This window comes from Giraffa tippelskirchi, chromosome 5 (assembly GCF_054371585.1).
Source record: "Giraffa tippelskirchi isolate mGirTip1 chromosome 5, T2T-mGirTip1v1.2.pri, whole genome shotgun sequence".
Classification (NCBI taxonomy): Eukaryota; Metazoa; Chordata; class Mammalia; order Artiodactyla; family Giraffidae; genus Giraffa; species Giraffa tippelskirchi.
This window is the reverse complement of record NC_137279.1, coordinates 112,582,766-112,653,681: the sequence shown is the minus strand read 5'-3', so window position 1 is coordinate 112,653,681 and position 70,916 is coordinate 112,582,766. Positions and strand designations below refer to the sequence as shown.

At 49.3% G+C, this 70,916-nt stretch overlaps 1 protein-coding gene across 3 annotated transcripts; it reads left to right on the top strand.

The window, feature by feature from the left end:
* Positions 1–35,590: 35,590 nt before the first annotated feature.
* CSF1 (colony stimulating factor 1) lies at positions 35,591–55,312 on the top strand. Of its 3 annotated transcripts, none has more exons than XM_081486177.1 (9): positions 35,591–35,815; positions 38,976–39,098; positions 40,381–40,443; positions 42,009–42,179; positions 46,038–46,185; positions 48,259–48,389; positions 48,897–48,949; positions 49,273–49,331; positions 53,181–55,312. In XM_081486177.1, the coding sequence occupies exons 1-8, from the start codon at positions 35,777–35,779 to the stop codon at positions 49,316–49,318; spliced, it is 774 nt and encodes a 257-aa protein (XP_081342303.1). In that variant the 5' UTR covers positions 35,591–35,776; the 3' UTR covers positions 49,319–49,331; positions 53,181–55,312. The 3 variants fall into 3 exon arrangements, with proteins under 3 accessions (XP_081342303.1, XP_081342302.1, XP_081342301.1); XM_081486176.1 differs by having other exon boundaries at positions 47,368–48,389; XM_081486175.1 differs by lacking the exon at positions 48,897–48,949 and having other exon boundaries at positions 47,368–48,389.
* The last annotated feature ends 15,604 nt before the right edge of the window (positions 55,313–70,916 follow it).

The window sequence follows — 70,916 nt, the reverse complement described above, 5'->3', positions numbered from 1 at the left end:
CTTTATGCATTTCATTAAGCCAAGCAAAGTTTCCCAAGGAAGTATAAGAATTCTGCCCCCAAAGTTGCCCCTCCCAGGACATGAGCTCCCCTGGGATTCCCTTCAGATTTGATGGAACCTCAACTTGGCCCCACTTGGAGCCTCAGTTTCCCTGGGTCCTGCCTCTTCCCCCCAGCCCACCCAAGACTGTCAGCCTCATCTACAGCCAGGGAATCAGGAGACCAAAGGATCACTGTTTTATTGAAATTAAAGCTCCTTTGTCTGTGATCAGAATGCAAGTCTCCTGGCAATAGTGACCTGACCTGTAAAGGTGGCTTTTGCAGACACCAGCTGCGTCAACAGCCCCCACTGCCTCCTATTTCAGATTCATTAGTCCACTTGCCTCTGGGAAAGCGCTGACACCTCCTTGTTACCTTAGGTTTTTGTAAGGTTCAAAAGTTCTCAAAGTCCATCATATTGCTATTTCATCTGTGCCTGCAAACAGGACTCGAGGGCCAGAGCATGAGCCGTCCAGTTTCACAGAAGAGGAAACTGCCCCAAAGAAGTGACCTTCTCAAGACTGTGACTAGGAAACAGTGGATTAGGTTTCTAGCTCCAGGGTCAAGAGGGAGAAGGAGAGAGGTGAGCAATTAGGACCTGGGAAGGAGGGAACCCAGGCCAGGCACCTGAGGCAAGAATGCAGATGTCTCAGAAGGAACTGGAAACAAGAGCACCCCTACACCCACTCCCTAAACCAGACCATTTTTATAATTCTTGTGTTTTCTGTGTTAATTTTCTCCCACAGTAGGAAATAGTAAAAACTCAAGTTCCAGTTGACCTCCACTGTGCAGAGAATGTTAGTCACTTAGTCGTGTCCGACTCTGTGTGACCCCATGGACTGTAGCCCGCCAAGCTCTCCTGTCGATGGGATTCTCCAGGCAAGAATACTGAAGTGGGTTGCTATTCCCTTCTCCAGGGGATCTTCCCAACCCAGGGATCAAACCTGGGTCTCCTGCATTGCAGGCAGATTTTTTACTATCTGAACCACCAAGGAAGCTTCTGCTGTGCAGAGGGAAGCCAAAGGAATGAGTTTGTATCTCTGCTAGCATGTTGAGGGGGGAAGCACCCCAGGGCAGTAGAATTAAAAAAGGGAGGAGGCCAAGGGCATAGGGGAGCCAGTTTTTCAGTCCTCCCTACCTTCACCTCAAGCACCTTCAGAAGATCAGAACTTGGCTGTAGAAAACCTGGATTTTTCTCGTGGTTAGAAGAAGTTGGTTGCCTTAACCATCTCATAATGATGAGATTCCATCATTCACATGACAAATATTCATTGAGTTCTAGGTGCCTGGATACACCAGGGGACAAAACAAAGATTTTCGCCCCTCTGCAGCTTTTATTGTAATGAGAAAAGACAGAATGCAGACATTAAAGAATAAATCAGTAAATTACATGGTATGCTAGAAGGCGTTGAGTAATGTAGGAGGAGGGTAAGAGGTGAGTGGGTGCTGGGTGGGGTGGGTGGTAATGTCAACTGCAATGGTCAAGGCAGGTCTCATAGGGAAGGGGAGGCTGAGTTGCAGGGGTGTCAGGACATGTGAACCCCAGGCAGGGGGAAACCATGCCTGAGTGATGAACAACAAGGGTGATTCAGGGAGGCTGGGGCAGGGAGAGTGAGGGAGAGTTTGGTGGGAACAGAGGCCAGAGAGTTGAGGAGGTGAGTAGATCATGAGTTGCCTTGCTGGCCATGGCACAGACTTGGGTGAGTGAAACAGGGAGCCAGGATAGCTTGATCCCACTAACTACTGTGTTGGGAAAAGACTGGAGGGTCCAATGAAAGACATGATGGGAAGCCAATGCAATAAGCCAAGGGAGAGGCCATGGCAGCTTGGACCTGGGTGCAGCTGTAGGAGGTGGTGAGAAGAAGTGGGATGCCAGATAAAGCAAGATGACAAGATTTGCTAAGAGTTTTTGTGGAAGATGTGAGAGAAAGAGGCATCAAGGATGATGCCACAGTTTTTGGCCTGAGCTCCTGGAAAGGTGGAGATGCTATTAACTGAGATCATGTGTGTTATTATAGCTACTGGCCACCTTCTCTGGGCCGAGTCCGGGATCATCCACTTTGTACCCTGCTCCAAATCAATCCTTCAAACCCCATGAGGTAGGAATTAGTACCCCTCAGCCCAGAGAGGATACCTAACTGACCATGTCACTCAGTAGGTGGCAGATCCTGGATGCCACAGGCTGGTCTGACCCCGTAGGGTGGATGTACATATCCTGTCCCTGGGACACTAGTCCCCTTGGCTTGCCTGACCCTAGCTGGCCTTGTACTTTACCCACTCTTGTCCTGACATCAAGCTGCCTCAAAGCGACAGAGCTCCCAAGGCCTGATGCTTTCTGTGTGCTGGGGACTTCTCTTGGACACATTTTAAAACTCCTTATTTGGATATCTGAAATTAAACTGGGGGGGTGGCAAAACTAGGGTGTTTGGGAGTTTCCTCAGAGGCCTTGGGCTGACAGGTGGGCCATGAGTCAGGGAGGCGACAGGTGGGAGAGGGTACAAGGGACTCAGTGATTGTCTCAACAAAAATGTGGGATTCTTGTAAACACAGTCATCTCTGAAACAGCCCTCCCCACCATCACAGCTCCCACACTGGAGGGGCTGCTACCCCATCCTTCTAGATCACTGGGCTCACAGTTTACGGGAAGAACATGTGGACTCAGAGAGTTGACCCTGATTGCCCTCAGACACAGGGACTGTGTGTGCCTGTGTGCTTCTCTGTGTGGGTCCAGAGAAGGGGGACTGACTGGAGGGGTGGGAGTCTACCAGCATGGGGTGACATCAGGAGTCTGAACACCACCGTCCTATCCCAGGCACATCCTCGACTTCCTTTCAAGGGTGACTTCAAGAAAGTCAGAGACCGGTTCTTCTACATATCAGCTCCTCCGACATAACGAGCTCTGTTCCTCCAGGGCCTGGTTCTGGGTCAAAGCTTCAATGCGAGGCAGCTAAGAACCAGCTTTGTCAGCAGCCCAGGCTAGGGGTTCCTGGATGCATTCAGGGTTCCTTGCTAAAGCTGTGCTAGAAAGTTGGTTATAAAACTCTGCCACCTACCTGAGATATGAGGGAGGCTTTAAACATATATACGCACTTATTCTATGCCAGGCACTTCCACACACACACATGTGCACACATGCACACACCTGCTTTAATTCTCCTGACTGTGGAATGGGGATCATTCCCACTTGAATGAAACTGAAGCTCAGAGAGGTTGAGAGAGGTCCAGAGGCCACACAGCTGGGGTCCCTGATGGTACCCTCAGCTGTCTGACTTCAAAGCTCCTGAGGCTCAAGGTTTTGGACATCTCCAGCACTCATTCCTAGGCCCTCCCCTCAATTCCTCTTCCTTTCTGGGCCCACAAGTCTGCTGAGGAGAAGTCCTGGGTCAACCTGGCTTTCTTACCAGAGGCCTCGCCCTCTCTGGAGCCTCCCAGCCGGTCTGGGGATGATGGGGGTAAGCCTGCAGAGATGGCCTAAGCCTTGGAAATGGGGAAGGAGGGGGCTGTGCCGACCCGTCTTCGGAGTTTTATGACTTCCCTGTCCTTTGGGGCAGAGAGTGGATAAGGACTGAGCATGTGGGCAAGGAAGAGACATCTTTCTCCTTAGGCGGTGGTCCCGGGGCTCAATGGGGCAACTCTGTCCCCTCCAGTATCCCATCTCACCTCCAACCCTCTGCTGCAAAGCAAGGCACCTGTCTCCCAGGGCTCTCTTTCAGCAAAGGAGAAACTGGATATTTCTACTGGCCCCAGTGCTGAGACTCCTTCCCACTGGCCCTGAGCGTCTCCCCTCTGGCCAGGCCCTTGGACCTACCCAGCATCTTAGGGCAGTGTCTCTCTTCAGAGAAGAAAGCACATTTTTGTTTGGTTATTGGGCCACCCTTCCCAAAGGTAGCTGCCTGCTTGATGAGGCGTGAGATAGAAGGTGTTTCCAAAGGACGGAAGGGCTAGGATGAGGCTGTCTGACCTCACACAGGGATCCTTTGAACAGACCCTGCCCCTTAACTTTGCCAAAACTCTGGGCAGATCTGATCTCCTGGACTAAGGGCTTCAGGACTTCAGAAGGGCAATTCAGAGGTACTTGGGTCCCTAGATTCCCAGCACTGCTGGGTGATAACCAGAGCCATCTCTGAGCTTTGGCCCTGAGATCTGGGATGGGTGTGGTCAGAGTCAGGCCTCTGGGATGTGGCCACACAAACACCTCCCCTGCTTAACAAGTGGCGGGCTCTCCTGAAAGCTGGGTGTCCCTGCTTCTACGCTTCCTCCTAAACTGCCGCTGACCGTCCCATCAGTCTGGAGCAGTCTGCTGACACTGCATCTGTGGAGAGCCGCTGTGAAGATCTGGGGGATTTGCACAAACTGTGGGTCCTGGTGGAGGCCAGAGATGGAGCCTGGGAGGGGGGCGGGGCAGGCACACAGACAGCTTCTGTTGGCCTGGGAGGCGGAGAACAGTGGCCAGCGCAAACACTGTTGTTTGCAAACAAACAACCTCAGGCTGAGGGGAACAGCTTGTCTTTGTCCTGGTTGGTGCTGATGTGGGTCCTGCAGCCCTCACCGCTCGGTTCTCCTCTCCTTGCCCACTGCAGCCTTGGAACTGAGGTTGGGAGAGCAGGGGAGAAGTGAAGCCCCCGCCTGAGGCACCTGGTCCCCAGAAGAGGATGTGGTTCCGAAGTGTGACCCCACTTACCTGGTGGTCATGGGCCCCACTTCCATCCCTACTGGCCTTGGCCTCTGCCTCCACCTTTGCAAGTTCTCCAGGCCCTTCTCTTTGTCTAGTAACTGGGCTGCAGCTCTGTGCCACACACTCTCAGAATCCCAGAGTATCCGGTAGGTTTGGCGTGCGGATAAAGAACCCAAATCCAGAGAGATTAAGTGACTTGCCCAGAAAAGTTAAGTGACTTGGCCAAAGTCACACAGCAGCTGGTGAACCACTGAACTGGTTGGCTCTTGGAAGAATCCTCTTCCTGTTTTTTTGTATGGGTTCCTCCAAGACCCCAGTCCACCAAGGGGAACCCAGGCTGGGCCGGATTGATCACTCTTCTGCACACATGTGGTGCTTATCAAGCAAGCATTGCCTCGCAGGGTTTCACAATGAGCCTTGTGTTCTGGCCACCCCATTGGGCATGGAGCTTCTGGAGGGCAGGAGCCTTCCCTGCTTTCCAGACCACTGCCTAGGTCACTCCCCCACCCAGGCCCAGAGTCAGGGTCCAGCAAGTCCTTGCTCAATGAGGGAGGGGATGTACAGGGGCCTGGAGAAGAAACGGGCTCAGGACATCAGGCTTATTCCCCACTCAGAAGGAAAAGAGCAACAATTTGTGCAGGAAGGCAGAGGAGATGATTGGAGGAACAGCGACTTGTAAAACAGGGAGGTGGCTGAATTCATTCAGATTGGCCTCGGAGCAGGCCCTGATCACAGAACCAGCTGAAATATTCAGAACTCAAAGCCAGCGATGTCTCCCCAGAGATGCCAAAGGGGACAGGACAGGCGGAACAGGCAGCAGCAGGCGGCAAGACGAGGCACAGGAATCATGGAGCTGCAGAAGGTGCCAGGAGAGGTTTGTGAGGCATAGGAATCATGGAGCTGCAGAAGGTGCCAGGAGAGATTTGTGGGCCCTCAGGGAACAGGCAGTAGGACTCTTCCGGGAGGTCTTCCTTCGAGGATTAATTAACCCTTGCTGTTCTCCACTCAGCCAGTAAATCAGCTTTCCCATGAGCCCTGTGTGGTGCTAGGAGCCTGGGAGGGGTGGGGAGGCAGAAGCCAGTGTCTGCCTTCGAGGAGCCTGTGAAATAGTTGGGGAGAGCAAACAAGCACATACAAATCAGATCATGATTAGAATAGTTAAATAGCAGACCATGGGTGACCAAATACAATAGGAGGCAGAGGGGGGAGGCTCCTCTCCACGGCGCCTAAACACCAGGCATCTGGTCTTTTATTTCCTTTCTTTCCTTCTACCAGCCCCCCTACACACACACACACACACGCACGCACATACACACACACACATACACACTCTACCATCCCCACACACCATACACACACACTCTACTATCCTCCCTACACATACACACACCACACACACAGACATACATTCTGCCATCCTCATACACAGACACACACACACACACACACTCTACCAGCCCCCCTACAAACACACACACGCTCTACCATCCTCCTACAACACACACTACCATCCCCCCCTACACATATGCACAACACACACACCACACCATACCACACACACACACTCTAACATCTCCCCTACACACACACTCTACCATCCCTTCTACACACACATACACACACACACTTTCTACCATCCCCCCTACACACATGCACACACACACACTCTACCATCCCACCTACACACACATACACTCTCCACCATCCCCCCTACACACACACACACACTCTACCATCCCCTCTAAACATACACACACACGCAGCATCCCTATATAGCAAGGCCAGCAGTGAAGACTAGAGAATAACTTCCCATAAATCACGACTCTATGAGGCCTTGGCGACATCCCAGCTCCAGTCCTAAATTTATAGCTCTCAGGGCGCTCACACTGCTGGCCACCAACCCCAGGGCACCACCAACATCTTAAATTTATTGACTGATGGACTGATTATCAGCGTGGGAGCAGCCAGCACACACAGCTAGGGGAGAGATGGCACAGAGGCAGGAAAAAACAGACAGCAGCTTGGCAAAGCACAGACAATTTCACGTACATAGAAGGGAAAGGATGAGAACCTCTCTTCAGTGAGATTTCCCAGAGTGGATTGTTTGGTTCCCACTTTTGAACCTTCACACTTTCCTCACAGCTGGAACTTCCCCACCTCTTCTCCCCCAACAAGGCCCTCCCCTATTTTGAAACTGATTTCTAGGCAAACAGTCCCCAGGTCCCTCGTCTGACTCAGCCCATCATCTCTGCCCCTTCTCTGTATTCAGCTCAGGCACCTGACTGTCAGTCTGGAGGCGCCAGGGTCCGACTGCCAGGTCTGTCCTATGTACAAGCAGCTTTCCTACTCATTAAACTCTCCTGAGCATCTGTTCTAGGCTTGGCTCTGAGCTACGCCAGCCAGAGACAAAGCAAAATAAGCTAGGCCTTGCGGCCCAGAAGCCCACTGTCTCGTTATGGTGAGAACACATAAACCCACAAGAACGAACTTAACCTTGCAAAGCAGCCTGGGTTCGATATCAAATGAGCAGAAGAGTCATCACCTTTTTTTGGCTTTGGTTTATTTATATATTAATTTTGTTTATAGAAGCGCTATGGACCACCTTTAAAAACAAACCAAATGTTCCCCCAAAATCACTTTAAAAGGCCCAGAGGAGGAAGAGTTTTCTGAGGCCTGTAAGATCCCTCAGTTTCTTGAAGAATCTGAGTCTTGAAAGAATTTGAAGCGGTAGCAAAGAAGGAAGGGAACTCAGAAAGGGGAAATTGCTGGAGTCAAAGGGTGGAAGAGTGTAGATCAAATCTGGCAAACAGATGGCACCCGTGACGACCACTCTGCTATGGCTTTGTCTGTGGATGACTTTGTTGATTTGTAGCCCTGCCTCCCATCAACTCTGAATGCAGACTCCTTCTCAATGCTGCTCTCACCAACTGGTTAACGAGGAAATAAGTGTTTGGGCCTTTCTGGCCTGGAGTGTCCAGAGGCCTGAGGCTGAACCAGGATGCTGTGTGTGGACTGGAGAGGAAGGGCAGAGTTGAGGAGTTGTACAATGGCAGAGCTGGAACAGACCGGAGGAGCCAATTCCCACATTCTCACTTACAGAATCTAAGGCTAGAGAAAAGAGTACTTGTCCAAGGTCTGGGAGTAACTGGTGAAGGTGTTGGTGCTCAAGCCTCCTGACCTCTGGGCCATAGGTTGGGGCCAGATGCTCAGAAGGGCCTTGGCTGCCCAGCTGCTAAACTTGTACTTGGTCATAGTAATCCTGTACTATCTGGAGTTGGCCTCGCAGGAGCCCAAGGCCAAGGTCTTCTGAGCTCATTCTTACCCCAACCCACCCTCTCTCCTCCTGTCCAAACTCCCATTCCTCAGAAGGCCCACAGTGGGGCTGTGCAGGGGAGGGGTGCGTGCCCAGGTTCAGTGAGGCCTCAGGAGCAGAGAAACAGGTGGATTTCCTCCCACCTCTCTCCCCAAAAAAGAAGGCACTTCTCCCACTAGAGCCAGCGTTGGGCTGTCTGTGCACCAGTGAAGGGTTTCCCCCTCAGCTCCAAGGCCACAAGGGAGCCATTGAAAGTTTTTGAGCATGTGAGTGTTATAATGAAAATGTTATTTATAACATGCTATCATGGAAAATTCATCTGTCCTGTGTTTTCTGGGAGAGAATGCCTCGCATTGGGACACTCCTGCATGAGTTGGAAGCTCTGTGGATAGAACCAAGGGCTCCACAGGACAGAGTACCCTCTGAAGATGGAAGTGGGGGGCACTGAGAGGGGAGTGGCGTGGAAAGGAGAAAGAGGCTGTACTCTCAGGATCAAATCCTTGAGATCAACGCCCATGAAGGCTCCCAGGAGGGTCAGGACCCACATGCAGCTGGAAGAGCTTTGGAGAGCTATCAGACCTCTTAACTCCCAAGCTGAGGTAGACGGGTTACTTGTTTTGCTGTTTGTTTCCTCGAAATGGATGTAAGTAAAGAAGTATGTTGCAGCTTGTCTTAGGGGATCGAATGAAGTGGAGAACTGGGGAGACTGTGGCTCCTTCTGTAAGTAGCTTCTGGGGGTCCAAGAAGGGGGATGTGGGAGGCAAACTCCAGGCAAAAGCGTGAGTGGTGGCAAGAAAGGGAATAGAAAGAAAGGGGGCCAGCCAGGAGGCCCCTGAGCCTGAGAAGGTGTGGAGCTGAGCAGCAGCGCCTGGACACCCTCATTAGATCATCAGCCTCCAGAGGCTGGGGATCACACTTCCACCTTCCTCAGCCCACAGTCCCAGGCTCGAGACACTGGACACACAGCCATGACTTTGCTCAACCAGGGTTGACTTTCTCCTTTTCCCCAACCATTTCCCAAATCTTAAACAATTCTCCCGCTCGTCAAAATGGGCAGAGGGAGGACAGCATTCTCCCTGCCCATTGAGGGGCCAACAGAGTGAAGACAGAACCAGAGAGATAGGCGAATTCCCTCTTCATAGGTCACCACTGACATCCCATTTTCCAACCCCAGTTTCCACTTCTCAGAGCTCATGCTCTCAGGGCGCTAACTCTTGTGCAACCTTTGCTTCTCTAGACCTTATCCCCTGGGCTTCCGGCCTTTGCATCTTCGTGGTTCTCCTTCTATAGCTCTAGTTCCTCTTTCTCTACTTCTTGTGTAGTTTACTCTTCTTCCCTCAAGCCAGGTGTTTCCCAAATTTGCTGTTTTCACTTGAATAACCCCAGGCATGGTCAAGTTTGTTCCATGGGAAGTTTGGTTGTAGACCCATGAAGTGGAGATGCCTCTGGAGCCTCAGAGAAAGATGTTAACTCATGCAAGTTTTGCCAGATACAATAAACATGCCCAGTTTAATTTGGATTTCAGATAAACAAAAAATAATTTTTAGTATAAATCTGTCCTAAACGTTACATGGGACATACTAAAATTTTTTTCTTTGTTTATTTGAAATTTGTATTGAACTGAAGTGAAGAGGAACTAAAAACCCTCTTGATGAAAGTGAAAGAGGAGAGTGAAAAAGTTGGCTTAAAGTTCAACATTCAGAAAACTAAGATCATAGCATCTGGTCCCATCACTTCATGGGAAATAGATGGGGAAACAGTGGAAACAGTGTCAGACTTTATTTTTGGGGGCTCCAAAATCACTGCAGATGGTGATTGCAACCATGAAATTAAAAGATGCTTACTCCTTGGAAGGAAAGTTACGACCAACCTCAGTTCAGTTCCATTCAGTCGCTCAGTCGTGACCGACTCTTTGCGACCCCATGAATCGCAGCACGCCAGGCCTCCCTGTCCATCACCAGCTCCCGGAGTTTACCCAAACTCATGTCCATTGAGTCAATGATGCCATCCAGCCATCTCATCCTCTGTCGTCCCCTTCTCCTTCTGCCCCCAATCCTTCCCAGCATCAGGGTCTTTTCCAATGAGTCAGCTCTTCACATCAGGTGGCCAAAGTATTGGCGTTTCAGCTTCAACATCAGTCCTTCCAATGAACACCCAGGATTGATCTCTTTTAGGATGGACTGGTTGGATCTCCTTGCAGTCCAAGGGACTCTCAAGAGTCTTCTCCAACACCACACTTCAAAAGCATCAATTCTTCGGCGCTCAGCTTTCTTCACAGTGTAACTCTCACATCCATACATGACTACTGGAAAAACCATAGCCTTGACTAGACGGATCTTTGTTAGCAAAGTAATGTCTCTGCTTTTTAATACGCTATCTAGGTTGGTCATAACTTTCCTTCCAAGGAGTAAGTGTCTTTTAATTTTTCTGGAGTAGCAATGACTGCAGTCACCATCTGCAGTGATTTTGGAGCCCAAAAAAATAAAGTCTGACACTGTTTCCACTGTTTCCCCATCTACTTCCCAAGAAGTGATGGGATCAGATGCCATGATCTTAGTTTTCTGAACGTTGAGCTTTAAGCCAACTTTTTCACTCTCCTCTTTCACTTTCATCAAGAGGCTTTTTAGTTCCTCTTCATTTTCTGCCATAAGGGTGGTGTCATCTGCATATCTGAGGTTATTGATATTTCTCCGGCAATCTTGATTCCGGCTTGCACTTCTTCCAGCTCAGTGTTTCCCATGATGTACTCCGCATATAAGTTAAATAAGCAGGGTGACAATATACAGCCTTGACGTACTCCTTTTCCTATTTGGAACCAGTCTGTTGTTCCATGTCCAGTTCTAACTGTTGCTTCCTGACCTACATAGAGGTTTCTCAAGAGACAGGTCAGGTGGTCTGGTATTCCCATCTCTTTCAGAATTTTCTACAGTTTATTGTGATCCACGTAGTCAAAGGATTTGGCATAGTCAATAAAGCAGAAATAGATGTTTTTCTGGAATGCTCTTGCTTTTTCGATGATCCAGCAGATGTTGGCAATTTGATCTCTGGTTCCTCTGCCTTTTCTAAAACCAGCTTGAACATCTGGAAGTTCACCAAGTTCCCTGTCCTATAGCATTATGCTCAATCTTAGTCCAAATAGGAGGGAATTACATCTTTCAGATCTGGGCACCAATGCAAATGTGGTTCTAGTCCAGGCTTCATCCTGGTGGAGGACAAGTTAGGGTGTGTTGGGGACAAGGTAATAAGGGCAGTGGCCAGACACTTCACTGAGCAAGCAACTGAGGTCCTGCAGGAGCAGGTAGATATGAGCAATTCTGGAGGGAACTGGAGAAAAAAAAAAATATATATATATATATATATATACACATATGTAGATAGCATATTCAAAAGCAGAGACGTTACTTTGTCAACAAAGGTCCCTATAGTCAAGGCTATGGTTTTTCCAGTAGTCATGTATGGATGTGAGAGGTGGGCTATAAAGAAAGCTGAGCACTGAAGAACTGATGCTTTTGAAGTGTGGTGTTGGAGAAGACTCTTGAGATTCCCTTGGACTGCAAGGAGATCCAACCAGTCCATCCTAAAGGAGATCAGTCCTGGGTGTTCATTGGAGGGACTGATGTTGAAACTGAAACTCCAATACTTTGGTCACCTGATGTGAAGAGCTGACTCATTGGAAAAGACCCTGATGCTGGGAAGGATTGGGGGCAGAAGGAGACGGGGACGACAGAGGATGAGATGGCTGGATGGCATCACCGACTCGATGGACATGAGTTTGGGTAAACTCCGGGAGCTGGTGATGGACAGGGAGGCCTGGCGTGCTGCGATTCATGGGGTCGCAAAGGGTCAGACACGACTGAGCGACTGAACTGAACTGAACTGAACATCCTATGTTTTTATTTGCTAAATCCGACAAAAAGTTAGTGACTAAATAACAACAACAATATAGGTAGAAAGGGAATGAAGTTTTGATCTGGGCATATACTTCCCTTGGGGCCCCTCAGGGGGCACAGTGGTAAAGAACCCCCCTGCCAATGCAGGAGACTTGGGAGATGCGAGTTCAATCCCTAGATTGGGAAGATCCCCTGAAGTAGGAAATGGCAACCCACTCCAGCATTCTTGCCTGGAGAATCCCATGGACAGAGGACCCTGATGGGCTACAGTCCATGGGGTCACAAAAAGTCAGACTGAGTGACTAAGCATGGTACAGCCCAGCACAGGGGAATCATAGCGGGCAGAGCTGAGGACCCAGTAAAGCTTGGTGAGCACCAAGGACGGTAGATCCAGTCAGCTTGCTTATATGGTGATTCTTCTCCAACAGAAATCACCCACCACACAGGGACAGTTCAAGGGGCAAGGTAATTTGATTCATCCACAGCTTGGGTTTTGCTGGGTGGTGTGACCAAGGGGAGTTTATGTGAAAGGCAAGAGAGAATAAAATTCACTGGTGAATTGGAAGAGAGAGGAGAGGTCAGGTGCTCCTAAGAGGGTCAGAGGACAGGTGAAGGCTGGGTGATTGAGTGAATAAGCTGAGAAGCTAAAAAGATGTCAAATTAGTAATTTCAGAGATGAGCAAGTTCCGTGGAGTGAACTGAGATGACTATGTCTGAAGAGTGGGTGGCCAAGACAGTGGGACAGGAAGTTATCAGAGATGGAGAAACCGAGTGGCCAAGAGACTGGGGTGTTGGCTGGGTCACTCTCATGGACACTGAGGTCATCTGTGGTGATGGCAAGGCCTCCCGTGTCCTCCACATGTCTTACCTCTCCTGGCAACACTTCCCTGTTTGTCAGGTCACATGGGTTGCTATGGTGGTAGGCGGGCAGAGGGGAGCTGGTAGTGGCTCACACTGGGAGGGGACTGTGAAATGTTTCCACAGTAGAAAGAGACTCTATAGAAGCTTGGAACTAAATGGATTTCTTTGAGTCTTCCCAGCCGGAAGGCATCCACAGCCTTCCATCAGTATGCATCAAGACTGAGAAAATCTAAGATTCTTCCTCTTCTCGGTGTTATTCTGGAAGCCCAAGGAACTAGTATACTGGTCATAACCCAGAGTGGTTTTTTCCCCCCAAATCCCCAGAGCCTGCCCCTTCCCTTGTCTTCTTTCTGCCACTCTAGCTAGAAAATTCAGCCTCACATCCCTAGCCAATTGGCCATTGACTCTGCCTCTTTCTATTCCCACTGTCCCTGCTCTGATTCATGTTATTGTCATCTGCCTCCTACCATTGCAATTGCTTCTTAAATGATTTCTCTGCTTCCCTCCTACCACACCTCCCCCCAGTTTTCCCCAGCTACGCCCCCTTCCCAAGAGGCCAAGGCCAATGAGAGGACACTCCTAGCAAGGCATTCTCCTTTTACTCAGCCATCGTATAATCTTCCTAAAATGCTGCTTAGTTTACATGATTCCCATCCTCAAAATTTCTCAGGGATCTCTGCGCCTGCAGAGCAAAGATCAAACTCCTTAGCATAGTATTGAAGACTCCTCTTGACCTGGCCCCATGTTCCTTGCTGCCCAGCTCCTCCCTCCATGCACTGTGTGCCAGCCCCTCTGGGGTGTTTTACGATAGTCAAAATAAACAATATTCTTTCTTGACTAGAGATTTGGCTCTGCTATCCCCTCAGCCTGAGAAGTCCCTCTTGCCGTTCTCCATCTGCATCCTGTAGGGCTTAGCTGAAATCATACCTTCTTCCTGGTGCCTTATCTGAGCCTCCTCATTTAGAAATAACCAGCCCTTCCTCTGCAACAAAGCAAGGAGGCTGTGCCTACATCTCTATTTAGCATGTATTTTCAGTTTTGTAAGTGGTTTAGAAGCTGTTCACGTAGCACTTACACTGCAAGTATGCTTAGCTGTAGGAGACACTGAGAATTCAAAGAGAGAAACTGGTCCTGCCTTCAAGGTGCTCATGTGCTGGCAGGGGTGCTGGGGTGCTGGGCAAGCGGATGGGCCATGACAGAGGTTCATGGTGCGAACTGAGATAGGCGAGGGACTGATAATTTCACCATGTAGTGGAATTACTGGCTTGTGCCTGTTTCTCTAGCTAGAATATAAGTTCCTTGAGCTTAGAAAAATGCTTTGTTTATCTCTAAGTCCCCATGCCCCTGCCCAGAGGCTGGCAGATCATCAGAGATCTGTGTGTGTTTTGTTAGGATGAACTTCAGGCTCCTGGAAGATAGGAGCTGTCTCCTTCATGCTTTTATTCTCCACTCTTCCAGTGCCCTGTACTAGGCATGGCAGAGCCAGCGTCTGCTGAAATGAATGAAGAGGACAAGATGCTCAGAAGCAGCAGGTGCTCTGGGGACCTGTGAGTAAACTGTTGGCCTGTCGCGTCTCAGGCCAGACAAGCGCTCACCATCCATGGGACTGCTGTCTAGATCCAGGCACCGGGGGATCACTGCTGATCCCAGTGGGGCTCTCCATGTCTGGCTGACTGATCAGGTCTCCCAGCACCCGCCCATCCCCTAGCCACTCTCTCCGCATGTGGCTAGGAGCAGGGAAGGCCCAGCCAGCCAGCAGGGCAGGATCAGGAACTACAGGGATTGGCTGGAGTAACTCACTGAGACAGCAGAGAGGCAGCCTGAGCAGCACCAAGCAGAACCTCACCCCCTCCCCTCCCCCACCACTGTGAATGGGGCCCCATCTTGAAGTGGGGGGGGGGCTCTGTGTTCAGCAGCTGTGGTGCCAGCCATCGAGTCACCCACCTTATGAAGAGGACAGAGGGGGTCCATTTTCTCAGTATGACTTCAAAATGACCCAGTGAAGGGCTCTGGGGAGATGCGAGGTGGGAGTGCCTGCCTAGGGGCAAGTGCAGAGATTTCTAGGAGACTCTCCACTCCTCCTGTAACCCTCCCCTCTACTGTGTGTCGGCAGGGGTGGTGTGGTATGCAGAGGATGAAGAAGTTATGATAAAAGTTGGACAATGTCCTGAATTCCTGGGCTGAAGAAAATCTCCCCAGTTCCTACCAGGAAGTGGGGAATTCCCCACAATGTGTGGGGAAGGGGAAGAGGGGTGCCAAACCGGGGGTTCACGGCTGCATTAGCAAGGGCATCCCCTCCTGAGGGAAGTCCCTGCTTATCCCTGGGAGGTAGAAGTGGGCTGTTGGGAGATCCAAGGTGCCCCTTCAGGGCTGGGATGCAAAGTGCTCAGTTCTCATGGGAGGCAGGCTGCCCCACACCAAGCCTTCCTCTCCCTCCCCACCCCTCCTAGCTCCTCAGGGTTCCTTTCCCTCCCCTCTCAATGCTCTTCCTGGTACTTTTCATTCCTTTCAGTCTTCCTCTCATCTCTCCCCACCCCCAGACCAGGAAAAACCCAAGACAGTGCCTAGCTCTGTGGAGGACCCATAGGAACTGTGAGAAGAGCTTGGGATCTGGTCTGTGCTCCCATGCCTGCAAGCAGGCATGCACTGGAGCTCCGTCTGGGCAAGTCACTCAGCTGCTCTGAGCCTAAGCTTTCTCCTCTCTAAAATGAGGATGTCATTTTGCAAAGCTGCTTGAAGAGCCATTGAAGATAAGAGCTATTTGTAAATTTGCTTTAGACATTCAGCTGTTCATTGATTCAGACCTCCATTCGACACAGTACTTATCGACGCTATGTGCCAGGCAAACTTCCGTTGCTAAGGATGTAGCAAGGAACAAAACAGACAAACACCCCTGACCTCCTGGAGCTTATACTTCAGTGAGGAAGATGAACAAGAAGCTAACCAGCAAATAAATAAACATTTAATATACAATAAATATAATTTTCTCTTGTTCAAGGAAAAGGTGACAGAGGTGGGAAATTTCCACTTCAGGATGCTTAAGAAATGTCTCCTGGAGGAAGTAACATTTGGCCAGAAACCTGAGTATGATAAGAGGGCTGAGCCACACTCTGGGAGACTGTTCCAGGGAGAGGAAACAGCAGTGCTGATGCTCTGGGGCCGGAAGATGCTTGGCTCAAGGACCAGCCTGGAGCCCGAGTGGCTGGAGTGGAGTGAACAGGGCCCGTGTGGAGGGATGAGGTCAGAGGAGAAGGCAGGGCAGGACCAGAGGGCCTTGTTTATCACTTTAGGGAGTTTGGTTTTATTCTAAGCAATAAACAGGGGAGTGAACTGATCTGATGTATGCTTTCAAGTTGACACTGAATGGGGGCGTTCACTGCCCAAGTGGGGCCAGAAGGGCAGTTAGGAGGCTGTGATCATCATTCATCACAAGTGACCCCTGTCCCCTGCCTCTATCCGCCTCCCCAGTTATCATTCCAGAGCCTGGCACACTGTGCCCAGCTCCTCGCCTCTGCCCCTCTCCTGGTTTACTCTTCACTGTATCTGGAGTCTGTCCCTTACGACCCAGAAGCTACTACCAGACAGCCTCCCAGGGGCTTTCTCAGAGGAGACTTCTCTGAGGCATTCCGTAATCTCAGCCCCTCCTCCTGCCAGGACTCTCCACTCCCTGGGCATTTTGGTCCTGCATGTGCTACATGGGGCCCTCTCCCCAGGCCTAGGTGTCAGGAGGTTGCCCTGAGGTCCCTCCGGGTTCTGCCCCAGGCCCCTTCTCCATCTACTCTGACTGCATCCACTGCAACCCTCCTCCTGCCCCTGTTGCTGGCACAGTTCCCACCCCTCTGATGAGTCATTCCTTCACCAGTGTTCACCAGATACCCACTCTGAGCTCTCCTAAGGTGCCTTCTAAGTGAGTGAACCAGACAGACTGAACCCCTACCCAGAGGGAAGTTATATTCCAGTGGTAGAGACAGAACACCTAAACAACTTCACAATGGAATATTGGTGGGTGATGAATGCTATGATGAAAATTAGAGATGGGTAAGCAGATGGAGAGTGATAGGGTAAAGGGCTACTCCGGATTGCAACCTGAATTAAGTGCATAAACCATGTGTCTGAGAAGAGAGTGTTTCAGAAAAAGGAAAGAACTTGTGCAAAGGCCCTGAGGTGATAAATGAGCTTGTAAAGAAAGCTAATGTGGCTGGAGAACGGAGAGAAGTGTTGGATGAGGCCACCTCACATGTAACTCCAGACCCAAACCTCAGACTCCAATTCCTGTGTCTTTCTGGCTTTTCCAACTAGAGGTTCTATAGGAATCACCACAAACTCAGTGGATCCAAAACTTAATCCATTTTCTTCCTCCAGACACCTGTTCCTCTTCCTGCCCTCTGGTTTAAATAGTCCCCTGTGTTGGTAAGCTGGGGGTAGCTGTGACTCTGGGCTTCCCTGGTGGCTCAGATGATAAAGAATCTGCCTGCAATGCAGGAGATCCCAGTTCAATCCCTGGGTCAGGAAGATCCCGTGGAGAAAGGAATGGCAACCCACTCCAGTATTCTTGCCTGAAGAATTTCATGGACAGAGGAGCCTGGTGTGCTGCAGTCCATGGGGTCTCAAAGAGTCAGGCATGACTGAGCAACTAACACACACACACAGCTGGGACTCCTCCTGTCCCCTCACTCCACACACCCAGTCAATTACCAGTCCATTAAACCCTGTTTTAAAATATTTCTTGCATCCGTTTCCTTTTTTTCTGGGCCGGGGTCTCACCCCTATCATGAGGATATTGTAAAAGCTAACCTCTGATAATTCTCTGAACAGAAAAATGATCCACACTTAGAGAAAATCTCAGTAACACAAATCAGCATGTCCTGTGTGGAGGGAGGGCTAGGACTGGGTGTGAGCAACTGGAGGAAGCAGAGAAGGCTTCACGGAAGAGGGAAAGCACATATTCTCCAAGTTCAGTGACCAAGTACAGCTGGTCCCCCAAGACTATCCCTCCAACACAGACCTCTCTCCGGAAACCTAGCCTTGTCCACGCTCTCTGGCACTTGCCTGCCTGCAACAGCCCCTCCAGGAGCTCAAACTGAACAAGCCCAAGTTTGCACTTATCATCCCCTGCCAGTAGGCCTGCTCCTCTCAGCAGAATAGCCCCACTGCCCATCTGCTAGAATCACAAGCCTGGGAGGTACGCTTAACTATTCTCCCCTCCATCTCTATGCCTAAGCAACCTCCAAGTCCTGTTAGCTGGAAAGGACCTTGGACCCTTTCTCTTGGCCTCAGCTTCCCAGCCATCACTTGGTTCAAGCCACCACTACCCTCTCACTCACATCATGTAAATCACCTCCTAAGAGATCACAGAGCCTGTCCCTTGCCCTCTTCCAACCCATAATCTACACTTTGGTCATTCTGGACCAGCTAAGGTGCAAATCTGCTCACTGAGAGCCTCCACTGTAAACTTCTTACTGGCTTCTTGTGGCTCTTAGGATAAATTTTAAACTCTCCAGGGCCCCTGGGTAACTTTCAGCCTCTCCTCTTGCCACACTCCCTCTCACACTCTCTACTCCAAACATTATGATCAACTTTCAGTTCCTAGAATGCACTCTCTTGCCTCAGGCCTTCCTACTTTTTGCTTTCTCTGGCCCCAACATCCTTGCTGCCCGATTCCCTCCCTGGTTCTCTTGCCTACCTAACTCCTACTCATACTCAAGAAATCAGCAGCATCTCCTCTTCCAGCAAGACCATTATGCTTGGGACTTCCCTGGCCGTCCAGTGGTTGAGACTTTGCCTTCCAGTGCAGGGGGTGTGGGTTGAATTCCTGGTCAGGGAGCTAAGATCCCATGTGGCAAAAAACCTACAATATAAAACAGAAGCAATATTGTAACAAATTCAATCAAGACTTCAAAAAGGTCCACACATACAAAGAAAGATCACCATCATCTTCTCAAGGCTGGATGAGGTGCCCCTCCCGGGTATTCCCCTAGCACCCTGAGCTCACCTGGCCACGTTGCCATTGCCTTTTTAAGTCTGTCTCATTCACAAGCCTGGAAGTCTTTCAGTGCTGATCTATCTAGCTTGCTGGTGGTTGAAACCTCAGCTCTTGGCATAGGGCTTGGCACTCTAGTAGAAGGTGCTCCACAAATATTTTTGAATGAATTGATGGATGATGTGAGAATGGAAATGGGGTTTAGAGTATGGGTGCATCTAGAAAAGAAAAGGCATCACAGGGAGTGGTGCAGAAGGGGCATGGCAAAGACAAAGGTGTGGGATGGCTGTGGGTATGCTACAATTAGGAGCGGAGGAGGCCGGCTGATGGGAATGGAGGGCAGGAGTGGGGTAAAGGATGATGAGGTCAAAAGGCAGGTAGGGCCAAGTTAAGGCACTCAGACTTTATCCCAGAGGCAATAAGGAGCCTCCAAAGATTAAAAGCAAAAGCTGTGACATGGTCAAAGTCATGTTTAATCTGGTATGGCCTGCAGGGGTTTGGGGGAGACAGGAGTCTGGAGACCATTCCCAGTAGAGGGTCCCGGGGAGCCTGTTCCAAGCCCCTCTTTCAACTGGGGGACCCCCATCCAGCCTCAGACCTCCAGCAGCCTTGGGCCGTGGAAGGAAAGTTTGCACTCCGAGGCTTCCTCCTCCACCGCAGGGCTTGCCTCCCCTTCCTGATGACTCACCCCGGAGGGTCAGCTCCAAGCAGAAAGTCATCGCTGACAGGAAGAGGGGTCAGAATTTCTTTCCCCCACAGGCTTCCTGGGCACCAAGACAACAACACAGGACAGCAAAGAGTGGGGAGGGAGGCCCCCGAACAGGCTGGGAGCAAGCCGGGCCTGACCCACGCTGCCCGCCCACCTGCTGGGGATCCACAGTGCCACATGACGGCCAGGCTGACAACACCAGTTGCTGGTGAGTCATGCGGCCCTGGAGACCCTGTCACCACCAGATGAGAGGTGCAAGATCCATGAAGGAGCAAGGAGACGCCATTCCAACCCTGGCAGACTGGTTGGGGTGAAGGCAGGGTGAAAGCGGGGTGGACTCTGGAGCCAGTGAGGGCATCAGCGTGGGGACGAAATCCGGCAAGGCTTTTTAAGGAAGCAAGAACTGAAGGAGGCGGCCACTGGCTCCCAGAAGGGTGTATCCTGGAACTGGGACCTGGTCAAGTAACCCATCCCTCTGACACAGAAGCTGGCGAGAGTGAACTCACTGTGACGGTCCGTGAGGCAGACTGGCTCCAACCCCTGAAGTCGCTGGAGTTTAGAATTTGTTCTCTATAGGAGACGGACATCACATGTGGTGGCCTAGTTGCTCGGCTAGGTCATCCCACAAGATTCTAGTGGGAGCCAGAATGTTTAGTAAGAGAAGGCTGAGGTGCCTATAGCTAACGATGCCATTTCATACACTTACAATTTGGTTAAGAGGGTAGACCTCCTAGTAAACGTTCTGACCACAGAAGCAAAGCAAAGCAAAACAAAACACAAAGGAACACAAGGAACTGTTGGAGGTGATGGATATGTTGGTTGTGGTGACGGTTTCATGGGTATATGCATCTGTCCACACTCATCAGATTGTGTACATTAAATTTGTACAGTTTTGTGTATATCAGTTACACTTCAATATAGATGTTGAAAGAGAGAGAGAGAGCAGGGCAGCAAAAGAGACACAGATGCAAAGAACAGACTTTTGGACTCTGTGGGAGAAGGCAAGGGTGGGATGATTTGAGAAAGCACGAAACATGTATATTACCATATGTAAAATAGATGACCAGTGCAAGTTCAAGGCATGAATCAGGGCACCCAGGGACAACCCAGAGGGATGGGGTGGGGAGGGAGTGGGGAGGGGCAGTTCAGGATGTGGGGGACACATGTATACCCATGGCTGATTCATGTAGACGTATGGAAAAAAATCACAATATTGTAAAGTAATTATCCTCCAATTAGAATAATTAATTAAAACAAAAAAAAGAAAGAGAGAGAGCAAGCCACAAGTTTGGGTGTGGAGATGGGGAAAAGAGGGAACTTGGAGTCCAGAATCCATACACACACAGGTGTTTTCTCAACCAAAGGTTGTGGGAACCGTGAACCAGAAGGTAAGAATTCTCAGTTCCCTTTGGGTTCCAAGCTCTGTGTCTAGGAGTGGCTTCAGCGAAATCCACTTCATCTCCTGTCTGGAGTTCCCATCTCCCCTGCGCAAGGGGTAGCAGAAGCCAGACCCTGCTGCTCACCTGCTGGATGGCACGAAGGGGTCCCCTCCAGCTGTAGTAGTGAGCAGCTGGAGTTAGCAAGCCTGGAGTTAGCAAGGTAGGTATGGAGAGCAGATGTGGGTGCCAGGCCTGGGCTGAGGGCTTTGAGGCAGACAGTGAGAAGAGAAAAGGTGAGAGGGGAGCTGGGCTGAGGAATAGAGTATCGAGAAAAGGGACATATCCCAGGAGAGGGGCTGTAGGTCCTTCCCCACAGCCACTGCAGCACCCTGAGTGGCAATTCAGAAGGGAGCCCTGTTCTCCTTTCTGTCCTTTCCTTCTCCTTTCCTTTCTCCCAGTCCTCCCAGTACTGCAGACCCTGCAGCTGGTTCATAAGTAGGAGCCAAATCTAGTGGGGCCCTCTGCCTGGAACTCTTTTCTCAGAGTGGCACCGTGCTGCGTTCTTGTCACAGTCTTGACTGAAACATCATGGCATTTAAGAGATCTACCCTGACTGTCACTACCTCAGCCCCTACTTCTTCTCACAACTGCTCTTACACCATCTGCTATTTCCTGTCATTTTTCTCCTCATCTACTCCCACCCCCCAACCAGAACACAGGCTCCGCCAGCTCAGGGACCTTGTCTATGTTGCTCTCAGCTGTGAGGACAGCGCCTGCACAGAATAACTGCTCAAATTTAGTTTATTCATAAATGAATAATAATTGCTAACATTTTTTGAGTGCTTACGGCGAGCCAAGCACTTTCTTTGTGTATTAACTTGGTAAACTGTGAGCCCAAGGGTAAATCTAGCTCACTGTCTACTTTTATAAACAACTTTTATAAAAAGCTTTATCGTCCTGCACACCACTGATGTAAGTACTGTCTATGGCTGCCTTTGAGATAAACACGATGGCAGAGTTGAACAGTGATGACAGAGACAGTATGGACAGTAAATCAAAAATATTTACCACCTAGCCCTTCACAGAACAGTTTGCTGACCCCTGTGTTAACTCACTGACCCCTCACCAATGCCTGTGAGGCCAGTTTATTATCATCCTCACCATTTTACAAGTAAGGCAACTGAGGCACAGAAGGCTTGTCCCAGGTCCCATAAAAGTAAATACAAAGATACTGAACCCAAACAGTATTGCTATGAAGCCCATGTTCCTAGCTAGCTGCCATGTTCCATGACCTTTCTAGGAAGGGACAGGAAGAGAAAGGGAAAGTCAAGAAGTCATAAGCATTTGGGTGTAGCCTCCTAAAAAAGAAAGGAAAATGGAAAATGGAGAATGTTAGGGCAGCTGGGAGGCCAGCAGCCGTTATGACACTGGGACTTTGCTCTTGAGGCTCAATTCTGAGATCCAGAGCTCTCAGATTCTGTTCCCTAGAGCAAGAGTCCCATCCCTAAACATAAATGATGACCCCCTTCCTTCAATCACCATTTAGGATATGAGATTCTGACATTGTTCTTAAATCTTAAACCCTTGCCTCTGCTGCTGCTGCTAAGTCGCTTCAGGCGTGTCCAACTCTGTGCGACCCCATAGATGGCAGCCCCCCAAATTCCCCCGTCCCTGGGATTCTCCAGGCAAGAATACTGGAGTGGGTTGCCAATTCCTTCTCCAATGCATGAAAGGGAAAAGTGAAAGTGAAGTCGCTCAGTCGTACCGACTCTTCGCGACCCCGTGGACTGCAGCCTACCAGGCTCCTCCGTCCATGGGATTTTCCAGGCAAGAGTACTGGAGTGGGTTGCCATTGCCTCAGCTACTGCTTATCTCCATGAGAATCAAGGACTCAGGGATCTCTGATTTAGCTTAGCTTCCCTGGTGGCTCAGACAGTAAAGAATCTGCCTGTAATGAAGGAGACCTGGGTATGTTTGATCCTCTGGGTCAGGATGATCCCCTGGAAAAAGGAATGGCTATCCACTCCAGTATTCTTGCCTGGAGAATTCCATGGACAGAGGAGCCTGACGTGCTATAGTCCAACAACGAACTGGACACAACTGAACATCTGACACTTTCACTTTTTCACTTTCAAGGGTGATTGGAAGTTGTACATACTAATTTTTTTTTTTTCAGTTCCACAAATGTTCCAGCTTCTAGGGGCTCTGGCATATGAACATGCTTGAGAACCTGCCATTCTTCTGATGTGAAATTTGGATGAAATACAACACAGAAGTTAAAGGAACCAAGAAGTAGAATCAGAGGATAAACTGCAGTCTTGGAAATTATGTCTTGGAAATTACACCCTCACATGTAAGGTCGGTCTCCTAGCAGGGTGACGAGCTTTTCCTTATTGAGGGGAAAAAAAAGAATCAAGGCAAGCTGGAGAGGAGACTTACTTGAGGTGAGCTGAGCTGACCCTATGGGCCCTGTCCAGGCAGGGAGTCCAGATCTAGAGTGAGCAACTCTTGGAAGGTGCACTCTGCTGGGAGCAGTGGAAGAGCACCCACCCTCAAACCTCTGGCCTCTGGAGTCTGCTGCAAAGTTTACCTGGCACCTCCACGTTTCTAACTGCATTTTCTCATGACCACACCCTGAGACAGGTGTTTCTTTCATCTCTGACAGAGAGGTTACGAGATTTGCTAGACAAAGCTCGTGGAGGTGATGGTATTTGAGCTATTTCAAATTCTGAAAGATGATGCTGTGAAAGTGCTGCAGTCAATATGCCAGGAAATATGGAAAACTCAGCAGTGGCCACAGGACTGGAAAAGGTCAGTTTTCATTCCAATCCCAAAGAAAGGCAATGCCAAAGAACGCTCAAACTACCGCACAATGGCACTCATCTCACACGCTAGTAAAGTAATGCTTAAAATTCTCCAAGCCAGGCTTCAGCAATACATGAACCGTGAACTTCCAGATGTTCAAGCTGGTTTTACAAAAGGCAGAGGAATCAGAGATCAAATTGCCAACATCTGCTGGATCATCGAAAAAGCAAGAGAGTTCCAGAAAAACATCTATTTCTGCTTTATTGACTATGCCAAAGCCTTTGACTGTGTGGATCACAATAAACTCTGGAAAATTCTGAAAGAGATGGGAATACCAGATCACCTGACCTGCCTCTTGAGAAATCTATATGTAGGTCAGGAAGCAACAGTTAGAACCGGACATAGAACAACACTGGTTCCAAATAGGAAAAGGAGTATGTCAAGGCTGTATATTGTCACCTTGCTTATAAACTTATTTGCAGAGTACCTCATGAGAAATGCTGGGCTGGAAAAAGCACAAGCTGGAATCAAGATTGCCGGAGAAATATCGATAACCTCAGATATGCAGATGACACCACCCTTATGGCAGAAAGTAAAGAAGAACTAAAAAGCCTCTTGATGACAGTGAAAGAGGAGAGTGAAAAAGTTGGCTTAAATCTCAACATTAAGAAAACTAAGATCATGGCATCTGGTCCCATCACTTCAAGGCAGATAGATGAGAAAACAGTGGAAACAGTGGCTGACTTTATTTTGGGGGGCTCTAAAATCACTGCAGATGGTGACTGCAGCCATGAAATTAAAAGACGCTTATTCCTTGGAAGGAAAGTTATGACCAACCTAGAGAGCATATTAAAAAGCAGAGACATTACTTCGCCAACAAAGATCCGTCTAGTCAAGGCTATGGTTTTTGCAGTGGTCATGTATGGACGTGAGAGTTGGACTATAAAGAAAGCTGAGCACCAAAGAATTGATGCTTTTGAACTGCGGTGTTGGAGAAGACTCTTGAGAGTCCCTTGAACTGCAAAGAGATCCAACCAGTCCATCCTAAAGGAGATCAGTCCTTGGTGTTCACTGGAAAGACTGATGTTGAAGCTGAAACTCCAATGCTTTGGCCACCTGATGTGAAGAGCTGACTCACTGGAAAAGACCCTGATGCTGGGAAGGATTGGGGGCAGGAGGAGAAGGGGACGACAGAGGATGAGATGGCTGGATGGCATCATTGACTCGATGGACACGGGTTTGGGTATACTCCGAGAGTTGGTGATGGACAGAGAGGCCTGGCGTGCTGCGATTCATGGGGTTGCAAAGAGTCGGACACGACTGAGCGACTGAATGGAACTGAACTGAACATAGCAAGTGGCACCAGATGACTCTCGTTCATTTGAATGAATTCTTTACTCATGAAATGACCTCCTGATGATTCATCGGAGGGCCTGATGAAGGGACAGAGGCAGTCTGGTGGACGCTTTTGTGTTTGAATTCAATGTGTCCATCTAAGTCTCTGCTGCATTCTCAGTACCCAAAATCTGGCTCAGTATTTGTGGAGAGTATAGAAACGACAGGTCTCAACTTTGGAGGAGCCCCCAGTCTGGTGGAGAGGGCAGAGCAGCTACACACATAAGCTTAAAATAAGCTGGAACATGGAAAAGGACCCCCATATGGAGACAAATGCCATGGGCTTCTGACAAGGATGAAAGCACACAACTTGGAGAAACAGGAATTCCTAGAGAAGATGGCAGCTGGGAGGTTTACTTCCATGGGTGGGGATGGGGGCCTAGCGACAGGCCTCTGACCTCACCAGTCCTCACCCCACCAAACCCCTGTCACTCACACATGGCCACTCCAAACCACACGCCTCTCTGCTCTCAGCCTTTGCTGCTCTCTCTCCTCAAAATGCCCCTCCCTTCTCTTCTTCCCTTGGCTCTCCCCTCCCCTCCCCCGCAAATTGTTCCAGACTCCCCACCCTCTCTTGTGGGTCCCAACCTGGGCTTCCTGTCCGGGGCACTAACTGCAGGCTGGGGCACTAGAGCTGGCTACTTACCTGGCAAACCTCCTCTAGCCTTACTCGACCGTGAGCTCCTTGAGAGCAGACTGTCTTTTACTGTGAAAATTCCAGCAACTAACCTTGAGCCAGGCCATAGTAAGCACTCAGTAAAGATTTATTGAGCAGATGTGTATCCAATCTTTGTGGGGCCTACAGGTGGATGATAGGAGGAGAGGCTGAAGCACAGGCTTGGACCAACCAGAGGAAGGCCCTGCCACCAGGAAGAGGTGTGTGTGGAGCCACTGGGGCACTAAGTGAGCCACAGTGGCCGATGATGCCCACTGACAGGATTGCCCTGCAGAGACATGAGGGCTAGAGAGAAATGAGAGGCCAGGAGGGAGGAAGGCCCGAGGCTTGCTCTAGCATCCTGGTAAGCATGCAGCTCTCTGCAGTCTGCACAGGTTCCCCAGCCTCTGCCCACACCTCATCTCACCAACACAGTGAGTTCCAACCGTGCAGCTCTGGCATCCTGCCTGAGCCCATGACTTCAACCAAGTGCAGAGGGCCTGTGACTAGCATGTGACCCAGCAGCCAGCCCAGGGACAGGCCACAGTGAGATGGGGAAAGAGGAGCTCAGCTTAGGTACGGGGAGGGGAGGACGTTTCCAGCAGGGGGGATGACCTGGGCTCTTGAAATCCATTCATTCACTCATTCATTGATGAATTCATCCATTCAACAAAACTTTTATTGAGCACCTAGTATATTTGGGTCCTGTGGGAGACCAAAGTCTGTCTCTAGAAGCTCAGTTTCGTTGGCAGAAGTGTAAGAACTATACATGCAAAGGGAGACACAAACACAGGAGAGGCAGAGAGGAAAGCACTGTGGAATCCAGAAGAGGGAAAAAGCATTCCTGCTGAGAGCAACGGGAAGGCCTCTTGAGTAGGCCCATTGCAGCAGCACCATGAAAGATATCATTTCAACAGGAGGACCCAGGAGGAGTAGGAAGGAACAGCAGGCCAGGCAGAAGGCCGTGAGCTTCAGGGGGTGGGAACTTGAGCAGTTTTGTTCTGTCCCTGATCCCTGCAGGGCTCAATAATCAGGTGTCATCAGGTTTCCTGAGCAAGGCAATGAACTTCTCCTGGCCCCTCCACCTTCCCTCCCCACCCAGACCCATCACTGATCACCTAAACTTCTCTCTCAACAGCATTCAGTCTCCTGAACCCCTTTTCTTCTGCCGAACCCACACCACAGACATCAAAGGCAAAACATCTCTTCTCTTGACCCCACAAATCTTTCCTTGCATCCTTGATCTTGCCCCTGCCTGCCCCTAGGACTCCTGCTCCTCCAGTGGCCTCTGCCTCTGCATCTGTTTAGCCTTTTTCTCTCTAGGCAACATCCCTTCAGCTGATAAATGTAGTTAAGTCTCTGTCAGCCCCAAACCTCCACACTTCCTGATTAGACGCTGCATTTCCTGAGGACAAGAGTCCATTCAGTACCATATGCATCTCTTTATGGGCCCCTCAGAACCTAAGGACAGGACCCTAGGCTCAGAAAACATGCACCAACATGAATGGATGGAAGGATCTGAACCTGTCACCCGCCCTCCCCCTGACCAGCTTCCTCAGCAGCTCCTCATGAAAAAGTCAAATGTTGTGTGTATGACCTCTGGGCCTCTCTCCCACTTCTACCTTTTCTCCCCAGCTCCAATCATTCCGAAATAGTTGTACTGCCCAGAGTCCACTGCACTGTCACTCACTTCTCCTAGCCTTGGTGCATGCTGTTTCCTCCCTCTGGAATTTCTTCTCCATTTCTTTCTTTTCTTTTTTTTTTCCTGGCAGGTGGGTTACCTTTTACTTTTCTCTCTTCTCCATTTCTGTACCTGTATTGCTGTATTGCTATACAGGTACAGGTATTCTGTATTGCTCTCGATGCAGCTCCAAGGTGTCCTCCTCCTAGAAGCCCTCCTGACTCCCCACCCACTTATCTGCTCTGAGCACCATCTAACACTGCTGCTCTGTGTGGGAGCAGTGTGTTCACAGCCCAAGAGCGCATTGTAGATAAGGATGGATCTTCTTCAGTCATTTTAGTCTTAGTGACTAGGGCTTGGCATTCAGTGGGTGCCAATATTCATTAAGTGAACAAGTTAATTAATGTCTGGAAAAGTGTCAGTGGTTTCAGAGATACATGTCTAATTTTCCTCTAGAGGGCTGTTTCCCACCTGCAAAAAGGGGTGAAACTTCCTAGTGGGCCAGAGTGTCCAAGATGACATGGGTCCATAGTCTAGGACCACCCCCTCAAAATTCAGCTTTAGGAAGACCCCATTGAAGTTGGCTTAAAAATTAGGCATATATTCCATGATCTTATTTTTCAAATTCAAGGAAGAAACAGAACATGAGTTCTACTGTTGTGTTCTAAAAATATTTTTTTATGGTTTTCTGCTTTCTTCATAATAAAATAGCTTTGGCATGACAGCCTTCTTGCATAAGTGAAATAGTGTTTTATGAGCTTTAAGGGAAGCAAATATCTGGCCTAAGGAAGGGGACAAAGGGAGGGGAGAGGGGCTCCAGGCAAGATGGTTCCATGTCCCTTGAAAGAGGCCCTGGGCCTGGTGCAGGAATATTGACGCCAGAGTCTAGGATCAATCATCCTTGATGAATCAGCAAATATTTATTGAGTGACTATAGCATGGGGAACTGCAGCTGTGTGGAAGAAAAGAGGTGTGTGAATCTGGTTCACTTCCCATGGCCAATTCCCTCTGGCCATATCACCACTGCTACTTCTCTGAATGATTATAATTAACATTCATTGAACATTTGCTCTGCAACAAGAGTCTGATTATTTCTGGTATTGACTTTTTACAAACTAAGACAGGTAGCAGTATGTCCACTTAATTTCCACTTAACAGATGAGAAATCTGAAGTTCAAAAAGAGATTCCTACATTGCTCTAGGTTTTGCAGCTAGGAAGCAGATCTGGACTTGAAATCTGATTTTAAACCCAGTTCTCTACTAGTGATGGCCAACATCTGCAGGAGTCTTCCAGTTCAGAGTATTTTCTAGGAAATTTCTAATTTGATATTATCACTACTCACAGGAGTTAACAATTGTTATAATCCTCATTTTACAGATGAACAAACTGATGTGCAGAAGTTTCCAGCAAGTTGGCCAAGGTTGCTGTCTGAGGCGAAGCCAAATCTGCAACCCCACATTGAGGACTGGATCATCTAGTTTTGGTCTCTCTTGCCTTTTAGCACAGAGCTGGGCACTGCAGTTTCTTAGAAGGAATTAATTCTGGGAACAGAATTCTTTTCTTTTTTCTTTTTGGCTGTGCCGTGTGGCTGTGATCTTAGTTTCCCAACCAGGGATCAAACCCATGACCCCCTGCAATGGATACACAGAGTCCTAATTCACTCGACTGCCAGGGAATTCCCAGGAACACAATTCTTATCTAACAGCCCCAAGGAGCCCCCAGGCATCATCATGGCCCTGCCTGGATTCTATCCCAGACTCCTGTTCTTGGGAGGGGAGTGGAAGGGCACTCCAGGTCTGATGAGCAGGCTGCGGCAGCCCCACGCCTGGGAGATGGAATGTGAGGGAGAGGGCGGGAGCTGGGCTGAGCTGGATAATCAGGAGGCTTTCTAATGAATGGACCGATTGGTAGTTGCGGTTCTGTGGGCCAATTGTGGTTAGGCGAAGGAAAGAGGCTCCCAAGAAACTGCATTCCTCTTCCCGTCAGCAACTCCAAGTGGGAGCTGGGAGTACAAGCCCTGTCCACCCGCTTGGCTCCAGGATGAGGCCTAGCCCCACCAACCCAGCACCCTCCTAGCCCCCAGAACAGGGCTCTCTTCGCAACAGGATCCAGAGAAATGTCCACAGTAGAAGAGGGGCTTTCCTGGGGTGGAAGCAGCCTTGGCCATGTGCTGCCCCCTTCCCGCCCCCATTGTCTCCTGGCTGGAGTCCTCTTTTAATGGAGCCTGGAGTAGCCCAGACTGGACAACAGGCATAGTGCCCTCTTGGCCTCACTATTCCTTAACAATGATAGAGCTCTCTCTCTTATATGGTACCCACTATGTTAAGCATAGCATTATGTCCTAAGCATTTTATATATAATTATGCAACTTTACAGAAGCCCTGTGAGGAAGATGCCATTATTATCCCCATTTTACAGATGAGGAAACTGAGGCACAGAAAGGCTAAGCAAACTACCCAGGGACTCAGAGCTAGCAGGAGGCAGAGCTAGGATTTCAACTCAAGCAGTATAGTTACAGAGTTGATGCTCTTACTCATCACACTTCATCGCTCCACTCATGAGGGCTGCTCAGACCCTTCCTACTCCTTGGGGAAAAGTGCACAGCACCAGATAGTGGGAAGGAGATTTGCCATCTAGCTGAAGGACCTGGGGCTGGGCTAGAACCCTGGCCCAGGACTGAGGGCAGGCACAGAGATGAGAGAGCTGCAGACTGGAATGCGAGTCAGTCTCGCCTTTCATCTCTTCACATAGAGCACTCGAGTGGAAGCCTTCTCACTCATGTCCCTGCTCTGGGCCTTCCCATCCTACCTAGCTGGGCTCTCACATAAGGAAGACTCCTTTTGGACTTCCCAGTTGACACCGGGCAAACCAGAGAATCTTGAGCCACAAGAGATGGGAGAAAGGGGTCTGCCCCCCAGTTCCCCTGGGACTAGAACTCTTCCAACCCTCAGACCCTTCTCTGCTCTGGGTTTCTGGCTCCCTTCAGTGACATCCAGAAGCCAAGTCATTCTGGTTCAGGGGCACTTCATACATTTCCCCATCATCACACTCACTGCCTCAAGCAGGCTTATCCCTAGGGTGTCTGTCCCCCTGGCAGTCTGTGAGCAGAGAGGACATGTGATTCACCTGATCAAGATGAGCACAGAGCACAGCACACAGCAGACATTTCAAAAATGCCTACTGCATTAACAAATGATTACAGATGGCACAGACTTTCACTTCCTGTTTCCAGGTAATTGTCTGACTTATTTGCTCTGAAGTCACACAGGGCCAAAGATAGGAAGTAAGCTTGTCTGTTGCTTGGAAACCAGTAGACATATGATCCTCTTTGTGATTCTTTTTTTCCGATGAAAGTTCAGATAAACTTTCATTCTAGAAGGGTCCTCAGCTAAGGGGTTATAACTCTAGGGGAAGGCAGTGTACTTGGGAAGCCAAAATTCACTGCAAATAAATTGCTTCTTCAATTCTAGGATAGATTGATCAGCTCTGAGGAGTTCATGAGTGCCTGAGAGAGCCTGTCCAGGTCTAGAAGATGGAGCCCAGTCTCATGTTGGCAGGAAGCTCAGGGCAGACAAAAGAGCTAGGCCCCTGGTACAGACAGCCTCCCAGAATGCCAACCCTCCAGGGGCAAGACTCCTGGTGGCATGGCCCTGAAGCCAGCACAAGTGTTTTTGTACCTGCAAGGACAAGGGGGACAACTGGTCTCAACAACTCTATCAGTCATTTTCCAAAGTATCAAATGTTGGCACCTGGTAGTTTACCAAATACCAGGTCTTCACAGCAGCCCTGGGAAGTCAGCTGGCTGGGAGTTACCATTCCTGTTTAATTGATGAGAAACCCAGTTCAAGGGTCCCTCCATTACAGCTGCAGCTACACTACCATTTTTCCTGCTGTCCCCTGCCTCACCCATCACTGTTCTATATAAAGGGAGGAGGCATGACTAGGAGGGCAGTCCGCAGAGTAAAAGACCTTGGTGGGTAGCAGAGGAGATGGGTTAGCTGGGGGTTTTAGCACACTCTGGCCATCTCTGCAGCTCCTTGCCAGGAGCATGGGGACGGGAAAGCGGCATTTCCTCTGCAGCCCCAAGCTTCCAAGGCTACTCTATCCACCCCCAGTCCGTTTCCCAAAGAGCCCTAGGCCATTTCAGTGGAAGAACAAGAGAGAGAGAGAGAGCGGAGAGAAAGAAGGAAGAGGAAGGAGTGGAGAAAGGGAGGGAAAAAGAAAGGAATGAAGGGAGAAAGAAAGAAAGAGGAGGAGAGGAAAAGAGACAGAGAGGAAGAAAGAAAGAAAATGAAAGAGAAAGAAAGGAGTCTTTTGTGATAGAAGTCAACTCCCTAGAAGAGATCTCAAGGGGAAATTGCTTGTCAAATAATTTCAAGGAAATGACATTTTGACAATGAGCAAATGAGGCTTTCCTCCCACTTCCTGCCATCCGTCTCCATGTCTCTCTTTTCAATCTCTCTCCTCCCACCCTTGCTTCATTCCTCTGGCAAGCAGAATCCCTCTGGTACTCCCTGTGCCCTCCTCCAGGGTCAGCTGAGCGCTGCCTTCTTGATGATGCTACATTAGGAAACCGTTAAAACCCAAAATCTTGGATTGTTCCAAATTCCCCCATTCCTCCCCCAGGACCCTACTCCAGACATGACTCCACTAGTAGTCAGCAGGGAGCACAGCTGCTACTCTGACCAGGGAGAACATAGGCGACCCAGAGTCAGGTCTCACTCCTGAGTCCTGCCCCTGCCCCCTGCACTTTGCCAATCATGTGTGACTTTGGAGGAGGTGACTTCGCCTGCCTAAGCCTCTGTTTGCTCCTTTGAGACAAAATGGATAGAACAGCTTCCGGGTCAGGTCTGTGGTTCCAACACTCCGTGACCACGGATGGGCACACACAGGCTTGCACAGGTGTGAACAGCTAAGGAACCACATGCAGATGGAAAGCATCCTGCTGACTTGGCCCTGAGATCCAGCCAGAACCTACCTGCCCAAGGTCTCCCAGTCAGACGGGGGGGACGGAGTATCCACCTAGCACAAGAGAGACCAAGGGAGATGCTGTCTGGGGTCCCCCAGCAGACACACCATGTCTCAATTTCCAGCCTCAATTTCCCCATGTCTGGTGGTAAAGCTTGCCTGAGGCCAAGAAGATTGACAACCTCTCCTTTCAAGGTAACAGAGATGAGCCAGCTGCAAGCCCTACTGCGGAGTTACGGTTATCTGGGACCTTGTTCATCCTTCTGCAGCTCCACGCAGGCAGAGCCTCCCAACGTCCCACAGCCTATGATCCCAAAGCATTCTTTCATAACCAGCACTGATTCTGTGCTGATTGTTGCCCTAAAGACCCCCACATGTCACCCACTTGACCTCTCAAACCACTCCTTGGGTAAAGCACTTATTATTGTTGCCTTTGTCAAAAGAAAAAAAGAGTGTGGCTCAAAAGTCATAAGGGTTTTGTCTAAAATCACGCAGCAAGTGAATGGCAGAGCTGGGGCTGAAGCCTGGCATTGGGACGTCCAAGTTTACTGCGCTACTGTTGTGCCACTGCTTCAGTCCCATGTGAGTGGACAGATAATACTAATACTAATGCTAATACCAATAGCATTTATTACCTTCAGGTCCTGTGCTAAACACTTCACAGGCATCATCCCATTAAATCCTCAACACTTCGGTGAGAAAGATTAACATCTCCATTTCCTAGATGAAGACACTGAGGCTGAGAGAGGTTTATCTCTCAGGTCACACAATGAATGACTGAGCAGAGGTGTAAGGTCAGATAGCTTGTAAGTGATGGAGTCAGGGTTCAAACCTGGGTGTGTAAAGAATTTTAGTTAAGGGGGAGCAAGAATTTAAGGCTTATGCTGACAGAGAATGGCTACCTTCCAGAGGCAGAACTGTGTTCTAATACCAACATTTGTGAGCCCGGGGCAGCGGCTGTCGGTGAAGGAGGGAGTAGGTAAGATTTTATTCCCAGCTCAACAAGACAAGAGGTTCATCTCATCACATCACTTCCTCTAACCTCTTATCAGTCCTAAGAACAAGTCGTGTCAACATGTTATCTTAAATCATTTTGTACTGGGACCACTTGACAATGCCCAGGGGAAGTAAGTACTTAGCCTCCTTCCTCTGGCTGGGCTTAGTCTCTGGCCTTCCTTCCTCAAGTCTCTGTGCATCCAGGGCTGCTCCACACCTTTTAAGCTCTGACTACTCCCAAACTCATGAAAGCAGAGATATGCCGACATGTCCATCATCACATTCCCAGGTGTAGCCCAGTGCCCAGCACGTAGTAGCCACATGGTGCACATTTGGCAAATGAATGAATTATTCTCTAATGGCTTCATGTGATTTAGTCACTATCAACTGGGTACCAAGTATGTGCTGGACACTTTCAATTTGGACATAAACACAAGACAAGCTATGGTTTTTCCAGTAGTCATGTATGGATGTGAGAGATGTACCATAAAGAAAGCTGAGTGCCGAAGAATTGATGCTTTTGAGCTGTGGTACTCGAGAAGACTCTTGAGAGTCCCTTGGACTGTAAGCAGATCAAACCAGTCAGTCCTAAAGGTAATCATTCCTGAATATTCATTGGAAGTACTGATGCCGAAGCTGAAGCTCCAATACTTTGGCCACCTGATGCCAAGAACTGACTCATGAGAAAAGACCCTGATGCCAGGAAAGACTGAAGGCAGGAGGAGAAGGGGACTACAAAGGATGAGAAGGTTGAATGGCGTCACTGACTCGATGAACATGAGTTTGAGCAAACTCTGGGAGATGGTGAAGGACAGGGAAGCCTGGCATGCTGCAGTCCATGGGGTCGCAAAGAATCGGACACAACTGAACTGAACTGAAACACAGGACCAGCTTGGAGGAAGTCTCAATCTCAGTGGGGCTGAAGCTTCAGTCTGATGCTCCAGAATATAGCTACCAGTACCCTTTGAAACACTTTTAGAATAACGTGGACAATGAATGAATGACAATTTATCAGAGAAACAAGCCAAATTCAGTGAGACCACAGGGATAGGAATCATTGATCTGCTTGAGGAATCAAAAAAGGCTCTGCTGGTGAAGTATGTGGTGTGACTTAAGCCTTGACAGATGAAGTGTTTGCCTTAAGCACCAGTTGGGAAAGGAGCATTGTAAACAGAGGCACCAGTATTAAAAAGAGAAAGCAGGTGTAAAATTACTAATTGGGGCTGGAATAAGTGACAAGAGATGCCCCTTCCAGACATGGCTGCATATCATGTATTTCCCAGGGGCTGGGGGTGGGTGGAGCCACGGAGAGACTGAAACATTGAATCCTAGTGAATTGAAGAAAGGAAAAGCTCTTGAATATGACATTATGATTAACAGGCTCGATCTATTTAGCCTCATTTAGATTCATTCTCATATAGAAACAAAATGAGCTTAATCATTTCAGTAAATGCATTTTCAAAAGCATCAAGGAAATGTAGGGCTTGGGTGCCAATCTCCCCAGGTCTGAGGCTCAGGAGGGAACCTGGGTTCCAGCCAGCGTTTACATCACCTGCAGGTCAGGTGTGGGAAGCATCTCCTGGGACACAGCAGAGTGTCCCAGCCCCCGTCACAGGACACAATTCATTCCCTTCTGGCCTGGTAGTAGCCCCTCTGCCTGTACCCTGCCCCCAGAAGAGAAGACAGAGGCTGGGTGGGTACTTTGGGGGCTGCATAAAGAGAGGGCTGTCCCCAAACCTGCTGACTAAGGCTCCATGAGGTGCCGCAGGAAGCGCAGTCGGGGAGGCCCCGGTCTCCAGTGTTTGCCCCTGCTCTCAGGCCATTTCCTGCTCAGATTTGGGAATTTTCAGACCCAGAGGGAAAGTCCCTTGAGACAAATATTAGAAAGAGAGAGAACGCGCACCGGATCCGCCTGGAGAGCGCGGAAGGAAAGACCAGGCTCTGTCCAAAATCCGCGCGCTAGAGGGCGGGAGGCGACGGAGCCCGCGTTACTTTCTTGAAGGCTTTGGCTTTGAGCGCGGCGCACAGGGCGACTGGAAGACAAACGGAGAAGACCGGCCCGCTGGGTGGGGGCGGGGAGGCGTTCAGTGGGCCTCCGGAGTGTGTGTGTCTGTGTCAGTGCGCCCGCGCCTGTGTGTGTGTGCGTGTGTGTGTGTGTGTGTCTGGCGCCTGTCCAAGGTGATTTCCCATAAACCACATGCCTCACAAGTCCGCTTAAAAGGCTGTGCCGAGGAGCCGGCCAGTGGAGCCCGGCTCGGGGAAAGTGAAAGTTTGTCTGGGTGCTCCGCGCGCCGCCTCGGGTCCCTCTACACTCCCGGGTCAGCAGCGCGGCCCTCGGCCAGGGCGCGGACTCTGCAGCGGCCGGCGATCAAGACAGCGAGCAGCAGAGCGAGGGCGGCCGACGCGCCCGGCCGGGACCCAGCTGCCCGTATGACCGCGCGGGGCGCCGCCGGGCGCTGCCCTCCCACGGTAAGCGATCGCCGCGGCGCCGGGCCCGGGTCGGGCTGGGACTGGAGCTTGGCGGCGCGGCGCGGCTCCTCGGAGCCCATTGCCCCAGCGCGCGCCGACTGCCGAGGCTCTTCCGTCCCCCGGCACCGGGCCCATCTTTGCACGCCGACTGTGCGAGGCCCCTCTTGCGCTGGGGCTGGGACCAGAGGCGGCCCTGCAGCTGCTCCTGGGGCTGCGGCACCTCTTTGGGGAAGGGAAGATTGCTCACCCCATTGCAGGGAGAGGCATACAGAGCTACCTGCGGGCAAAGGAGAGAGGTTTGCAGTCAAGGGGCAGAAGCTCCGTCCTAGACTCTCTCCACCGCCAAGGGACAGGCGGAATGGCTGTGCGCCTGAGGGTGGCGCCTGCCCAGTGGGCATTCCACACGGGCCACACGCATGCTTCTAGGTCCTGCTGGGGAGTGGGCGGTTCTGAATGGGGAAAGTTCAGGTGCCATCCAGCTTATAGAATGCAAGGCAGAAGGAAGGAGCCGGGCAAGCCACTACTTGTTCCAGCTCACAGACAGGAGCTGTTGGGCACTTGGGTGGCTGGATCAAGTCTATTTTGTGGGGGACGGGGGTCCCAGAGTTGCCTGGTGCCGGCTCTGGATCTTCCTGCAGATTCAGGTTCAGTCAGTCGGGGAGCGTCTGGGCTTGATGATGGTAGAGGAGGTGGAAGGAAGGTTTGGGGTTGCAGAACTGTGGACAGGGGCTGCAGGCTGTTCACCACTGCCCTGCCCTAACCATGGACTGTAGCTGGGGCAGCTGCTAGATGGTGCAGAGTGACTCCATTAATGAACAGTAAGTGGTCTGCCAATGGGTTTGCTTCTGAGGAATTCTAGAGGAGAAACCTGGTTGCGGGGGTGGGGGGGGTGTGGGCAGCGAGAGAAGCAGAAAAATATTCAGAGGATAAGGGAGGGAGGTTGCAAGTAGGGTGATAGGGACAAGCCCTTCCACGAGGAGGAAGAGCCAGCTGAGAGAGATGAGATGGGGTTAGGAGGGGAAGTCAGGAAGGGTGAGGTGACGGGCAACAAGACAAATAGGGGCTGGAAGTGAGACGGTGAGGAAAGAGGAGGAAGGTAAATGTGGAAAGAAAGAAGCTGATTTTAGACAGGAGCAGCCTGAGGGTCCACTCATGCTAAAGTCTCTCCAGGGACCATTTTGCTGGGGAATTTGGGACAGGGTGAGAAGCAGGTGAGGATGGGTGGCTGGGCTGAGATGTCCCAGAGTCTCTCTGAGCCTGAAGCAGAGATTCCTAGGGCTGCCCCAGAGGCCAAAGCTGGTGGGTGGGAAGAAGAAAGGAGGGGGGAGAAGAGCCGGCCCAGCCAGACGCAAGCTAGAGTGTTAACCCTTGGGTACCTGTCCAACTCCTCCTCTGAGGCCAAGTCAAGGCCCCAGGTGCGGGGGTGGTCCCCTTTGGCCACCTTCAAAGTCAGCCTCCCACGTGGTGGCTGTACACTCCCCACACTGATGCCTGAAATAACCCCAGAAGCCAGGCAGCCCTTGGGGTTAAGCATTGCCCTCTCCTGGCTGCCCTTGAACATCAATATCTTGAATTGTCTGTGGCAAGGCTGTCTTCCTGAGCATCCCCTTCCCCATGGACCCTTTCCTCCAAACCACTGACACCTGAGGCTTGGAGCCTCAGGGGCAACCAGCCTGGGGCAGAGACATACCTTCTGCATGGCCCAGTTTCCTCCTGTGGGTCCTGAACTGCAGGTTCCTGAGGGCTGGCGCAGCCATTGCCACCCAGAACTCCCTCCTCAATTACCCAATAGAGCCTGGTGTTCCCTCCATGACTCTTCTCCCTCTTCCACCGTCTCCCTCTCCCAGGTCAGACCAAGACCCTCACCAGACCCTGGTGCTGAATGGCACTGGGCTGTCCTGAGCCTCTTTCCTCCAGGCCGCCCTTCCCCCTCCTCTCTCTGCCATCAACTCCACCCTCCCCATATTTGCCGGTCTTACTGTGGCCCCTCCTCCCTGCAACCTCCCTGGAGCCCAGCCAGGGCCTCTCTCCTCCCTGGTAAGAGCTGACAAACATTTTAGGCTTTTAGTTCTATGTAAATCAGCATGTTGCTGTGAGCTGTTTCACAGCCTCCAGTGTGCTATTTGTTTGCACTATTTGTCTCAGCATCTGGATTAAAAGGCAGAACCCAGAACCCAGGAAGGTACCAGCCCACACCCCACCCAGACAGCATTTTCCCAGACCTACCAGGAGGTGACATCCAGCTGGGGTGAGACAGCCCAGGGGTCTTTCTCTGCCTCTGGCTGAAGAAGGCGGTACCTAGAGCCAGGGAAAGGGCTAAGGGAACCTTGGCAAGGAGGAGGGAAGTGGAATGACAGGGTGTCAGGAGCTCGTCCATCACTCTGGGGATGAGCAGCTACTGGGTCAGGGGGTTGCTGAAAGAGGGGAGAGATCTCAGAAAATGTTCTTGCAATGATAAGAGCTGTCAGGCTGGATGCAGAGCCTGATGGGGCTCTGATAGGCAGGTGCCAGCCAGGGATGGTCTAGAGTTGGCACTGCTGCCTCTGATTAATCAGTTAGGCTCTTTTTGACACACACCCCCAGGGCTCCAAAGGTCTGTGATGCAGGATAGGTTCCCAGTGAAACTGAGTTTGGGCCCCTGGTTTTTCCATTAGCAGAGCCAGACATGCATGGAATCAGGTAGGAGGAAGGGCTGAGCCCAGAGAGATGTCTCTGGCTCCAAGTGTGGAAGCCAGCCAGTGTAGGAACATGAACTTGAGAGGAGTGGGCAGCTCCCAAGATGCCTGGCTCAGTGTTTGATGTTGCAGAGTCAGAATAATGGGTAGAAGCAAGTCCTGCATTCAAGGAGTTTCCTGTGACTGGCATTTAGACTGGTAGGCACAACTCCCATGTCAATGTGTAGAATGGCTTGGCCTGGGTTAATCTGGGAAAGCTTCTTGGAGGAGATTACATTTGGGTTGTTATCAAGGGAGAGCAGGGTTGTGCGTGGTTCTTAGGAAATCTTGAGGAAGGTGGCTTTGGGAATGCTGTATTCTGGGATGAGAGGCTGAGCCTGTAGCATGGTAGGTCTGAGGTCCTTGTTTTTCCATCCTCAGCAGGGCAGGGTGGTTCCTGGGGAGTGTGAGAGAGCTGGGGAGAAATGATGCCCTCTCTATCACAGACATGGCTGGGCCCTCTGCTGCTGCTGGCCTGTCTCCTGGTGAGCAGTGGTGCTACCAAGGAGGTGTCGGAGAACTGTAGCCACATGATTGGGAACGGACACCTGCTGTTCCTGCAGCAGCTGGTGAGTGTGTGGCCCTGCCTACCCCAGCTTCTCCCCACTGGGGAAACGGAGGCAGGGAACAGGGCTGAAGAGAGGGGTTGTAGGCAGAGGAGTACGGCTGTGCAGGATGTGGCTTGTGGCTCCCACTAGCTCCACAGATGTTCTTCTCATTGACATTCTAAAGGTCAATGCCTCTGACCCCTCCCCCACCCCCAATCCTGAAGCCCTCTCCAGCTCTCCTGCAGGCAGGGGACAGGGTGGGCTTCTAGCTGGTTGCCTGGGTTAATGATGGCCTAGAATGCCCATCAACGACTCTGAAAAGGCTTGTAAAACCTGCTATCCCTCAATGGGATGCTTCCTTCGAGGAGCCAGCCCAGTCTGCCTTCTGTGTCCAAATGTTGCCTCTAGCTCCTGCACTCCCAAATGTGCCGCCAGCCTGGCACCAGGGCCTCAGCCAGATTCGGAAGGGAGGCTCCCGGCTGACTCCCAGCCCTACCCCGACACTTCTCTGGCTCTTGCCCGAACCCTGGGGCTGGGATGGCCTGCTTACTCGGGCCTTGAAGGAACCCATGCCTCACCCTCATCAGGCCAGCAGAGATGTCAACAATTCCTAGCATGGTTCAGCCAGGCAGAATCAGGTTGCTATCATGGCTGCTGTCCCGTTCAAAAGAGAATTTGCCATCCCTCTGGCCAGGAAGGCAGGGTGGAGCCCCACTGGCTAAGGTCAGCTCCAGGGCCTTGAGTCTGGGGCCTGTGGGCTGGTCTCCTGTCTCTCTTACCCCCTATGCTTTTCCTCCTGTATGTAGCTGCTGTAGCAATACAAAGTAGACCAAGAATCACTGCATTATTTGAGGCTCAGAATCACAGAACCACAGCTCTGAAGGGCAGCAGGGACTATAAGGGCATCTAGCCCCAGTCCGTATATATCCTGAATTCCTAGAGCTTGTCTAACCTCTGCTTAAATTCCTTCCAGGACAGGGGGCTCACTACCTCCCACAGGAGATTATGTCCTCTATCCTGTATTAGACAGTTCTTCCTTATAACAAACTGGCATCTGTCAGACTTCATAAAGTAGGAGGTACAAGAAGAGACTTCTAGTTCTTCTCCAGCCCTCCCCTGGCCATATGGAAGTCACAGGTCTTCCCCTAGCCTTAGCTCTGTTTTCTCACATATGGTTGGGGGAGGTGGATGAGGATCAAACCCCAGAAACTCTAGTTTCCATCCAGAAACTCTAGTCCCCATTCTTAGGCAAGCTCAGTGAAACTGCAGACACCTGTCACCACTAGCCTGCTCTCTCTTACAGATTGACAGTCAGATGGAGACCTCGTGCCAAATTTCCTTCGAGTTTGTAGACCAGGAGAAGTTGGTGAGTTATGGCTGTTTACAAAGCCCATAGGCCCATATGTATGCACTTACCAGGGTGGGTGTATGTGGGCAGGAGAAATCCTAGAGCTGTGCAGGGTATGCATGTGAGGACCACTGGGTGCCCAAGTCTGGGGTGCCGGGGTCCAGGGTTGGACAGGGTCCTGGGCTCAAGTCCCCTGCTGTGCCCTTCTCCTGGCTTGGCACATGTCAAGGTCTTACAATGTGTCAGGCACTTTTGATCCTGACTATGTGGTTCACTCATCTTGTTTATGAAAGGTCAGGGGAGAGGGCATAGCTCAGAATCAGTGGAGGCCTGATTTGAACCCAGGAAGGCAGGCTCTAAGGCCTAAGGCAAACCAATACTTCTTCTGGGTCACATGCTTTGCTTAAGGACGTCACCTCCATCTAACAGCCAGACCAGCAACCAAGGGAATCAGTCCAGCCCTTTCCCTCTTCCTCCTTATCCCACGCCCAACCAGATACCGAGTGATGCTGGTTCTACTCCTCAGCATCTCTGGGTTCTGGGGCCCCACCCCATCAGTTGCTTGGACAATTTCAGAAACCTCCTAAATGGCCTCCTCTCCTCCAGTGCACTCCTCATCCCACCACTGGGGGGAGCTCTCTGAACCACAACTTGTTATCTTCACTGCCTTTCCTGAACCTGGAGACCCCCTCACTCCAGGGTAAAGCCTTGGTTGTCTAGCCTGGGTTTACAAGTTCCAGTCTCCATCACACAGCCCAACCCACTACCCCCATTCTGTGTTCCTTCCTGCCTCCAAGCCTTTGCACATGCATGCTCTTTCTGATGCCTGTAATGCCTTTCCAGCTGTCTCCACCCCAGCCTTTATGCCACATCTATTCATCTTCTTGCCTGATACAACATCACCATCATGGCCAGAGTTTGCCCCCATCTCTGAGCTTCTGCACACCTGACCTATACACACTTCCATTAGAACTGGAGGCCAATCTCACGGTCCAAGGAGTAACCTCAGTGTTCCACTCACACTCTCACCTCACCAAGCATTTACTACAAGGAACCTATCAGACCAGGTACTAGGAATATAGAGCTAAAGCAGAATCTTCATTGAGGCATCCACCATCTTTTTAGGGAGACAAAACACTGAGGTTATTCTTTGGACCCTGGAGTAGTCTCCAGTACCCCTGTGGCTGGGAGGATTAGAAGGAGCCATATGGTAAAGAGCTTCTTGTGAAAGCAAGGCAAAAGAGGGTCAGAGACAAAAAAAGAGAAGTTCCTCAGAACCCAACCTACCTATGCACCCTCAATCTGAGCTCACCTTTCAGAAATCCAAGGACTACTCTGGTCACAATCCACATTTCCTTCCCTCTAGGAAAAGGAATCAGTTGGGAATGCAATCCCCAGTAGTGTCAGATCTCAACAAGGGAGAATGAAAGCCAGCTGAGGGCAGTGTTCTCCGTCTTCTGGAGTGGATGGTCCTCTCCTCAGGAGCAGTGATAGGGCAGTCTGTCTGGGAGGGGGGCATCTGGCACAGAGCCTGGGCTCCCAGGTGGCATCAGCCAGGTCATAAACTCCAAGTTACTTTCCAGGATGATCCCGTGTGCTACCTTAAGAAGGCATTTCCCCTGGTGCAAGACATAATGGAGGATACCATGCGCTTCAAAGACAACACCCCCAATGCCAAAGTCATTTTCCAGCTCCAGGAACTCTCTCTGAGGCTGAAGAGCTGCTTCACCATGGACTATGATGAGCAGGACAAGGTAGGAGGGCCCTGGAGCTGGGAGCACTGAGGGAGAGAAGGCAGAGGGCAGCTGCGGTGGTACCATCCCTGCCTGTAAGCACAGAGATGCTCGCTGGCCTCACCCCCGGTCATTGCTCAGTTGTGCTCTCACTCACATATTCATTCCACAAACCTTTGCCGAGGACTCACTGTGCAGGAGGGACAGTATGAAGCCTTGCTGACATTCCTCAGGAGCAGGAACTACATGGTTCCCAACCTCTGGGAGCTTACAGTTAAGTGAGGGTGGCAGTCACTAAACAAACCATGACACAAGTGGATAGAATTTTAACCCATGAGGACTATTGGTTCAGTCAACAAAGAATCAATGAGTGTCTATTGTGTACCAGGTGTTGTTCTAGACTCTGGGGAACAGCTCTGATCAGACAAAATTCCCCACATTCATGGAGCTTAGATGTGAGGGTGGTGAGACAGTTAACAAAATACATAAATAAAGTAGAAGTAAAGTGCCAATAACTGCATTGCAGAAAGCAAACCAGAAAGGGAAGACCAGAGGAGGTGAGGGAGAGAGCCAGGAAGGAGAAGTACATGGGGCTCCAGAAGAGAGAAATGGGACTTGGATTTAAAAGGCAGTGGGGAAGAGGAGACAGGGAAGGCTTCTGAGTAAAAAGATATTCACTTGATGTTCAAAGATAAGTAAGAGTTAGGAAGCATGAAAGGTGGTCAGAGTGTTCCAGAACAGAGAACCCTGGGCACAGAGCCCTAAGTGAGCAGGGGCACGCACATTCAGGCCCTCCCAGCGTGGTTGGCATGGTCAAGGCCTGGGAGTGAAGGCAAGAGAGCCACAGAGGTGGGAGCCCGGGTCTCCCAGCTGGGTGATCCAGATCAGCTGGGTCTAAAAAATGCGGGATTTTGTTTAAAGTGTGAGTGAGTCAAGTTTCTCAGTCGTATCTGACACTTTGCAATCCCATGGACTGCAGCCTACCAGGCTCCTCCATCTATGGGATTTTCCAGGCAATAGTACTAGAGTGGGGTGCCATTTCCTTCTCCAAGGGACCTAGTCTAACTTGTGCTGTGAGACCATTCTGGCTGCTGTGCTGGGAAGGGTGTGTAGGGATCAGGGATGGAGGCTGAGCAGCCAGCAGGAGATGAAAGTCCAAGGCGGCTTGGACTAGCTTTGTGCAGTGAAGGTGAGGCCAGGGGACACCTTCTGAGTTTAGAGAAAGAGCCAGGGGATTTGGTGATGCAGTGGCCATGTGGAGCTGAGGGAAGAGAAGAAAGACAATGGTTTTGTCTGCAGCCCATAGAGTTCTGGTGATGCTGAAGTGGGACAGAGCAGGTTTGGGGGAAGGGCAGGAGTTTCAGGCTGGGGCACATTATGCTTGAGATGTTTGTGAAATGGCTGAGTGGAGATGCTGAGTAGGTCGGTGGATGTACGTGTCTGGAGTTTGGCTGGTGATTGACAGACGGAAGCAGTGTCGGTCTGAAGGTCATCTGTGAAGCTAGGGGTCTTCATAACATTGCCAACTGTGAGAAGAGAAACAGGCCCAGGAATCTCAGCATTTATTTAGAAGTCAGGCACAGGAAGGGGGCCTGGCAAGGAGACTGAAGAGCAGCATGAGGGGTGGGAGGAAACCCAGGAGAGTGTGGATCACTGAGCCCATGTAAAAGAGCGTTTCAGGATGGGAAGAGTAGTCACCTTTATCAACCGGGGTTTGAGACGTCAAGCAGGAGAAGGGCTGAAAAGTGTCTGATGGATTTGGCAACGTGGATGTTGGAGGCAGGTGCCAGAGCAAGTGGACAGAGAGTGAGGAAGTGGAGACAGCACTGTGGAAGAACCTGGCTCAAAAAAAATGTACAAAAAGAGAGCTAGCTGGAGGGAGGGTGGGATGGAGAGAGGAAAGATTTTTAAATAAGAGAAGTATTAGATCTGTGGTTTTCCAGGGTTGAGGTTCATAAGAATCATCCGTGGAGCTTGTTTAAAATGCAGATTCCTGGACTTCCGTGGTGGTCCAGTGGTTAGGACTCGCACTTCTACTTCAAGGGGTGTGGGTTCGATCCCCCTGGTCAGGGAACTAAGATCCTGCATGCCGCACGGTGTGGCTAATAATAATAATAAAAGCAAAAGGAAGTCTTCATTTAAAAATTGCCAATTCCAAAACACCTTTCCTTTTAAACAAATAAAAACTCAAATAACTTCTAGTAAAAAAAAAAAACCCTTAAAATGCAAATTTCCAGTATGTACCCCTAGAAAGTCTGATTCACTAGGTCTGTGGGTGGGCCTTGGAATCTGTATTTTAGCAAGCCACCTGCCCTGCACGTTGCAGGGATGCTGGGAGGTAGGGAGCAGGTGAAGCTAGAGGAGCAGGTCTCCTGAAGAGCTGGCAGGGGAGGGATTCAGAGCTCCGGAGGCGAAAAACCACTGCCTCTGTTGAGACAGGTAGACACCAGGACATTCTGTCCTTGTTTTCTCTGTGACATATGAGGTGAAGTATGAAGAACACAGATATATTGTAAGAAAGACAAGAGGAAGAGAACTCACCTCTTCCTTACAGTTGCCCTGGCAGGGAGGCAGGCAGGGATTGTCGTTTGACTTGACAAATGAGGAGATGAGCCCAAGCTGGAAAGTTCGTTTGGCCAGTGTTGCTGAGTTGGTGAGTAATGAAGCCAAGCCCGAGGCTTCCCATTCTCACGTTCCTCTCTCCTTTAGCTGATAAACATTTACTGAGGACCTGCTGTGCACAGCCCCTGGGCATCCAGCGGTGCTTTCAAGGACTTCAGTGCCTAGTAAAGCGCATAGTTCTTCCCTGTGCAGCTCAGTTTAAGGAAGGACTTGGGAGTCATCAGAAGGCGGGCTATAGATGTGCTGAAGCCATGGGCACAGTGTCTGGGGGTGAGTGGAATGCCAGCCTGTGGAAGTCAAGTGGAGGGGGGCAGCCTAGTAAGGAGACTGAAATTGAGCAGCTCAAGGGGAGGGAGGAAAACCTGGAGTGCGGTGTTCTCAGATACTCAGTGGGCATGGGGGGCCTAGGTCCCATGAGCAAAAGAGAAAATAGCAGCTCAGCAGACAGGACTGGGGCATCCTGGGCTCTCCTGCCAAGACACACCAATGCCAGAGAAGGACCCACAGCCCCATGGCCTCGTCCAGGCCTTTCTCCTCACCACAAAGGATGCTCTTTCTAAAGAATTAGAGCCTTAGGCTCCACCCACCTCCCCAACATGCCCCAGAAGTTTTCTTTGCTCTGTGGATAAGATTAATGGTTCTTGACACGGCCAACAAGACCCCACAGGACCTGGTCCTCGCTCACCTCTCTCCACTGCATCTCTGGCCACTCTCCTCCTAGATGGCTGTGCTATAGCCTACTCTAGCATTCTTTTTCATCTTTTAACATTTCAGGTTCTTTATTGCACAGTCTATTCCTACTACCTGGACAGCTCTCTCCAACCCCACCTCCTTTCCTTGTTAACTCTTGCTCATCTTTTAGTCAGTTCCCTGGGGATTCCCCCAAGCCCTCATTTAGTTCCCCTTGTTAAACACTCTCAGATAATTCTTCTTAGGACTCACTGCACTTGTAACAATGCTGGTGACCTGATGGACTCAATGTCCAACTTAGCCAGAGACCACCTCTCTCTGATTCATTACATGATTCCCAGGTAGTTACTATATGCCTGGCACATAACTATGTGTTAAATGGAGCCATGAATAAATGATAAATCTCACCACCTCAGGACACAGGGGTCCTAAAAACAGGGGTAGAGGGCAGGGAGAAAACAAGAGAAAAAGAAGACGGATGTGAGAAAGGCCAAGGGAGTTTGACAAAAAAAGCTAGACACGGGACCAGTGCTTATTCTCATCAAGGGGGCTCTGCTCTCCTTCCAGGCTTGTGTCCGAACATTCCATGAGACGCCTCTCCAGTTGCTGGAGAAGATCAAGAATGTCTTTAATGAAACAAAAAATCTCCTTAAAGAGGACTGGAACGTTTTCAGCAAGAATTGCAACAACAGCTTTGCTAAGTGCTCCAGCCATGGTAAGCACGGAAGGGGCCGGCAAGTGTGGGGCTGGGGCAGGGTGAGTGGAACAGAGGTGCACTGGGTTGGGGGGGTGACACATTGGGCTGGAGGGACCCCTGGGAGGCAGCCTGGCTGCTACTTGTGCTCCTGTGTGTGTAGACGTGCTTGTTTTGTGTACGTATGTGGCTTCGTGTACCTCTGAGTGGTCCTAGGCACATGTCTTTTCTGACATGTGTGTGCATGCACACCTACGTATGTCTGCATGTTGAGGCATCAAGAAGGATCAAGCTGGTGGCTGTGAGATCAGGGAATGGAAAAGGGGGCCCTCTCAGAGAGCCCTGTAGGCATGGCAGCTTTCCCACTGGCTCTGCAGGCTGGCTGAACGTTTGGGGGGTTCCGTGGACAGAGCAGAGGCTCCATCCGGGAGTCAGGGCTTGCTCCAGGAGCCCTGCTGTGAATCACCAGGATAGCCTGGCTCCAGAAGTCCCCAGGACGCCTTGAGTGTCCCCTCAAGGGACAAGATTGGATTTGAAGTCTGAGCATCATTCGAACCCTGGCAGTGCTGGCCCAGCTGCGCACATATGTACCCTGCATTGTCCTCGTCTCTACGTCCTGTGCCACGTGTACCCACCCACCTGCTCCCCGAGGCAAGGGCTGAGGCCCTGCGACCTGCCAATGGCCAAGTCCAGTCTCGTCGCTTCAACCCCAAGGCCTCAAGCCTTGGCCACATGCCAGCCCCAGCCTGTTCCTGCCTGTGGTCGTGGCTGTGTAGCCCCCTGCTGTGCATGAAACCACCTTGCAGCTTTCCAACCAAGAGTGTCTTTGGGGCTTGAGGGTGTCTTGTGTTAGAGGCCACTACTCAACATCTTGGCTGCCTGTTGTCACCCCTGGCTTGGCGTCTGGCCAGCTGGATCTCCAGAAAGGGCAGTTTTCTGGTCTTCCCTGACCCCATCCCCCAACCTGTGTGTCTAAACCCCACTCTGCTCTTTTCCTGCAGTTTGTTCCTTTCCTGTCTAAAGCCTGTGTCATGAGCATTGGCTCCAGTCCTGTCCTCACCTCAGCCCCAGGGCTGAGTTAGGGCCTGAGGGGACCCCCCAGACCCACATCCCCTCTCCATCCCTCTGGGAAAGCTGTGCTGGAGGCTGGTGACTCTATCTCCTCCCCATCCTTCTCTCTCCTTCTCTCTGTGGTTCTTTCAGATGTGGTGACCAAGCCTGATTGCAACTGCCTGTACCCCAAAGCCACCCCTAGCAGTGACCTGGCCTCTGTCTCCCCTCAGCAGTTCCCCACCCCCTCCACAGCCCCTATGGCTGGCTTGACCTGGGCTGACTCTGAGGCAACAGATGGCAGCTCCCTCTTGCCCAAAGAGCAGGCCCTTGGCACAGTGGACCCGGGCAGTGCCAAGCAGCGACCACCCAGGAGCACCTGCCAGAGTTTTGAGTCGCCAGAGACCCCACGCATTGAGGGCCACCCCACTGGAGATTCTCCTCAGCCCGGCCCTTCGGTTGGAGCCCCTGTCACTGGGATGGAAGACATTCTTGACTCTCTGCTGGGTGCTAACATGGCCCTGGAAGAGGCCTCCGGAGAGGCTAGTGAGGGTCCTATACCCCAAGGGGCAGAGCTTTCCTCCTCCAGTCTGGGAGGACGCAGTGTCCAGGCAGAGCCTGCCAGCCCCAGTCACATCCTCCCAGCATCTTCAGCACTCTCTGGATCAGGAAAGGGGCTGCAGCTTGCGGATGCAACTAGCACACACCTGCCCACACTGGGCCCCATGAGACCCACTGAGGCCTGGAGTCACACACCTGAGAAGACAGATCATCCCTCTGCCTCGCCGAGAGACCACCAGGAGCCAGGCTTGGCCAAGACCCCAGCACTGCGCCCGCAAGGCCTCAGCAGTCCCTCCGCCCCCTCTTCTCAGCCAAAGCTCCCCAGAAGCCATTCCTGGGGCCACGTGCTGTCCCTTGGGGAGCTGGAAGGCAGGAGGAGCACCAGGGACCGGAGGAGTCCCGCAGAGCTGAAAGGAGGACGAGCAAGTGAGGGGGCGGCCAGGCCCCCGGCCCGTTTTAACTCCGTTCCTTTGACTGACGCAGGCCATGAGAGGCAGCACAAGGAAGCCTCCGACCCCCAGCTCCCTGGTTTTGTCTTCCGCCTGCTGGTGCCCAGTATCATCCTGGTCTTGCTGGCCGTCGGTGGGCTCCTGTTCTACAGGCGGCGGCGGCGGGTAAGAAGAGCTCCATGGGGGAGAGGAGGGCATCTCGTGGGGTGGGGCACAGCCTGGGCGCAGGAGCAGGGCAGAGGACAACTTGGGTTCAGGCTGGGTTCTTCAGACTCTGAGAGACAGGAAGTTGACTGAGCACAGAGGGTGGGAGGTTGAAGTGGAGGGTTTCTTCAAGAATGGGGAAGGCTCAGGCTGCAAGATCGACTGGAGAGACTGGGCCAAAGGAGTAGGAGACATTCTTCCTGGGCTACAGCGCGGTGAGAACCTGGAAGGGAGACGGAGGAGGAAAGTGATGCCTGTGCAGGGCAGGGCGTTCCCGGAAACTTTGCAGAGCTGGAGGGTAAGGAGCCCCGGGACAGGAGAGGCCTCTGGAAGCCCTCTGGCCCTCTGGCTGAGGGAAGACCTGGGTAACTCTCTCATAGAGCCCCAGGGCAGCCCTGCCTGAGGATGGGGCCATGGCCCCCCACCCTCCCCCAGCTCCTCAGTGAGCCAGCTCTTTTCTGCCCCCAGAGCCATCGAGAGCCACAGATGGTGGATTCTCCCATGGAGCAACCAGAGGGCAGGTGAGGGTTTGGGGGAGGGGGCTCTGGTAGGCAGGGGTGGGAGGCCTGTCTTGGCATCTATTTTCCATCTAAATTTGGAGGAGACTTTCTGCCGCTTGCTCTAAGGAAATGAAGCTCAGAACAGGATGCGGGGGTGGGTGGCGAGAAGGAAGCATGTCTCTTCTTCCCTAGATATCTGGGATTTTTCCTAATTTCTTTTTAGGGTTAGGCAGTTCTGGTCTCCCAAATCTGAGAGGGCTGGAGCATGTGGGTGAGGGTTTTGGGGTTCCCTCACTCCTTGGCCTCTGCTGAAGTCTTATTCCAGCCCTGTGCTCTGCCCACAGCCTCCTGACCCAGGAGGAGGACAGACAGGAGGAACTGCCAGTGTAGACGGAATCCTAAGGTAAAACTCTGATCTGGAGCTCTCTCCACTCCTTAAAACTGGTTAAACCCAAATTTTCCACTCACCCTAACTTGTTTGTGGTACCACCAACTCCTCTGAGGCTCCCGCCCTTGACTCCTTTCTCTCTCTCTCTGTCCTACTCCCTTTTCCATTCATCGCCAAGTCTGGCCAACCCTCTTCTCCCCAGGTCCTCAGGTCTCCCATCACTGCTTCACTCCCTCCACCCCATCTGAGGCCAGGCACTGTTAATTCTGAATCAGGCTAGTATTTCTGCATCGAACTTCGACTTTTGCTGCCATCTTTCATCCCAGAGCAACCAAACTGTTTGTGTAAAGTCTTCAGCCCCCAGGGGAATTTCAGCAGCTCTGCATCACCAACCACTTCAACTCAACATTCTCAGCTTGGCTCCCAAGCTCCTCCAGCAGCAGCCCCTCACACACATCTCTTGCCAGCTTCCTCTCTATGTGCACCCTGATTGGAGCCTTCCTTCCAACCAAGACCATTTCTGCCTCCCTGCTTTTAGATCCATGGAGACATAGAAGCATGATCCTAGAAGGGCTCTTGGGGGGTCATTTGGTCTAGAATCCCACTGTAGAGGGGCCTCCCCTCTCTGCATCCCTGATGGGGAGTCAGCCAGCTTCTGGTTACACACTCTCAGCCACAGACAAGCTCCCTGCCCTGTCCCAAGAGCACCGTGGGGAAGTCCTTCCTTATTTGAACGTAACTGGCTTCCTGCCCCCTCCCCATCTTCCGTCATGAGAGCCTTCCAATATTTAAACTCACGTGTCCATGTCCCCTTTAAGAATTCTCTAGGCTAAGGGTGGCCAAGACCCTCAAGCATTCCTTATATGATATGGTTTTCAGACCCCTCACCATCCTGGTCATCCTCCTTTGGACACACTAGTTTGTCAATGTCCCTCTGAAAACGTGACTCTCAGCTCTAGACATAGTTCTCCCCGATATTGTCTGACCAGCTCAGAGTTCAGAGGGACTGTTACCTTCCTTGATATGGACAGTGTTCTTCTATTTGTACCAATTAAGACTGCATTGCTCTTTTGTTTTGGTTTTTTTAACCACCACATCATTCTGTTGTTATATGTTAAGCTTGTGGTCTATTGAACCCCCTAGTTCCATTTCCCCTAAACCTGTGGACTCTATCCTGTACTTGGAGAACTTAATTTTATTTTTAACCAGTGTGCAAGAATTTATATTCATCCTTGTTAAAAACCACCTTGTTGGTTTCAGCCCCTCACCCGAGCCAACTGAAATTGTTTTGAATCCTAATTCTGTATTCACAGCCCTCCCAGCATGTCTCCTGCACATCAGTGAGTGTCTTCTGTTGTCTTCACCCATGTATTTGATAAACATGTGACTCTTATCACTCCTCACCCCTGGCGGCCCAATTCCAGGCACTCCGTAGCCCTCCTCCCTTCCTTCCCCTCAAACCACAATCAGCCTGCAGGAATCAGCTCTTCCTGATGGTCTCCATCATCCTCTGGTTGCTCCTTTAGTTCCTACTCATCTGCTTTTTTGTATTTAACATGCTATATTGATTTGCACTTCCTTGGATGTTGTTTTGTTTTCATACATTTTAAAATCTTTATGCGTATGAGTACCCCTAAGGAGTCTGTAAGCCCCTGAAGCACAGGGACTGTGTCTTCTACTTTTTTTGCATTTTCTTTTCTATCCTGAGTCCTAAACCGAGAGGGCCTCTTCATGCTTCATGCTAAGAACTCAATAGATGTTGACTGATTGGTTTCAGGGCTGCCTGGCTGATTGACACTGGCTGGCTGTCTCTAACTGGCCCGCCTTCTGCTTGACCAGTTAACTAGCTAACTAGTTGACTCTGACTGGCTGGCCAACTAGATGGATGACTCTAACCAACTAACTAGGTAGTCACTGCCTAACTAGCTAGTTGATTGATGAAGCTGATTGGCTAACTGACTAGCTGCCTGCTTGCCTAAATTGCTGATTGGCAGGCTGGCTGACTAGCTGGAGAACCCATTCACATTTCTAGTCACACCCCATGCCAAATGCAAGCCAGCACTTCAGGCCTTCTCATGTGTAGAATGACAGGTCTGGGCCACTCCTAGAGAGATAAGGGATCTGCCAAATGCTCAAAACCAGGTGAGCCTATTTAGAGAACAGTATCAGACAGCAAAAGCATCTGCCTACAATGTGGGAGACCCAGGTTTGATCCCTGGGTCGAGAATATCCCCTGGAGAAGGAAATGGCAACCCGCTCCAGTACTCTTGCCTGGAAAATCCCATGGCCGGAGGAGCCTGGTAGGCTACAATCCATGGGGTCGCAAAGAGTCGGACACAACTAAGCGACTTCACTTTCTTTCTTTAAGATATAACACATGTGTTCCACATGTGAAAGAGATAACACTTCCTGGGGTCCACCTTGTTGGTAAGGTAGACTCAAATGGGTCAGATGGGAAACTGGCAGGGCTGTGAGAATGAGGCAGACCCCTCAGAACTTGCAAGCAGAGGATGGAACAAGGTCCCTGGGGACTTCATGGCTCAATGCTGCACCACCCTCTGACTGGTCGCCCACCTCCCTCCTTGGTCTTGGCCCTCTGCCTGCCTAATCTCAGGCCCTCCCAAGCTTTCTTCTTCCTCCCCTTAAGATTTCACTTAGAGACTAATCCAGGGCCAGGGCCACATATAGACCCCTACTTGGATCCTGCCCTAAAGTGGTCTCCAGGCCAGGCAGCAGGAGCCTTAGGGCCAACTGAAGACTGCTGCCCTAATGAGAGGGGGAAACACAGAGGCAGAGGTATGAGAGAGGGACCTTCAGAAAGGAAATGTGGACCCTGACCCCTCCACTCCAAGGAACCAAGAAATAGGGGCAGTGGGCTGGAGCCTGCCCACTTGGTTATTCTTCCCTTCTGGCCCCAGCAGGGCCTGTGGCCCAGCCATACCGAGCATGGCCCATGTCCAGTTTATGGTCCTGCCCGCCTGCCTTCCAGAGCATGGGAATGGGCTGGGGGCCAGAAGCTATGGTCCCATTTTTCCTGCTTATCCATCACGGGTTTTGCTGGTAGGGTCCAGGGATAGTCAGGGAGGGAAGCTCCGCACAGGGTCCAAAGTCAAACTGTTGGATGGAGTCCAGGGGATTTCTGCTCTGGGAACAAAGCGTTCTGAAGACAAGGATGGGGGAAGGCTGGGAGACAGCAGGGCCCTGACTCCTATGCATGATGCAGGGAGGCAAGTCCCTTGGCCCATCCGGAAGGAGGCTAGCTTGCTTAGGGCTTAGCAGGCCAAATGGCAGGGTGGGAGTTTCCTTGTCTGGAACTGCCTCCAGTTCTTTCCCTTCAGATACCTCTGCCCTGCTGCCCTGAGTATTGTGTGTGATGACCTCTGTGATGAATGGTGTGGAATGGGAATGAGAAATTCCTCTTCTTTGCTAGAGTTAGCAGGATTCGCTCTTGATTTTTTTAGACCAAAGATAGTGAGATGGTCTTGCCTGGGAGGGGGTGCATCTAAGGACACTCAAGTGCCCCCTTCCCTCCTTGGTAGACCCCTCCACTTGAGTAACGCCCATCCCAGCTCCGCTCAGACCTCTGCCAGGCCCTGCTACCTCCCCCTGTGGTCCCTGGTTCCCCAGGAGGAGGTAGGAGGTGAGGCCAGTCTGTCCAGCGGCTTGGGCTGCCGCCAGAGAAAGCTGCCCAGGGCTCTTGCGGTGTCTGCGATGGTGGGGAAAGCTAGGGAAAGGATGGGAGGAAGTCCTGTCTGCAGCACCACCAGGAGCCCACAGGAACGCTCTAGCTCGCCCACCCATGTCCTCAGCGACCCCTCCCTTGACTCCCACTCAGCTGACAGCCTTTCTTTCTCTCCCCTACAGCTGGGCGCACAGGACAGTCTCTCCATGGGAGGAGATACTGTGGGGATGGCCACCACCACCCCTCCCCAACCATTCTCCCGGGAATGTGGTCTGCCCACCATGAGAGCTCCTGGACTCGGGAGAGCAGGGCTAGATCAGAGCAGCCAGGCTGGGGCTCCTCCACCCTTGACCCTCAGACTCTGGACTGACTAAGAGAGGGCTGGAGGATGCCCCCAACGCTGCTGATATTTATCAGGGGCCCTGGAGGCTCCCATCCGCTTAAGGAAGGCTGCCAAGCCTCGCTGGGGACCCTCTGCCCCTCAGGGGCCGTGTCATCTGCCCATTCCCCTCTAGGCCGACGCCTGGGCCGGGGACCCGGAGGCCCACGGGACATGGGAGAGCAGGGTGGGCACTGAGGAATGGAAGAGCCCTCGTGTCAGAGGACCTACCTGCTGCCAAGGGATCCCAGCACCGACAAGCAGGTACTTGTCTCCAGAGAGAGAAGCATGAGATTCACAGGGCGGGACAGCGTTGTTGGATTTCCCGTAAAGGCCCAGAAGACGGGAATAGAAGGCCTCTGGGCCTGCTGGTCTGCACTGATAGCCCGGAGCGGTCTGTACCTTCCACTTGCCTCAGTGCCCTCTGCCGGCAGCCAGGCAGAGAGGGGATGCCAACCCGGCCCTCAGGACCTGCCTGGCCTGACTCGCAATGCCCAGGGCAAGACCAAGTGCTGGCCTCTGCCCCGCCATCCCCCAAGGCCTGCCAGAGCTCCTGCAGGAGGCCATGCAGAGCCTCTCCTCGGAAGGAAACCATCGCACTGTGAATACTGAACCTGCCTGCTGAACAGCCTGCCCCATCCATCCCGGAGAGGAAACACTTGTCCGTCCTCCCACCCCTCCAGCCTCTCCCCAGCTTCCTGCACTGAGCGCCCGAGCCGGCCTCGCCTGTCGACTGAGGGAGCCCCTGAGCCCTGACCTTCTGCTGACCCGGCTCTGACTCCCTGGGATGGATCAGGGTGGGAGAACTTCCCGGGGCCAGCAGCCAGAGCTGGTCTTTAGGCTGCGTTGTTCACCCAGGTTTCTGCATCTTGCACTTTGACATTCCCAAGAGGGACATGACTAAAGGGAGGGAGAAAAGGAGGGGAGGGACACAGAGAGAGAGACTGTAGGGTGAGCTCTGATGGCAAATAGGTCTTTGAAATTGAGGGCCTGCCCCTGAGGTGTGGCAAGGGGTCAGCACCCCTGATTCCCCCGGCTGGCCTCTCTCCCTGTCCAGGCCCCTGCTCCCACCACAGTCCAAAGGCTGCTGTCAGCAGACACCTGGGCTGAGCGGTGTCCCTGTCAGGAGCCCGGGAGGCAGTGGTCCCCTCCAGCTCTCGTCCCACCCCTCACTAGCATCATCTCTCTAACCAGGTGAGCCAGGGTGGGAGAGGGACTCGGAGAGTCCAGACAGCTGCTTCCAGTCTGCCTTGAGGGCCTCAGCTCCCTCGACCTGCCAGTGGCTGCGACTCAGAGTTCTGGGCATCAGGTGACAGGCCAGTAGACTGCCCTCAGTCTTTGTGCTACTGTGTCCCTCCTCTCCTGCTGCTCCGGGCCCTCCACCAAGAGATCCTGTTGGACTTGGCCGCTGGACCGGGGCCTATGAGCTTCCCTTCCTGTCCTTGAAAGTGAGGGTCCTCTGGTCCCTGCCTGCCCTGTTGCTATCAGTTGAGGAAAGGGCAGTGGAGGACTTTCCCCAGCAGGCCAATTTTCCTAGTCACAGACTCTATATTTGATACTAAAAACTCTGTATTTAAAAGTTGAAGGAAAAAAAAAAAACCAGAAAAAACATTCCTCCCTCACCCTCCACCCCTTGAACGTATAGTATTTTAAAGATCAAGAAAGCGAATCCAACCCATCACAGAAACTGTGCGCTCTTGGTGACCCTGGAGTGGGAGGGGCCCCTGCACACCCCCTGGGTGGCTACCCGGCTGCCTGCACAGGAACCTTCTTTTCTCTGAGAAAGTCGAGAGGGAACATTGGCTCACACACTGTGAGATTTTGTTTTTATACTTGGAAGTGGTGATTTATTTTATATGAAGTCATTTAAATATCTATTTAAAAAATAGGAAGCTGCTTTTATATTTAATAATAAAAGAAGTGCACAAGCTGCCATGTGTGAGTCATGGAAAAAGTTGCTTTTGGGGTGTGGGTGGCAAAAATGGGGGGTGGGGGTGGCCAGTAGCTACTGGGGGAGCTCCAGCTCAGCAAGCATTTTTCAAAATACTTGGGGAAGGAAGGTTGTCTCTAAGTTCCATTCTTGTTACTAAAACCTCCTGCATTATCGCTGTCCCAAACACATTCATTTGCATATCTGTTTAGTAGGGAAAACGGACAAAAACCAGCCAAACCTCATGCCTGGCCACCAGCCTCTGCCCCAGCACAGCCTAGCCCAGCCCAGGAAAACAGCTGGTTGGGCTCTGTCCAAGGGCCCGAGGGCTGTAAAGATGAGGCTCCTGGACCACTGAGCTCTATTGTGCAGGTCCTAGCAGGCTCTGAGGTGAATGAGCCCTGTTTGTGGACTGGGAACAAGGTGAGGTTGGCAGGAGGAAAGAGAGCCAGCAAGTTTCGTGAGTGGCCCTAAATCCTGAGCTTCCTTCTGGAGAGGAGACCAAGGATGCAGCCCTTCAGGGGCAGCGGGGTGCTGGGAAGGTCCAAAGTGACTGAAGGCCCAGTAGAGCCCAAACACACACCCCGGGCAAGGCTGGGACAAGGCGTGGGGAGGCAGGGGGGGCCTCCCCACTGCTAAGAGTATTGAATCAATGGTTCTCAACCCTGGCTCTCCTGAAACTCACTTGGGTTGTTTCCAAAAAGACTGGTACCCAAGCCCCATCCTAGATCAACAAGATTGGAATCTCAGGCACCAGGTTTCAGAAGCTTTCCAAGACATTTCAAGGGATTCACATATGACTTAGAATCAGAAGCATGTAGAGTTGCACTATCTGATGTGATGGTTACTTGGGTTTAAATTAATTAAAGTGAAATAAAAGCAAACATTCAGTTTTCCTGTAGTACTAGCCACACTTCAAATTTGAATAGCCACATGTGTCTACCACATTGGATAACACAGGAACAGAGCATTTGTATCATCTCCAAAATCATATTGGACAGCACTGCATGAAAGCTTGGGTCCCCGGACTTAGGAAACCAAGGTTTTAGGGTAAGAATGGGCACCAAGTGAACATGCCAGAAACCAAGTATCCAGGCAACTCAGTTACCTCTCTCTGTGTCCCAAGTCCCCACTACCACCCTGTCTCTCATCATTTCTCTTAAGCTAACTCTTCCCTTTCTATCCAAAGCTCCTCAGAAAAGATTTTTGAAGAAACTTATTCATATTTTTTCCTTCAAGTCACAACTTAGAAGTCACCTCCTCTGAGAAGCCTTCCCAGCCTGACCCAGATCCCGGAGGCCCACCCTGGCTCAATTCCCTCCTCCCCTGTGCTCCCACAGACTGAGAGCCTGTCTATTTGTCCCACCAGGCCACTGACTATGGCAGGAACTGTGCTGCATCCTTCTTTGCATCCCAGTGCCTGAGAGTATCTGGCACACAGTATGTGCTCAATAAATGTGCATCAAACAGCTAATACTGAATGCATGAACAGAAGTATAGTAAGGTAAATTCTGGCCAGATATAATGATGACATTTTCTAGGGGCTTCCCTGGTATTAGCCTAATGGAATGTATTTCTAATGACGACAACTCATTAGCAGAGGAGATATTTTCAGCAGGTGTCCCCAGCTTCTGCTCGAGATGAGGCTGTTAAAACCCTAAATGATCCCTGTGCAGCAGATAGAATGCATATTTCAAGGTCTTTAAGCCAGAATTGGCAAATAAACAAACAAATGCTCCTGTCCCTCACTTTCCTTTCCGGAGGCCCCAGGAGATATCCAGAAATCTCAGTAGGCCTTTCTTGGGCTTCATATGCTGCAAACGCTGCTTCAGTTGTATCTGTGGAAAGCTATCAACTTCAGATTCAGAGCCAAAGAACTCAGGCCATTGGCTTGGATCTCTTCTTACCTAACTGTGTGAACTTGGGGAAGTATTCAACCTCTTTGAACCTCAGGTTTCTCCTCATCTTTAGAACTGGTTTAAGAATACAAGCCAGATAAACCTGATTTGGGGCTTCCCAGGTGGCTCAGTGGTAAAGAATCTGCCTGCCAACTCAGGAGACGTGGATGTGATCCCTGGGTCAGGAAGATCCCCTGGAGAAGGAAATGGCAGTCCACTGCAGTATTCTTGCCTGGAGAATCCCATGGACAGAGCAGTCTGGTAAGCTACAGTCCCTGGGGTCGCAGAGTCAGACATGATTTTGCGAATGAAAAACAAAATACCTGATCTGAGGCTCAAATGCAGGGACGAACCCCAAAGCACCTTGTGGACTCCAAAGGCTGCCCTCAGATAAAGCATGTTCCAATGCTGTGCTGTCAGCTAGTCCCATGGTGCCCAGGCCAAACACAGCCCCTCTCTGGGCAGGCACTGGGGACCCAGGGTGCTGCCAGAGCCTGGCTGTACTCAGCAGAAGGCAGCAGAGCCAGGCGCTTCCTGCCAGGGTGAGGATTCAGATTCCTTGTAGCTCAAGGATTTTCGGCTAAAGGGCAGGACAGGTGGGAAACAGAGGGAGGAATGGCCAGGGATGCAGCGGGTGCCTGTTAGCTGCAGGGTCAGGAACTCTGGCTTCGAGTATACAAGCAGAAGGGCCCAGCCAAACCCCAAACCATTATCCGGCCAAAGCCAGGAAAGTGAATCAGAGGCGACCAGGAAGAAGCTGAGGTTAACCTCATGCAGACTGCAAGCCATGACAAGGAAGGGGTTGGTGGGGGTGGGACTGGGGTCTGGGCAGGGCCTGGGTGGGTGTCTGATGACCCCCTGAATGAGGAACTAAATTTCTTAGAGGGTGAGCAGTGGCTGGGCAGCCTGAGGCCCAGGTCAGCTGCGGGGCAGCCCTGGGGAAAGAGCCCACATTTCCTGGCAAGTCCCCCCAGCCCCCAGTGAGGGCACTCTTTACCAGAGCAACACTTTTGTTTCCTGGTTTCTTGGTCCAATTTCTGGGAAGGGGCCTGACCAGGAACTGCCCCCCTGGATGCTAGACTGCTGAGGGAGCAAGGTGGACTGTGCTAGCCTGGAAAGCATCCTGGCAGGCCTGCAGGATGATTAAGGCAGAGGAAGCCATAGAAGGGTTTCAGGAAACGAGGCATGGTCTATTTCTCTCCTTTATTCAGTGCTGCAAACAAGGTTGAACAGTTTTCACTGATCAACTACCTAGTATGCATGAGGCACTCTATAAAAATGCAACTCATTCAACCCTATGACAACCTCATGAGCTAGGTGTGAATATCCTCTTTTTTTTTCTTCGAGAAGCTTAAAAGTTGGCCAAGGTGACAACAGCTGGTAAGTGGCAGAGTCTGGATTTGGATCCAGGTCTGAGTGTTTTCCAAGTTCACTCTCTTGTCACATCACACACCTAGAACTAAATGCCTCTCAGGCATTTAACAGATGCTTATTGCTCAAACAGATAGCTTGTATCAGCCTGGGGTTGAAGGTCCCCAGGGCCTTAGCATCCTCCCCTTCTTCCCCTCAGGACTGTTTAGTCTGGCACTGGGAAGGGGGTGTGCCTATGACAGACTTCTGCTCTATTAGCTCTTTTCCTAACCCTGAATCTACTAGAAAGGAGGAAGGCCCCTCCTGGGCAAAGTGCCCACCATCTGTGCCTCTGGGAAAGGCCCTTCTAGACTGTCAGCCCTCCCACTGTCTTCCTTTGGCTTGGACCCTTTGTAGCCCATATGTTTTCTCCATGCCCACCTTTTGGGCATCTTCCAGGCCCTTGGTTAATTATTGGCCCAGGTGACATCTGGGCACTGATCATTCCAGCTCTAACAGGTTTTGGCGTCATTCTTATTTTGCCTAATATGACCTTCTTGGATGAAGAGACTAGAAATTTGTTCTTCACACACCCAGCCAGACATCCAGGGGAGGTCATCCAGGCCTGGCTTGGATTGTGTGGGCCAGGCTGGATAAGGACCACTGAATGCAACATCTGCAGATTCAATACACGCTAGTGATTCTGGGGAGACAGGCCAAAGACTGAAGAGTGGAGGAGGAAGATCCCTGTTGCTGCATCTGATGTTTGGGAGAGCCTCAAAGAGGCATCATGATCAGAGTGCACTGAGGGTGCTCAATCCATGTTGATCTTCCTAAAATGAGCTCCACGCCCATAGGCAAAAAACCCACTGTGACAGCCTTCTTACCCAAAGAAGAGCTTCAGGCTTGGAGGGAATTTGGCCCAAGGCCTGTATCATGTTCAGAGTATTTTTCTGTAGCAGCAACAACATCCTGGGGAGGGGGTAGAAAGCTGATTTCCAGAGTTGTTGCATTATGTCATTTTAAATGTCTAGTTTTAACAGCAGCAAAATTATAAGGTATGTGAAAATACAAGAAAGATTGGTCCATATACAGGGAGAAGAAGCAATCAATAGAAACAATCCCTGAGAAATCTCAGATACTGGACTTTAGAGGCAAAGACTGAGAAATGACCCATATGGTACCAGGTATTTTAAATGTGTTCAGAGACTAAAAGAAACCATGTCCAAAGAACTAAAGGAAAATAGAAGAATGATGTCTCACCAAACAGAGAATATCAACAAAGATGTAGAAATTATAAAAAAGGAATCAGAAATTCTAGAGTTGGAAACTATAATAACTGAAACGAGAATTTCCTCACAAGGGCTCAACAGTAGATTTAAATATCCAGAAGAAAGAATCAGTGAATTTGAAGATAAATTCATTGAGATTATCAAGACTGAGTAACAGAAAGAATGAAGAAAAAAAGAACAGAGACCAAGAGGATATCAACAAGCATACCAACATATGCAAAGTAGGAGTCCAAAAAGGAGAAGAGAAGCAAAGGAGTATAAAGAATATTTGAAGAAATAATGCTTGAAACTCTCTGAATTTGATGAAAAACATTCATTTGCTCATCCAAGAAAGTTCAGCAAAGTTTCAAAAGGCAGAAACTCTTGAAAGCAGCAAGAAAAAAGTGACTCATATGGTACCAGGAATCCACACTAAGATTAGCTGCTGATTTTTCATCAGAAATCATGTTAGGCCCCAAAATGAGTCTCATTAAATTTAAGAGGACAGAAATTATCTGACTAATTTTTTTCTGACCACAATGATATAAAACTAGAAATCAAATACAGGAAGAAACAAAATTGGAAAAGCACAAACATGCTACTAAAAAAAACCCAATGGGTCTGTGAATAAATCAAAGAGGAAATCAGAAAATACCTTGAGACAAATTAAAATGGAAATACAACTTTTCAAAATCTATGGGATGCAGCAAAAGCAGTTCTAAAAGGGAGGTTGATAGCTGATAGCAATATAGGCCTACCTCAAGAAACAATTAAATCTCAAATAAAGAACTTAACCTATCTTAGGAAAAAGAAATCATGAAGTCCAGAAGACAGTGAGATGACATATTCAAAGCGCTGAAGGAAAAACTGTCAACCAAGAATTTTATATACAGCAAAATTATTCTTCAAATCTGAAGGTGAAGGAAGGGTTGTACATATACCTATGGCTCTGATCCATGTTAATGTATGGCAGAAACCAACACAATATTGTAATTATCCTTCAATTAAAAATAAACAAATTTTTTAAAAAAGAAAAAAGATATCCCCAGATAAACAAAAATTGAGAGAGTTTGTCATGAAGCAGATCTGACCTGCAAGAAATACCAAGAGATTTCTTCAGGCTGAAATAAAAATATAATAGATAGTAACTGGAATTCACATGAAGAAATTAAGAGTATCAGTAAAAGTAATTGCACAGGTAAATATAAAAGTATGAATGTATTTTTTTCCTATTTGATTTAAAAGTGAACAAAGCAATAGTTGTAAATCTATGATGGTGGGTAAAAAGTGTAAAAAGATGTAATTTGTGATAATTATAGCACAAATGCAGGAAAAGAATGGAGCTATATAGGAGGAAACATTTTGGTACCATCAAAACTAAGCTGGTGTTAATCTTAACTGATTGTTGTAATTTAAGATGCTAACTGTACTCCCCAGGACAACCATTAAGAAAACAACCAAAAATACATAATAAAAGAAACTACAAGGGAATTAAAACGGTATACCCAAGTACTTTTCTATAAAAGCCTCACCCTCCAGCTCTCAGTGAAAAATTGGGGAACCTTAATTCCTTGAGAAGGAAAGAGGTACATATTGTCCTTGCCCTTTGACCTCATGCTCTACTCAGCCCCTAAGATAAAAGACCCAATGTTCCTTAATTTTCCAAGCACTTCCCAGATAAGACCATGTTTTTCCTCACAAAAACCCTGTGAGTCAGGCTTTATAGTATCAGTTTTGTGAGTGAGGGCTCTGAGGCTCAAAGAGGTTAGGGAAGCAGCCCAAGGATGCATAGCCAGTAAGTGTGAAGGGTGGGACTAAAATGAAGTCTGTTCTGTTCAAGTACAGGACCTCTTCCTCCACAGCAAAGTTCAGCACTTGGCATCAGAGATGCCAGCTCTCTTCTCCTTTCTTTTCCTGTATTTTAATTACATAAAATATCAAGCACATACCAAAGTAAAGAGATAGTAAAAATGAATCTCTTGATACCCATTACTCAGTTTAAACAACTGTGGCCAATCTTGACCTATCTGTATCTCCATACACTCCCCTGTCCTCCTTCCCAGTGTTTTGAAGCAAATCCCAAATAAATCTTTTAAAATGTGGAATTTTCAGTTGTGTCTTTAAAAGGCAAGGATTTGTTTTTAGAAACATAACTACAATGCTCTTATCACTTCTAAAAAAAATAATAATTTCTTAATATCATCAAGGGTTTCCCTGGTGGCTCAGTGGTAAAGAATCTGTCTGCCTGTGTAGGAGAAACTTCGATTCTTGGGTTGGGAAGATTCCCCTGGAGAAGGAAATGGCAACCCACTCCAGTTTTCTAGCCTGGGAAATCCCATGGACAGAGCAGCCTGGCAGGCCACAGTCCATGAAGTCACAAAAGAGTCAGACACCACTTAGCAACTAAAACAACAACAAATATCATCAAATATGTATTAGTGTTTCAATTTCTATCTCTCTTAATATTTTTTTAGAGTTTGAATATGGACCCAAATATCATTTATATATTGCAATTAATTGATATGTCTCTTAAACCTCTTTTCATCCATAAGACTCTACAGGATCCCTTCCCCTGATCTCTTGGCCCAGTAGTTCATTTACTGAAAAAATAAAAATAAAAAAACTGGTTCATTTGTCCTACAGAGTTTCCTGGAATTTGGATTTTGCTGATTTTAGTGCTAAAGTGCCACTAATGTGTTCCTCTGACTTTCATATTTCCTATTATTTGAACATAAATGATATTATAAATTTTTATCTTTAAAACTTAGAAATGGCTTAAATGTATTATTCTATACAAGGAGAATAGTTGCATAATGTTAATTGTTACCATGGAATTTTATGCAGTCATTAGCAATCATACTTTTCAAAGAATTTTGAGGGATATAGAGAACACTTATCATATAATATTAATGGAAAAAAGCAGGAATAAAAAATAAAGGGACTTTCTAGTGGTCCAGTGGTTAAGACTTTAAGCTTTGATGCAGGAGGTATGGGCTCAATTCCTGGTCAAGGAACTAAGATCTCACAGGCCATGTGGCATGACAAAACACACACACACACACACACACACACACACACACACACACATATATGTCTCTCTATATGTAGACATATATAAATATATAATTATATGTAGATATAGATATGCACACAGAGAAAAAAGTTTAGAAGGAACCACTAATTGCAAGGAACACCTATGTTTTGCTTTGCTTTTTTAATATGGTAATATTTATTAGCTGGATACTTCTTTTAAGGAAATATTTTTCAAATGTGATTGTACTTATGGAGATGAAGAATGTATTATATTATTTGTGGAAATTATCTTCCAAGTATAGACATATGTCAAAACATCAAAATCCTTCAAGATAGGCTTCAGCAGTACATGCACTGAGAACTTCCGGGTGTACAAGCTGGGTTTAAAAAAGGCAGAGGAACCAGAAATCAGATTGCCAATATTCGTTGGATATTGGAGAAACCAAGGGAATTCCAGAAAAACATCTACTTCTGCTTCATTGACTATGCTAAAAACTTTGTGTGGATCACAAAAAACAGTGGAAAATTTTTAAAGAAATGGAAGTACCAGACCACCTTACTATCTCCTGAGAAACCTGCTTGCAGGTCAAGAAGCAACAGTTAGAATGGGACATGGAACAACTGACTGGTTTATAATTGGGAAAGGAGTACAACAAGGCTGTATATTGTCACCCTGCTTATTTAACTTATAAGCATAGTACATCATGTGAAATGCTGGGCTGGATGAAGCACAGGCTGGAATCAAGATTGCTGGGAGAAATATCAATAACCTCAGATATGCTGATGACACCACCCTACAGGCAGAAAGTGAAGAGGAACTAAAGAGCCGCTTGAGAGTGAAAGAGGAGAGTGAAAAAGCTAGCTTAAAACTCAGCATTCAAAAGACGAAGATCATGGCATCCAGTCCCATCACTTCATGGCAAATAGATGGGGAAACAACGGAAACAGTGAGAGACTTTATTTTCTTGGCCTCCAAAATCACTGCAGATGGTGACTGCAGCCACGAAACTAAAAGACGCTTGCTTCTTGGAAGGAAAGCCACGACAAAGCTATGACATCAATTTGCCAACAAAGGTCCATATAGTCAAAGCCATAGTTTTTCTAGCAGTCATGTACAGATGTGAGAGTTAAGACCATAAAAAAGGCTGAGTATCATAGAATTGATGCTTTCAAATTTGGTGCTGGAGAACTCTTGACAGTCCCTTGGACTGCAAGGAGATCAAACCAGTCAATCGTAAAGGAAATCAACCCTGAATATTCATTGGAAGGATTGATGCTGAAGCTGAAGCTCCAATACTTTGGCCACCTGATGTGAAGAGTCTATTCATTGGAAAAGACCTTGATGCTGGGAAAGATCAAAGGCAAAAGGAGAAGTGACAGCAGAGGATAAGATGGTTAGAGAGCATCACCAACTCAATGAACATGAATTTGAGCAAACTCTGGGATATAGTGGAGGACAGAGGAGCCTGTGCTGCATTCCATGGGGTCACAAAGAGTTGGACATGACTTAGCAACTGAACAACAACAAAATGTATACAATGACATATTTAATATGTGCAATCTATTATGTGCCAATCATATGTAAATAAAGCTGTTATTATTTTATAGGGCTTCCTTGGTGGCTCAGCAGTAAAGAAACTGACTGCAATGCAGGAGACCCGGGTTCAATCCCTGGGTGGGGAAGATCCCCTGGAGGAGGCCATGGCAACCCATTCCAGTATTCTTGCCAGGAGAATCCCATAGACAGAGGAGCCTGCAGTCCATAGGGTCGCACAGAGTCGGACACAACTGAGCAACTAAGCAGCAGCAGGATTTTATAGGATGCAAATACTTCTTTATTAGTGAAATTAATAACTAGTTTTTGTAAATCTTAATACTATTAAGTCATGCAAATAAAATTCTTAGAAAATAGTCTGAAAAGGATATCGATAATTGAAAGTTGTTAAGTGATGATTCTGACATTTTTAATTACTCAAACATATCACTTGGAGAATTAAAGAGTCTCTGCAATGAAGCAATTTTGGAAAAAAATTATGTTAATAGAAACTATTACTAAGGATTAGAATTATGGGGGATTTATTTTCTTTATTCTTTCTGTATTTTCCAATTCTTAGAACATTCATATTTCTTTTATAATCAGAATGAATTATTTAAATATTTTGTACAAATTCTACTTCTGTGTGTGAAGTTGTGGTTTTCCTGAAATCCTCCACAGGACCACAAAATGTTACCTTCTGCAGCAAGATCTAAACATACAAAGCCGTTTGACCAACTGAACAAATTACTGGTCAGTTACTGGTTGGTCACTGGTTGTTTGATGTCTCTGAATGGTCATTCTGATCATAGAGCCCAGTTTGCCAGCCACATGGGCACAGCAGGAGTGGAGAACAGTTCATCAGGAAGGCCAGCAGGGCAGACTCTTTGGCTTAGCCGGCTTGGCCAGCGAGTTAGGTCTTCGGAAAGCCCAGTCCCGCTGCCCTGTGCTCTCCCCCAAATCACTCAAGACTTCACACACTTGCACACACACACACACACACATGCACACACAGCCACAGAGACATGATCCCCCCGGAAGTGAGAACCATCGGCAACAACGACAGGTACCTTGTGCAGGGCTAGACCAGTGCAACAGCCCACCATCAGAGGCACGCCTGAGGGTCCCTCCTCCAGGGCAACAGGACCAAACTGCAGGTCTGACCTGGACATAGGAAGATGTTAGAATTCTGTTTCTGATTTCAACCTTTTCCTTCCTGGTATAGTTCAACCCAGATCAGTGTACTAAACAAAGTAGCTATCAGAAATTGATCTGTAAGATTTGAGTTTAGATCTCTGTGGCCCCATTCCCACTCTGACATATTAATCTTTTCTGGGATATTTCCTCCAAAGTTCATGGGCCATTTGAACTATAACAAGGAGAGAAATTGTTTTGTTTCCTAGTTCATAAGTAATCATTTAAACAATGTCCTCATACATAAACCACTGGATTGTGACACGGATACCTCTCTCTGTCTCTGTCTCTGTCTCTGTCTCTCACACTCACACACACACACGCAGAGTCTGTGACAGCCACACCACAACCCCAATTCCACTCATGCAGCTCAATCTCTGAGGAGACCCTCCAATCAACCAATATCTTCCATGTTGCCCTTGCTTTCCTTTAAGTGGATGATGTATTTCAAAACTTGTATTTTTCTGTTCATAAAATTATCACAAGGTGATTACAGGTAAATGAGAAAATCCAGAAAAGTATAAATAAAGAAATAATATCACCCTTACCCACACCATTGGTCAATAACCACTGCCAACATTCTGTTGTATTTCCTTCCAGTCTTTTAATGGTCTATTTAGATTTTTACATAGTTAATATCATAATGCATTTACTGTTTTATATCAACTTTATATTTAATATCATAATCATGAGCAATTTCTCATATTATTATAATTTTCATAATATTATTTATTCTTTTACCTTTTATGTTTTTCTAAGCTGATTAATGAACTCACAGTTATTAACTGAGCTTCCATTATGTACAAAGCAGGTACAGGAAAGCATTCAAAGACATGTGACTACAACAATGTCTCTGTCCATGAGGGGATGAAGGACATGGATGTGCAAAGCTTTCAGACAAGACTAGGGAGGCACGAAAGAGACAGGATGGCTGATTGTGAGGACCATTATTTTCTGAGCTAAAAAAATGTCACGATCTGACCAAGGTGACCTTGGCAAGTCAATTGTCCTGGAAAACAGCACTATGCAAGTGTTTGCTGTTTTATTATTTTGGGACACTGAAGTATTTCAGAAACTGTTGCTTGGTTGTCAAAACATTTGTATTTGTAGCACATTCTAATGTAGAGATTGTGGGGCAAAATATTTGAAATCTGAACTGTCCTGGGGGATACAGAGTAAAGGCTACCCTTGGAAGAGGCTTCCCAGGTGGCACAGTGGTAAAGAACCCACCTGCCAATGCAGGAGATGCAAGAGATTCAGCTTCAATCCCTGGGTTGGGAAGATACCCTGGAGTAGGCAATTGCAAGCCACTCCAGTATTCTTGCCTGGGGAAGTCCATGGACAGAGGAGCCTGCTGGGCTACAGTCCATGCGGTCACAAAGAGTCAGACACAACTGAGAGACTGAGCACCCTTGGAGGAAGGGATTGGGGAAGGGAGAGGGATAGAGAGACAGAGAGATAAAAAGAGACAGAAGCAGAGAAAAAGAAACCAGAGAGACATAGTCATTCTAGCTAATGTTCCATGAAGAGCACACAGAGAAGGAAAGATTTGAATCTTTCCTTTAGAATCTTCCTTAAAAGTCATAATCCTTTTTTTAAAAAAAACTCATAACCCTTTGATTTAAAAGTTCAAATACTGAGGTAGAGGAGGCACACCTGACACACAGCCTCACCAGACTTGAACTCCATTCACAGAGCCTGCTCACTGCATAGCATATGGATGGGCAGAGTGGTGGTGGTTTAGTCACTAAGTCGTGCCCAACTCTTGCCATCCCATGGGCTGTTTGCCACCAGGCTCCTCTGTCCATGGGATTCTCCAGGCAAGAATACTGGAGGGGGTTGCCATTTCCTCCTCCAGAAGATGGGCAGAGAAGATATTCAATTCAGCTCTGTGGAGCTGGAAGAGACAAAACAGAAACAGAAGACAAATACAACTTCTAAATCAATTATTTGCTTCTTTATTTTTAACCAGGAACCAAATGCTGAGCTGGGACTTTTGCTCTAGTGCAAACATTCTCCATCAATTTTTCAACACAATGTAACATGATATGGAAATATCAGCAGAGATCCAAATAGAACATACTTTAAACAGCACTTGATTTCTGGCTCACAATAACAGACCATTTCTCCCAGAAGCTATTCTCTTCATCCTTTGCATGCTTTGACAGTGAGTAGCTTTCTCATTTAAAAAAAAAATTTTTTTTAAAATTTGAGCAGTATTTTTTTTAAAGAAAATGCCAACAAAGACTAGCCCTTAACTCTGTGCCTGTTGTAGAGATAGCATTGATAATGGGATGAGCCCTGATTGAAGTCACGTCACCTGGGTTTAATTCTGGACGTCTTAATGAGGAGCCAGGACCCATTCTAAGGTGAAGGTGGTAGAAGCGAGGAAGCCTAGAGAAATTTGCAGATTAAGAAGCATTTATGGGAAGATCAGGGTTCTGTCCTACAAAATGATTTACTGGTTACAAAACAGTTTTGCATATATTTTATCATTTGGTTCTCACAACATCTAGTGAAGTAGCTCTTTGTATGATTTACACAGAAGGACCTGAATTTAAAGAGGTCAAGTCACTGGTCCAGTGTAATGACAACCCAGGGCTTTTATGCCAAGTTATTCCCTGCTGGATTGCAAATTTCTTATGGACAAGAACTTTGCCATACTCATTTTCAGATCCCCAACAAACTCAATACAGGATCTAGCTCAGAGCAGTGCTCATTAAATGTTTGCTTAGTAAAAGAATGTGTATGACCTTGGACAATCCCTTCACCTCTCCACACCTGAGAGTGCTAGGAAGATGGCCTGAATAGTCCTTCCTGACTGGGAAGAATCAATGGCAATGCCTCTCTGAATTCTTCTAACACCTGTGGGTACTGCATGTCAATGGGGCAATAGTCAGGTCATCCAGTCCATTATGTGCCCCTTATGTCACTCAACACTTGTGTACTCACTTCTTATTGCTGCTGTACCAAACTATGACCAAACTTGGTGGCTTAAAGCAATACAGGATTACTGTGGTGGTACAGTGGTTAAGAATCTGCCTGCCAATGCAAGGCACATGGGTTTGATCACTGCTCCAGGAAGATTCCGTATGCCGCACGGCAACTAAGCCCGTTTTCCACAACTACTGAGCCTGTGCTCTAGAGTCCTCAAGCGACAACTACTGAGCCCATGTCCTATAACTACTGAAGCCTGCAGAGCCCTAGAGCCAGTGGGACAAGAGAGGCCACTGCAATGAGAAGCCTGCACACGGCAACTAGAGAGGAGTCCCTCCTCACTGCAACTATAGAAAGCCCCAAGTGCAGCAACAAAGACCCAGCACAGCTAAAAATAATTAACTAATCAACTAAAAACAATACACATTTACTCTCTTTTAGCTTTGGGGGACAAAAATCAGCTTCATTGGGCTAAAATTAAGGTATCATTTGGACTGGTTCCTTTAAGAAGCTCTGAAGGGAGAATCCATTTCCTTGCCTTTTTCAGCTTCTAGAGACCACTTGCATTCCTTGGTTTGTGGCCCTTCCTTTGTCTTTAAATTACATCATTCCAAGTTCTGCTTCCACCATTACATCACCACCTTAACTTCTGTGGCCAACTCTCCCCTTGCCTCGCTCTTCTCAGGACACCTCTGATTATATTTAGGGCCCACCTAGATAAGTAACATTCACAGGGATTAGGACCAAATATTGTTAGGAGCCATCATACAGCCTACTGATGATCATTATACTTACAAATTCGCCTCTTCATTGTATATTTGCCTGCCTCTCCAATAGGCTGTGAGTAACTTGAGAGCAAAGTGTCTGCCTTATTTACCTCTGTTTCTAATATGGTGTTTGACACATAGTTGTTGTTGTTTAGTCTCTAAGTCTTATCTGATTCTTTTGCAGCCCCATGGACTGTAGCCCACCAGGCTTCTCTGTCCATGGAAATTTCCAGGCAGGAATAGTGGAGTGGGTTGCCATTTCCTTCTCCAGGGGATCTTCCCAACCCAGGGATTGAAACTGCATCTCCTGCATTGCAGGCAGATTCTTTACCACTAAGCCATCTGGGAAGCCCTTCACACATAGTTGGTGCTTAATAAATAATTATACAAATAAAATAACCCTCTATCTATGGATTGTTTCCACGGAACAACACTCCAATGAAATCTAACTTCAAAGAAGCCTTAAAAGATGAGTCAGTCTTTAGCAAAATTCTCTTGCAGACATAGAGGAGGAGGACATTACATGGCAAAGCTTCCTAAAAATGCCCTGGAGACATGCCTCCCTCTCCTCCAGGCCCTTCACTCAGTCTCTCCACTTGCCTGCCCATCCAACTGCCCCAGGCAGCCAAATTTGTAACTGTTCCCAGGGAAAACACAGGAGCATCAGGATTTAATTTTGACAGTATTCGCTTTTAACCAATGGCCAGGCTATCAAGGGAGAAAAAAAAAGAAAAACACCATCCACTTCCTAAACTCTTGGGCATGTTCCTGGATCTGTCTGCCACCCACCAGGGTCTGAGTCCCCAGTGGTCCCATTTGGACATATTTAGGACCAGTCCTCAGTCACAAGAAGAAATTCAAGGAGAACTGCCTCCAGCCAGGGCCCAGAAGTTGACTCCAAGGAGGAGTCAGGGGAGGAGAGAAACCTGCCTGACAGCCCATCAGCCTGAATGCTCCCGGATGCCCCACCTCCCCAAACCAGCACAGCATCTCCAGCGTGAACGCCTTGAAGGCATTCCTTCTTCCTCCTCCCAAGTTCATGTCAAATCAACAGCAACAACAACAAAAAAATGAGTGTGGATAAAATCTCACTTGGTTCAGTAACTCTCAGCTCTAAATTCCTTATGCTCCCACGTGATCTAGCCCTTTCTGATTCTCCAAGCTGTGCTCGTAGACACTTTGTTGTATGAGCAAGTCACCCCAAGTGCCTAAAAATGACAAGAACTCCAGTGTAGGAGCTTTACCTGTTTTGTTGCATCTAATCCTCACAGCGACCCTATGAAGTAGGTATTATTGTCATCCCACATTTTCCCCAGGGGGAAGCTGAGCCACAGAGAACTTAAGTGACTTGCTCCAGGTAACTCAACTAACAAGTGGTGGAGAGGGAGTTCAAATCCAGGCAGCCTGGCAACATTAAGCAAACACCTCACGTTCCTGGCTACCTGGGTTGTGAACTGGACAAATAAACTGCTGCTTCTCTCCATCTTGCCGTGTCCTCTATCTAAGCTTTCAGGGATCCTGCCTCATACGCAGAGGGCTCTGGAGCCACATGAAATTTCTTAATGTTGGACTCTTCCTCTGGCATTTTCTCATCCTCAGGTTTGCCACCCCTGTAACTTCTGAGT

Bases quoted from the DNA above. Each gene is read 5' to 3' on its own strand.
- CSF1 (XM_081486175.1), top strand. From the start codon at position 35,777: ATGACCGCGCGGGGCGCCGCCGGGCGCTGCCCTCCCACG. The intron at 40,444-42,008 runs GTGAGTTATGGC...GTTACTTTCCAG, and splicing joins TTGTAGACCAGGAGAAGTTG to GATGATCCCGTGTGCTACCT. The intron at 49,332-53,180 runs GTAAAACTCTGA...TCTCCCCTACAG, and splicing joins AGTGTAGACGGAATCCTAAG to CTGGGCGCACAGGACAGTCT.